This window comes from Hyperolius riggenbachi, chromosome 6 (assembly GCF_040937935.1).
Source record: "Hyperolius riggenbachi isolate aHypRig1 chromosome 6, aHypRig1.pri, whole genome shotgun sequence".
Classification (NCBI taxonomy): Eukaryota; Metazoa; Chordata; class Amphibia; order Anura; family Hyperoliidae; genus Hyperolius; species Hyperolius riggenbachi.
In genome coordinates, this window is record NC_090651.1 from 390635201 (window position 1) to 390698508 (window position 63308).

Here is a 63308-nt window from a genome sequence, read left to right on the forward strand (position 1 = left end):
TAACAGTAAGTACAACTAGAAATTACAATAATCAGTAGTAATCAGAAGGAAATAGAGTGTGTGTACTGTACAGACAGTGCACGCACACACACACGCAGGAGCTAGCCTATGAACAGTGACTGAGTGTCCCTAGTACAGTAAGTAGTAACAGTAAGTACAACTAGAAATTACAATAATCAGTAGTAATCAGAAGGAAATAGAGTGTGTGTACTGTACAGACAGTGCACGCACACACGCAGGAGCTATGAACAAACAGTGACAGTGAGTGTCCTAGTACAGTTACAGTATAACTACAAAATACAATCACTCAGTAGTAAAGGACAGCAGAAACACTGGTATAGATAAGATGAGAAATAAACTAACAGAGAGCAGGATTACAGCTGCCCACACAGGCAAGGCCCTGAGGCCTAAAGCTGTGTAAGCTTGCCTGCAGCAGCTGCCTGTCTCTATGTAACACACAAGCTACTAACTAAAATACAATGTCTATCTAACTAACAACAATATAGGTGTGTATAGGAGGTGTATGTGAGCAAAAACGCTAGGTAATTGACCACTATAGAGCTCTTGCTAAGCCAAAGCACAAAGGAGCAGATCTCTCTCTGTACAAAGTCAGGCAAGGACGGAAAAACGGAACATGGCGGCCGCTATTTATAGGGTAGGGGCTGGCCAGGGTCCCCCTCTGTGATTGGCTGCCGTCAGAGGGCCTGGGAGCCCTCTGATTGGCTCTAAGGACATCAATCTGGGCTATGACGCTATTCGAGCTCGGTATTCGAGCTTGAATAGCGCTGTGTGCTCGAATAGCTCGAATAGTGAGTGGGCTATTCGAGTTCACTCGAATAGCCCATTCGAATGGCTGCAGCTATTCGAGCTCGGTATTCGAGCTCGAATAGCTGAAAAAGAGCTTGAATGTTCGAGCTACTCGAATATTCGAGCTCTGCTGAGCACCACTAGTGATGTGTGGCAGCAGGCAATGTATTGTGTGGACCCTGGCGGTGGGACCACAGACAGCAGGAGGATAAATACAGCAGGAGGAGGAGTGACGTGTGACACTGGCAGCAGGCAATGTATTGTGTGGACCCTGGCGGTTGGACAACAGACAGCAGGAGGATAAATACAGAAGGAGGAGGAGGAGGAGGAGTGGCACTGGCAGCAGGCAATGTATTGTGTTTACCCTGGCGGTGGGACCACAGACAGCAGGATAATAAATACAGCAGCAGCTGGAGGAGGAGTGATGTATGGCAGCAGGCAATGTATTGTGTGTAAAAATCTATTAACCCTTCGCACTCTCACATGCAAATGTTCAAACAAATGCATTCACAGATTTACTCATCCAGGCACAACTGTTATCCCTACAGCTAAGTTAAAAGTCGGGGTCTTAGTTCACAGAAGAATGCATTCTTATGCTTAGTCACCTACACTGCACAGAGCTACCCGGGTAAACATAGGTGTCCTAACTCTGGCCCTGTAACATGCATAGTGCAGACATGCAAACACATTCATTGCATCAAACCTATCAATGGATTAGGAGCACACATCCTGACGTCCTCTCCTGGGACAGATAGTGCATCTTACCAATCGCACAAGGGAGCCAATGTCATGTGTCCATGTGCACCATGCGCATACACCAGCATAAGCTGTGTGCATGCTGACAAACACATACAGGGGAAGGAGGGAGTGCACTGGATTAGACCCTAGCCACAGGGGTCAGTTACAAGAACAATACATATATCCAGGCACATCGCCTCTAGTTAGGACATTAAATAAGTTAAGGAAAGGGAGGTGCTGAAGGGGGTGTGGCTAGAAAACAGCAAAAATCTATTAACCCTTCACACTCTCACATGCAAATGTTCAAACAAATGCATTCACAGATTTACTCATCCAGGCACAACTGTTATCCCTACAGCTAAGTTAAAAGCCTTAACTTATTTAATGTCCTAACTAGATGTGATGTGCCTGGATATTTGTATTTTGTTCTTGTTACTGACCCCTGTGGCTAGGGTCTAATCCAGTGCACTCCCTCCTTCCCTGTATGTGTTTGTCAGCATGCACACAGCTTATGCTGGTGTATGTGCAGGGTGCACATGGACACATAACGTTAGCTCCCTTGTGCGATTGGTAGGATGCACTGTCTTTCCCAGGAGAGGAAGTTAGGATGTGTGCTCCTAATCCATTGATAGGTTTGATGCAATGAATGTGTTTGCATGTCTGCATTATGCATGTTACAGGGCCAGAGTTAGGACACCTATGTTTACCTGGGTACTTCTGCGCAGTATAGGTGATTAAGCATAAGAATGCATTCTTCTGTGAACTAAGACCCCGGCTTTTAACTTAGCTGTAGGGATAACAGTTGTGCCTGGATGAGTAAATCTGTGAATGCATTTGTTTGAACATTTGCATGTGAGAGTGCGAAGGGTTAATAGATTTTTGCTGTTTTCTAGGCACACCCCCTTCAGCACCTCCCTTTCCTTAACTTATTTAATGTCCTAACTAGAGGCGATGTGCCTGGATATATGTGTAATGTATTGTGTGTACCCTGGCGGTAGGACCACAGAGAGCAGGAGGATAAATACAGCAGGAGGAATAGTGACATGTGGCACTGGCAGCAGGCAATGTATTGTGTGGACCCTGGCGGTTGGACCACAGATAGCAGGAGGATAAATACAGCAGCAGCAGGAGGAGGAGTCACGTTTGGCAGCAGGCAATGTATTGTGTGCACCCTGCCATTGGGGCCGCAGAAAGCAGGAGGATGAAAATCAGCGTGGCGTTATATGTTGGCGCTTTATAAATACAATAAATACATAAATAAATTCATAAATTAATAAATAAATAAATACAATAGCAGCAGCAGGAGGAGGAGGAGTCACTTATGGCAGCAGACAATGTATTGTAATTCCCAGGCACCTGTAACGATTGTGGAATATTTCCGTGGCCAGCGCACAGGATGCACGCTGACACTGCGGAAATCCTCCACAAGCATATAAAATAACAGAACCCAGCTATGGTGCTATGCACCCGTAGAGGGGAATTCCCACCGGCAGATGAAGCTGTAGAGTGCAGAGGAATAAACCCCCTGCACTGCCACAGATGCCAGATAGGAATTGTACGAGGGGAAGTAATACAAGGCAAAATAGCCCCTAGTGAGATAGAGTGAGCACAGAGACAGAATGTATGTATGTCCACCAATCTAGTCGCCACCTGGCGACGGTGAACACACACCAGCGAAGACCAAGTGGGAAGGCAATCGCAAGAATGGCGATTGCTATTAGCGATACAAGATTGAGCAAAGACAGAGCAGAGATGTAGTTAGAAAGACACAGCAAACAACAATGATCAGAACGCCAAAGAAAATAACAAACGCGGTCGCCGCACGAGAAGAGCAACAGCGACAAAAACACGTTAATGGCGCGGTCTCCGCACGAGAAGCGCAACAGAGACAAAACACGCCGACCCTAACTAACACATGAACCCAGAAACACAAACAAACAAATAACAGAAACGCTTGCTAATCGGTTGCCTTACCTCAGGCAACAGCAAGCGTTTGCTCCGGACAAACAGACAAACAAACAGACAACAGAAACAAGTCAGATAGGATCCACTGCTCTTCCGCAAGAGCGAGTGCGATCCGTACACAGGAACAGGACTGAAAGAATCCACTGCTCTTCCGCAAGAGTGCGATCCGCATAACAAAACAGACAAAAGGAGTAACCAGCAGCAACCGCAGCTGAGGTTAAACTCCAAGACAGAATACTGAGAGATCCACCGCCTCTAACGCTAGGACGAGTGCGATTCAAACAAACAGAGCGATTTTCTGTCAGCCGCCGCTGGCAACAGAACAATCACAACGGAAAGACAAAACGATTCACTACCGCCAACCGCTGGCGACAGTGCAATCGCAAGGACAGGACAAGACAGAATAGGCAGTACAAATATAACACAAACCTGACTGCACTAAATAGGAATGCAAGGAGCACTCCCAAAGGGAAACTACTCTAAGCTAGCAATAATAGCCTGCAATGAGCAGAAGGCTGAGACTCCAGGCAAGTTAGCAGGAACAAACCATCATGACCAGCAAGGAATTCTGGGAGGAAATGGTATTTATACTGAAAGCCATCAAAGGAAGCAGCTAAGCAATTTGCATGACAAGTGGATGCAAATTCCTCACCAGAACAGCAGCTCTGCAACTCACAGAGTGAAGACAGGTCTCTTTTCCAGAGACCTCAGACCTAAAAAATGGTCAAAAAGCTGTCTGCCTGTGCAGACAGCAGAGCAGATCATTACAGCACCTCATGTCCTCCTCTCGTCGACAACAGGTGCCAGGAACGTGCCTTCAATCCAGGCCTGGTTAATCTTCAAAAATGTCAGTCTGTCCATGCCCTCTGGGGACAGACGAGAGCGCTTCTCGATGACCACGCCACCGGCCGCACTGAAGCACCTCTCAGACAGCACGCTGGAAGGGGAGCAAGACAATACTTCCAGGGTGTACTACACCAGCTCCCTCCAGATGTGCAAGCGCTCCACCCAGTACTCCATGGAGTCCCCAGACTCCGCGCTGCCTGTGTCAAGCCCACTGAAGGACCCCATGTAGTCGGCCACCATCCGGGTCATTTACTGGCTGTGACTTTCAGAGAAGGTGGCTGCTGCACACACCTCCTCTCTTGGCTGCTCTACCATCATGTAGAATGCCTGCATCAATGACAGCAGGTCTCCTGGGTGCCTGGTGCTGCTGCTGGCCACAGGCACCGGCTGCTGTGCTGGCTGCTGGACAGGGACAGAGGGGGGGGGGGGGGGGAAGGCAGGGGGAAGGCTTCCTCCAGTCACCGAACAAGGATCTCCTGCAACTCCCTTGCTCGCTGCTCACGGTCTCTAGCAGGCAGAATCTGATCCCACCTCCTCCTCAGCCGTGGGTCCAGGATCATGCTGATGCAGGCGTCCTCCCTCACTTGCATCCGCTTGACCCTGGGCCTCTTCCTCCTCTCTCCACCCTCGCACCACTGCTGCTGCGCTCCGATGTCCCCCCCCCCAGCAGCAATGTCCAGCACCTCCAACTCCTCCTCCTCCTCCAGGGGCTCCAGCAGTGGACTGTGCAGGCGGCTGCTGTTCCAGCTGCATCAGGGCCTCCTCTCCCAAATCCACCAAATCGCCAAGTGCCCTGTCCAGCAGACGAACAAAGGGCACCCGCTGGCAGAGGGATGCCCGTTGTTCGCTCACCAGGTTGGTTCCCTACAGGAAGGGAGCCAACACCAAGCAGACCTGCTGCATCTGTCCCCACTGTGCGTTGGTGAGTAGCTGGAGTTTGGTGGTGCTGCCGGTGCCGGCGACAGTGGCATCATAGATGTAGCGTTGGACAGCCCTCCTCTGCTCAACCAGCCACTCCAACATCACCAGGGTGGAGTTCCTGTGAGTTGGCACATCTATGATGAGGTGGTGTCGTGGCAGGCCCTCCAGCTGCTGGATGTCTGCCAGTTTTGCTGCGGCAGCAGATGAGCGGCAGAAAGTGAGCACAATTTTCCGCGCCGCTTCTAACAGCTCCTCCATCCCCTGGTAGGTGTGCATGAACTTTTGCCCCACCAGGTTCAGGACGTGGGCCAATCAAGGGACGTGGACCAAGTCTCCCCTGCTGATGGCAGCCAGCAGGTTGGCGGCATTGTCGGACACCACCAATCCGACAGTGAGGCCTCTGGGGGTCAGCCACATCTTCTCCTGCTCCCTGAGGTACCGGAGCACAGTGGCGGGCCTTCACGCTGCTGTTCAGACTGGATCGCTTGGTGGAGCTGCTCATTCTCCCCTGACCCGGCACGGTGGCACCACATAGTGGGCGACTGGTGCCTCTGCTGCACCCAAGGGTGGACCTGCTGCTTCCTCGCTCGGGCTTTCCACCAGGCTGACCCAGTGGGCCATAAAGGACAGATAGCGGTCTGTCCCAAAACAGCTGCTACATGAATCCATGGTGACATGGATCCGTGCACTCACGGCGTGATCAAGCGTGTGGCCCACGTTCGCCATGGCAAAGAGGTGCAGTGCTGGGATCGCCCTTCGGGAGAAGTAGAGGCGGCTTCGGACTTGCCACTCTGGGATCCCAAACTGCAGCAGCGCTCTCATGTCACTCCCCTCCTGCACAAAGGAATATGGCAGGAGCTGGAAGCACATGGCCCGGGCAAGCAACCCGTTCAGCACCCGTATGCGCCTGTTGGCGGGAGGCAGCACCTTGGTCACACCGGGGAATGACTCGCTGAGCAGGGTCTGGCAGCGTTTGCCTGCACGGGAGAATGAGGAGGCAACTGTGGAGGGAGCAGATGAGGCCACTGTGGAGGGAGCTGATGAGGCCACTGAGGACTGGCTGCCCGGGGGGGAGGAACAGTGAGTTGTTGTTGCTGCTGCTGTGCTCCTGCTGCTGTGCTCCTGCTGCTGCTGGATGGGCAGGAGGGTCGGATGCTGCTGCTGCTGAAATCTGTGCAGTGGCTGTCTGGATTTGATCACTGCCTGCGCCACTCTCCGTTAGCTTCTGATACTCAGTAAACTCATCCAAATGTCTGCTCTGTAAGTGGGTCTGCAGGCACGAGGTACTCAACTTGAGCAGATCGTGACCTCTGCTGAGACTGACACCACAACTGTTGCAAATTGCACGGGTCGCGTCCACTGGGCACTTGGTGAAGTACCACCAAACTAGGGACTTCAACCTGCTCTTTGAGCTTGAGGGCTGGGTTTTTTTTGGTGGCCTTTGAGGCTTGTGCCTTTTTTGGTTTGGTTGGAGGTTTGCTGCGGGTGGTGGTAGCGGCTGAAGCAGCAGGCTGTGGCTCCTGCCTTCCACGCCCTGTGCTTGCCGCCTTGCTGCTGCCGCACCTCTGCGCCAGAGACGCCTCCTCCTCCGATGACGAGCTGCCTTCAACCAACTGTGCTGGTGGTACTGGTGGCACATAGGAAGGATCCAGGTCGTCATCATCATCATCCACAAACATCTCCTGTGAGCCCGCCTCAACCAACTCCTCTACCCCAACATCCCCTGCATCACGCCCCTCCTCCTCAGCGCCAACAACAAACTGCTCCACCTCAAACTCCTCCTCCTCCTTGCATGGCCCCGTCATCTCCACCTCAAACTGCTCCAAAACATCCCTGTACATGCTCACAGTGTCTGTGTCTGTGGATAAGAGCAAGCTCAGTGAGGGCAGGCTGGTCAATGGGGTCACTGTGACGTGGCCTCAAGCAGTGGTGGAGGCCTGCTGCGGACTGGAGTGCTGGTGGTGGTGGCACTGGTCTTGCTGGTGCTGGAGTCCTGGCTGGAAATGGTGGCTTCCTGCCCCGCCATCATTTCCACCACAGCCTGCGCCTGACTCTCCCCAATGGGCCGGGGGCGATGACCCATCTCAAAGATAGGCGCAACGCGCTGCTGTTGCGCCTCTGTTCCCTCCTCCACAACTCTGCGGTCAGTGGCTGGCGGCGGACCAGTCCCAGACCTTCTGTTGCTGCTGGCAGTGGCTACTGCAATGGCGCTGCCTCTCCTGGTGGTGCCTCACCCTCTACCTCTGCCAGTCATTGTGTAATATACAAATGCAGTACCAAGCAAAATGTAGAAGAGGGCGGGAAAGGGTGTAAACTTTACTGTGTTGGTGGTGACTTGGTGGTGACTGCTGGTGGTGATGACTGGTGTTGATTGACAACAAAAAATGAAAGTTTTTTTTATTTTTTATTTAACCACTTAAGGACTGCAGTCATAAAACCCCTTAAGGACCAGAGCCTTTTTTTCCATTCGGACCACTGCAGCTTTCACGGTTTATTGCTCAGTCATACAACCTACCACCTAAATGAATTTTACCTCCTTTTCTTGTCACTAATACAGCTTTCTTTCGGTGCTATTTGATTGCTGCTGCGAGTTTTACTTTTTATTATATTCATCAAAAAAGACATGAATTTTGTCAAAAAAATGACTTTTTTAACTTTCTGTGCTGACATTTTTCAAATAAAGTAAAATTTCCTATACATTTGAGCGCGAAAGTTATTCTGCTACATGTCTTTGATAAAAAAAAACCCATTCAGTGTATATTTATTGGATTGGGTAAAAGTTATAGCGTTTACAAACTATGGTGCCAAAAGTGAATTTTCCCATTTTCAAGCATCTCTGACTTTTCTGCGCACCTGTCAGGTTTCATGAGGGGCTAAAATTCCAGGATAGTACAAATCCCCCCCAAATGACCCCATTTTGGAAAGAAGACATCCCAAAGTATTCAGTGAGAGGCATGGTGAGTTCATAGAAGATTTTATTTTTTGTCACAAGTTAGCGGAAAATGACACTTTGTAACAAAAAAAAAAAAAAAAAAAGTTTCCATTTCTTCTAACTTGCGACAAAAAAAAATGAAATCTGCCACGGACTCACTATGCTACTCTCTGAATACCTTGAAGTGTCTACTTTCCAAAATGGGGTCATTTGTGGGGTGTGTTCACTGTCCTGGCATTTTGGGGGGTGCCTAATTGTAAGCACCCCTGTAAAGCCTAAAGATGCTCATTGGACTTTGGGCCCCTTAGCGCAGTTAGGCTGCAAAAAAGTGCCACACATGTGGTATTGCCGTACTCAGGAGAAGTAGTATAATGTGTTTTGGGGTGTATTTTTACACATACCCATGCTGGGTGGGAGAAATATCTCCGTAAATGACAATTGTTTTATTTTTTTTACACACAATTGTCAATTTATAGAGATATTTCTCCCACTCAGCATGGGTATGTGGAAAAATACACCCCAAAACACATTATACTACTTCTCCTGAGTACGGCGATACCACATGTGTGGCACTTTTTTGCACCCTAACTGCGCTAAGGGGCCCAAAGTCCAATGAGTACCTTTAGGATTTCACAGGTCATTTTGAGAAATTTCGTTTCAAGACTGCTCCTCACGGTTTAGGGCCCCTAAAATGCCGGGACAGTATAGGAATCCCACAAATTACCCCATTTTAGAAAGAAGACACCCCAAGGTATTCCATTAGGAGGATGGTGAGTTCATAGAAGATTTTTTTTTTTTGTCACAAGTTAGCGGAAATTGATTTGAATTGTTTTTTTTCACAAAGTGTCATTTTCTGCTAACTTGTGACAAAAATAAAATCTTCTATGAACTCACCATACTCCTAATGGAATACCTTGGGGTGTCTTCTTTCTAAAATGGGGTCATTTGTGGGGTTCCTATACTGCCCTGGCATTTTAGGGGCCCTAAACCGTGAGGAGTAGTCTTGAAACCAAATGTCGCAAAATGACCTGTGAAATCCTAAAGGTACTCATTGGACTTTGGGCCCCTTAGCGCACTTAGGGTGCAAAAAAGTGCCACACATGTGGTACCGCCGTACTCAGGAGAAGTAGTATAATGTGTTTTGGGGTGTATTTTTACACATACAGATGCTAGGTGGGAGAAATATCTCTGTAAATGACAATTATTTGATTTTTTTTACACACAATTGTCCATTTACAGAGAGATTTCTCCCACCCAGCATGGGTATGTATAAAAATACACCTCAAAACACATTATACTACTTCTTCTGAGTACGGCGATACCACATGTGTGACACTTTTTTGCAACCTAGGTGCGCTAAGGGGCCTAACGTCCTATTCACAGGTCATTTTGAGGCATTTGGATTCTAGACTACTCCTCACGGTTTAGGGCCCCTAAAATGCCAGGGCAGTATAGGAACCTCACAAGTGACCCCATTTTAGAAAGAAGACACCCCAAGGTATTCCGTTAGGGGTATGGTGAGTTCATAGAAGATTTTTTTTTTGTCACAAGTTAGCGGAAAATGACACTTTGTGAAAAAAAAAACAATACATATCAATTTCCGCTAACTTGTGACAAAAAATAAAATCTTCTATGAACTCGCCATACTCCTAACGGAATACCTTGGGGTGTCTTCTTTCTAGAATGGGGTCATTTGTGGGGTTCCAATACTGCCCTGGCATTTTAGGGGCCCTAAACCGTGAGGAGTAGTCTTGAACCCAAATGTCTCAAAATGACCTGTGAAATCCTAAAGGTACTCATTGGACTTTGGGCCCCTTAGCACAGTTAGGCTGCAAAAAAGTGTCACACATGTGGTATCGCCGTACTCAGAAGAAGTAGTATAATGTGTTTTGTGGTGTATTTTTACATATAACCATGGGAGAAATATCTCTGTAAATGACACATTTTTGATTTTTTTACACACAATTGTCCATTTACAGAGAGATTTCTCCCACCCAGCATGGGTATGTGTAAAAATACACCACAAAACACATTATACTACTTCTCCTGAGTATGGCGATACTACATGTGTGACACTTTTTTGCAGCCTAGGTGCACTAAGGGGCCCAACGTCCTATTCACAGGTCATTTTGAGGCATTTGTTTTCTAGACTACTCTCTACGGTTTAGGGCCCCTAAAATGCCAGGGCAGTATAGGAACCCCACAAGTGACCCCATTTTAGAAAGACGACACCCCAAGGTATTCCGTTAGGGGTATGGTGAGTTCATAGAAGATTTTATTTTTTGTCACAAGTTAGTGAAAAATGACACTTTGTGAAAAAAACAATAAAAATCCAATTTCCGCTAACTTTTGACAAAAAATAAAATCTTCTATGAACTCATCATACACCTAACAGAATACCTTGGGGTGTCTTCTTTCTAAAATGGGGTCACTTGTGGGGTTCCTATACTGCCCTGGCATTTTACGGGCCCAAAACTGTGAGTAGTCTGGAAACCAAATTTCTCAAAATGACTGTTCAGGGGTATAAGCATCTGCAAATTTTGATGACAGGTGGTCTATGAGGGGGCAAATTTTGTGGAAACGGTCATAAGCAGGGTGGCCTCTTAGATGACAGGATGAATTGGGCCTGATCTGATGGATAGGAGTGCTAGGGGGGTGACAGGAGGTGATTGATGGGTGTCTCAGGGGGCGGTTAGAGGGGAAAATAGATGCAATCAATGCACTGGGGAGGTGATCGGAAGGGGGTCTGAGGGGGATCTGAGGGTTTGGCCGAGTGATCAGGGCCCACACGGGGCAAATTAGGGCCTGATCTGATGGGTAGGTGTGCTAGGGGGTGACAGGAGGTGATTTATGGGTGTCTCAAGGTGTGATTAGAGAGGGGGAAATAGATGCAAGCAATGCACTAGCGAGGTGATCAGGGCTGGGGTCTGAGGGCGTTCTGAGGTGTGGGCGGGTGATTGGGTGCCCGCAAGGGGCAGATTAGGGTCTAATCTGATGGGTAACAGTGACAGGTGGTGATAGGGGGTGATTGATGGGTAATTAGTGGGTGTTTAGAGGAGAGAATAGATGTAAACACTGCGCTTGGGAGGTGATCTGATGTCGGATCTGCGGGCGATCTATTGGTGTGGGTGGGTGATCAGATTGCCCGCAAGGGGCAGGTTAGGGGCTGATTGATGGGTGGCAGTGACAGGGGGTGATTGATGGGTGGCAGTGACAGGGGGTGATTGACAGGTGATCAGTGGGTTATTACAGGGAAGAACGGATGTAAATAATGCACTGGCGAATCGATAAGGGGGGGTTTGAGGGCAATCTGAGCGTGTGGGCGGGCGATTGGGTGCCCGCAAGGGTCTAATCTGATGGGTAACAGTGACAGGTGGTGATAGGGGGTGATTGATGGGTGATTGATGGGTAATTAGTGGGTGTTTAGAGGAGAGAATAGATGTAAGCGATGGATTTGGGAGGTGATCTGATGTCGGATCTGCGGGCGATCTATTGGTGTGGGTGGGTGATCAGATTGCCCGCAAGGGGCAGGTTAGGGGCTGATTGATGGGTGGCAGTGACAGGGGGTGATTGATGGGTGGCAGTGACAGGGGGTGATTGACAGGTGATCAGTGGGTTATTACAGGGAAGAACGGATGTAAATAATGCACTGGCGAATCGATAAGGGGGGGGGTTGAGGGCAATCTGAGCGTGTGAGCGGGCGATTGGGTGCCCGCAAGGGTCTAATCTGATGGGTAACAGTGACAGGTGGTGATAGGGGGTGATTGATGGGTGATTGATGGGTAATTAGTGGGTGTTTAGAGGAGAGAATAGATGTAAACGATGGATTTGGGAGGTGATCTGATGTCGGATCTGCGGGCGATTTATTGGTGTGGGTGGGTGATCAGATTGCCCGCAAGGGGCAGGTTAGGGGCTGATTGATGGGTGGCAGTGACAGGGGGTGATTGATGGGTGGCAGTGACAGGGGGTGATTGACAGGTGATCAGTGGGTTATTACAGGGAAGAACGGATGTAAATAATGCACTGGCGAATCGATAAGGGGGGGGGGGGATGAGGGCAATCTGAGCGTGTGGGCGGGCGATTGGGTGCCCGCAAGGGTCTAATCTGATGGGTAACAGTGACAGGTGGTGATAGGGGGTGATTGATGGGTGATTGATGGGTAATTAGTGGGTGTTTAGAGGAGAGAATAGATGTAAACGATGGATTTGGTAGGTGATCTGATGTCGGATCTGCGGGCGATCTATTGGTGTGGGTGGGTGATCAGATTGCCCGCAAGGGGCAGGTTAGGGGCTGATTGATGGGTGGCAGTGACAGGGGGTGATTGACGGGTGATTGACGGGTGATTGATGGGTGATTGACGGGTGATTGACAGGTGATCAGGGGGGATAGATGCATACAGTACACAGGGGGGGGGGAGGGTCTGGGGGGGTCTGGGGAGAATCTGAGGGGTGGGGGGGTGATCAGGAGGGAGCAGGGGGCAGTTTAGGGACTAAAAAAAAATAGCGTTGACAGATAGTGACAGGGAGTGATTGATGGGTGATTAGGGGGGTGATTGTGTGCAAATGGTGGTCTGGGGGGTGGGCAGGGGGGGGTCTGAGGGGTACTGTGGGCGATCAGGGGGCAGGGGGGGGGCAGATCAGTGTGTTTGGGTGCAGACTAGGGTGGCTGCAGCCTGCCCTGGTGGTCCCTCGGACACTGGGACCACCAGGGCAGGAGGCAGCCTGTATAATACACTTTGTAAACATTACAAAGCGTATTATACGCTTCCTATCCGGGGATCGTTGGGTTAACAACCCGCCGGCGCTTCCGATTGGCCGGCGGGTTGACATCGCGGGTGGGCGGAGCCTATTGCCGGTGGATGCGCGCGCATCCCAGCGCGCGATCCCCGGCCAGAGAGTGCCCCAGGACCTGACGCCAATCTGCGTTACGTGGTCCTGGGGCTGCCACTTTGCCGCCGCCAATATGAAGTAGGCGGTCGGCAAGTGGTTAAATAGTAGTATTAAATAGTAGTAGTACTACTACTAACAGCAGTAGTGTAGTCTACTACAGTACTAACTAACTTGTGTGACGGACAGTGAAAATTAAAGTTGGACACACACGGTCAGACGCAATCAATAAGGTCGGGCAGATGACAGTCACAGGTCACTCACAACGGATGCTGGCCTGTGATGTAACTAACTATTATTTATTACACACAGTACAGAAGCTAATAAAATCACACACTAACAGCGGAAAAAATTAACTGAACGGGTAGTAGTAGTAGTAGTAGTAATAATAGTAGTAGTAGTAGTAGTAGTAGTAGTACGCAGGTTACTAATAAATCCCTAGTATACTACAATAACTAAGTCGTGCGGCAGACAGTTAGTGACAATTAAAGTCGGTCACACACGGTCAGACGCAATCAATCAATAGGGTCGGGCAGGTGACAGTCACAGGTCACTCACAACGGATGCTGGCCTGTGATGTAACTAACTATTATTTATTACACAGTACAGAAGCTAATAAAATCACACACTAACAGTGGAAAAAATTAACTGAATGGGTAGTAGTAGTAGTAGTAGTAGTAATAATAATAATAGTAGTAGTAGTAGTAGTAGTACGCAGGTAACTAATATATCCCTAGCGTACTACAATAACTAAGTCGTGTGCCAGACAGTGGGTGACAATTAAAGTCGGTCACACACGGTCAGACGCAATCAATCAATAGGGTCGGGCTGATGACTGTCACAGATCACAACAGATGTTTGCTGGCCTGTACACAGTCAGTAACTAACTAACACAGTACTGAAGCTAATAAACTAGCAGACTACAGCAGTACTAAATAATTAATAAAACTGGTACTAGTACACAAGTAACTAGAATCCCTAACCTACCTAAGCTAGTAGTAGGCTAAGGCTGCCCTAGGCTAGCAGGCCTAGCCTGCACACAGGCCAGGCTACCCTCCTCTGATTGGTTGCTCGGGTTGCCAGGTCCTCGGCTGGAGGACTTCTGATTGGCCCAATGATGTCATCCCAGAATCCCGAAGCCGAACCCCGAACCCACCGCGTCATCCGGACGAATTCGGATTCGGCATGATTTTAAACATTCGGGTTCGGCTTCGAACCTGAAAAAACACCCGACGTTTCGGGTAAAATTTGCATTTGGGGGACCCGGAGAGCACCCCTGTTAGGCACCACCAGGGGGTCTTAGGATTAGACACCACCAGGGGGGTCTTAGGGTTAGACACCACCAGGGGGGTCTTAGGGTTAGGCACCACCAGGGGGGTGGTTAGGGTTAGGCACCACCAGGGGGGTGGTTAGGGTTAGGCACCACCTGGGGGGGTTTAGGGGTTAGGGATAGGTACAGGGAGGGTTCTATGTGTTAACGCTAAATAATGATAAGGCTTTAACGCTAAATAACGATAAGGCTTTAATGTTAAATAGCGATAAGCGACAAACGGATTAGCGGCAACACTGTGCGCCATTATTCACAGGCGCCATTTTCAGATGGATCCCATGGAAGGACAATATACTTACACTGCTTGTATTCTGCAGTCTCCTCCAGCCAGCCCTCTGTGTATCTTGTAGAATGCTGCAGATTTTCCCCAGTGTGACCCCAGCCATATCATGGTAGGACACGTGACAGTTAATAATGGCGCACAGCGCCAGGGGAATAAAAAGGGCGCCCCATAGACTTACATTATATAACGCTATTTAGCGTTATAAGTGTTAAAAAATGGCGCAGGCAGTGTGCCTTACACTTATAACGCTAAATAGCGTTATAATTGTTCAAGAATGCAGCGGGGGTCGGGGGAGGAGAGAGTCAGCGGACACTGGAGGGCATAGGCAGCGGGGAGGATGTGTGCAGAAGCATACGTTACCTTGTCCCGGCCGCCGATCGCTCCTTCCCTCCGCTTCTGCACTTCTTCCATTCGTTTACTGTAGTCCTGCAGCCGGCCAATCACCATGTGGCTTCAGTCTCCGCATGCTGATTGGCCGGCTGCGGGACTACAGCAAACGAATGGAAGGAGCGGAGGGAAGGAGCGATCACTGGCCCAGGATAAGGTAACGTATGCTTCTGCATACATCCGCTGCCTATGCCCTCTAGTCTCCCGCTGCCTCTCTCCCCCAGCCCTGCATGTTTATCATGGCGCACCGCTCTGCAATCAATGTAGCATAAAACGAAATTTACCGTTTTATTGTATTTACATTAAAACGGTAAATAGCGTTTTATGATACATTTATCGGCAGAACGGTGCGCCATTTTTCTCCCTGCGCCATTTTCGGATGGACCCGGTAGGACAATATACTTACACTGCTTGTATTCTGCAGGCTCCTCCTCCAGGCCTCAGCCAGCCCTCTGTGTATCTTGTAGAATGCTGCAGAGTTTCCCCAGTGTGACCCCAGCCACATCATGGAAGGACAATATACTTACACTGCTTGTATTATGTGGTCTCCTCCAGCCAGCCCTCTGTGTATCTTGTAGAATGCTGCAGATATTCCCCAGTGTGACCCCAGCCACATCATGGAAGGACAATATACTTACACTGCTTGTATTCTGCAGGCTCCTCCTCCAGGCCTCAGCCAGCCCTCTGTGTATCTTGTAGAATGCTGCAGATTTTCCCCAGTGTGACCCCAGCCATATCATGGAAGCACAATATACTTACACTGCTTGTATTCTGCAGGCTCCTCCTCCAGGCCTCAGTCAGCCCTCTGTGTATCTTGTAGAATGCTGCAGTGTTTCCCCAGTGTGACCCCAGCCATATCATGGTAGGACAATATACTTACACTGCTTGTATTCTGCAGGCTCCTCCTCCAGGCCTCAGCCAGCCCTCTGTGTATCTTGTAGAATGCTGCAGAGTTTCCCCAGTGTGACCCCAGCCATATCATGGAAGGACAATATACTTACACTGCTTGTATTCTGCAGTCTCCTCCTCCAGGCCTCAGCCAGCCCTCTGTGTATCTTGTAGAATGCTGCGGAGAGATGATCTTCCTGGGGTCCCACTAAAGCATGGGGGAGATATGCTGATGCAGAGACAGCTGTGAGCTCTTCATGTAGTGACAGCTTTCTGTACTCTGAGGAAATAATATATCCTTTATGCATTGCCTAGACACGGTGACACAACGCAGAGAGAGTTATCAGGAATCTGTCCATACACAGGAAGAAGATGAGCAACTTCACAAGAACTAGATGCTGCTGATAAGAGTTTCCATATATACACACTTATTGCAATCACTACTGCTGTATAGTGCTAAGTACTTCCAAAGCCCTTCTCTGTGTGCATCAAACAGGTCACATGATTATATAGTAACTGGGCCTCAGCCAGACTCACCATCTCATGTGATATCACTGTAGCATTCTAGGGCAAATGTCAGGGCAAGCTAGTTACCCTACTGCTATGGCATTGGGGTATGTGAGGAAACTGAGGAACCAGGGGTAACCGATACAAATATGAGGGCATACAAAATCCATGTGTGCAGTGTTCTGGCTGCGACTTGTACCTGGGACTGCAGCGCTGCAAGTTAGGCTTGCTAACCACTTGGCAAGCTGTTTTTCTAACTCCAAGCATTATTTCTGTTTGCTAACTGAATATATTGCTTATTTTCCAGTGCTAAGCAGTAGACAGACAGGCCAGCACTGCCAGTAGTGCCATCACAGAGGCCTGGGGCACACCAAAACCTGCTAGCAGATCCGCAAAATGTTAGCAGATTTTGAAACGCTTTTTCTTATTTTTCTGTAGCTTACATAGTTACATAGTTATTTTGGTTGAAAAAAGACATACGTCCATCAAGTTCAACCAGTATAAAGTACAACACCAGCCTGCTCCCTCACATATCCCTGTTGATCCAGAGGAAGGCGAAAAAACCCTTACAAGGCATGGTCCAATTAGCCCCTAAAGGGAAAAATTCCTTCCCGACTCCAGATGGCAATCAGATAAAATCCCTGGATCAACATCACTAGGCATTACCTAGTAATTGTAGCCATGGATGTCTTTCAACGCAAGGAAAGCATCTAAGCCCCCTTTAAATGCAGGTATAGAGTTTGCCATAACGACTTCCTGTGGCAATGCATTCCACATCTTAATCACTCTTACTGTAAAGAACCCTTTCCTAAATAAATGGCTAAAACGTTTTTCCTCCATGCGCAGATCATGTCCTCTAGTCCTTTGAGAAGGCCTAGGGACAAAAAGCTCATCCGCCAAGCTATTATATTGCCCTCTGATGTATTTATACATGTTAATTAGATCTCCTCTAAGGCGTCTTTTCTCTAGACTAAATAAACCCAGTTTATCTAACCTTTCTTGGTAAGTGAGACCTTCCATCCCACGTATCAGTTTTGTAGCTCGTCTTTGCACCTGCTCTAAAACTGCAATATCTTTTTTGTAATGTGGTGCCCAGAACTGAATTCCATATTCCAGATGTGGCCTTACTAGAGAGTTAAACAGGGGCAATATTATGCTAGCATCTCGAGCTTTTATTTCCCTTTTAATGCATCCCAAAATGTTATTAGCTTTAGCTGCAGCAGCTTGGCATTGAGTACGATTATTTAACTTGTTGTCGATGAGTACTCCTAAGTCCTTCTCCAAGTTTGAAGTCCCCAACTGTATCCCATTTATTTTGTATGGTGCTAGACCATTAACACGTCCAAAATGCATGACTTTACATTTTTCAACATTGAATTTCATCTGCCAGTTATGTGCCCATATAGCCATCCTATCCAGATCTAGAGATGTCGCGAACCTCCGATTTTCGGTTCGCGAACCCTCCGCGAAAGGTTTGGTTCGCGAAAAAGTTCACGAACCGCAATAGACTTCAATGGGGAGGCGAACTTTGAAAAATAGAAAAAGTTCTAATGCCTAGAAAAATGATATAAAACATGTTTCAAAGGCTCAAATACCTGGAATCAGACATGATTGAGTGAAATACACTTCAATTGTCCCAGGCTAACATCTAGGTTTCACACAAACCCCTATTTTAAGCCTCCACCCTTCTACCTATTCCCTCCTCCCTCCTACCGGAGGGAGGAGGGTCTCATCTGCCAGAGAATTATATTATTTCAAAAGCCAGTTTACATACCATAGCTGAGAATTGAACCCAGGTCTCACTGTGTGGTGGGCAAGTACCTTAACCGCTGTACCACAACAGTACTAACTGAAGCTGGCCTAGCATTTACCATTTATGCTCAATACAACAGAAAAATTAGACAAGATAGCAGCATTAGGAAGACTTGCCTAAGGTCTCCTACTGAATAGGTGCTGGCTTACTGAACAGACAGAGACGAGATTTGAACTCTGGTCTCCTGTGTCAGAGGCAGAGCCCTTAACCATTACACCAGGCAGCCACTGCTTACAGATATGTAGCCAGGCATGGCCTTGTCTTTTGTGTTCAACAGTTGTCAAGAGAAAAATTAGACAAGATAGCAGTGTTAGGAAGACTTGCCTAAGGTCTCCTACTGAATAGGTGCTGGCTTACTGAACAGACAGAGACGAGATTTTAACTCTGGTCTCCTGTGTCAGAGGCAGAGCCCTTAACCAACACCATCCAGCCACTGCTTACAGATATGTAGCCAGACATGGCCTTGTCTTTTGCGTTCAACAGTTGTCGAGAGAAAAATTAGACAAGATAGCAGTGTTAGAAAGACTTGCCTAAGGTCTCCTACTGAATAGGTGCTGGCTTACTGAACAGACAGAGATGAGATTTGAACTCTGGTCTCCTGTGTCAGAGGCAGAGCCCTTAACCAACACCATCCAGCCACTGCTTACAGATATGTAGCCAGGCATGGCCTTGTCTTTTGTGTTCAACAGTTGTCCAAAGAGAACCCCAGGTAGATTCATCTCTCTCTCTCTCTCTCTCTCTTTCTCTCTCTCTCTCTCTCTCTCTCTCTCTCTCTCTCTCTCTCTCTCTCTCTCTAGTAGGGATGGTCACCGCTTTCCACGGAATTGTATTTTTGAGCATATATGGATTGAGCATAAATGGTACATGCTAGGCTGGCTTCAGCATGTAGTGTTGGTGAGAGAGAGAGAGAGAGAGAGAGAGAGAGGTGAATCTACCTGGCTATCTGGGGTTCTCTTTGGACAACTGTTGAACACAAAAGACAAGGCCATGTCTGGCTACATATCTGTAAGCAGTGGCTGCATGGTGTAATGGTTAAGGGCACTGCCTCTGACACAGGAGACCAGAGTTCAAATCTCGTCTCTGTCTGTTCAGTAAGCCAGCACCTATTCAGTAGGAGACCTTAGGCAAGTCTTCCTAATACTGCTATCTTGTCTAATTTTTCTCTTGACAACTGTTGAACACAAAAGACAAGGCCATGTCTGGCTACATAGCCATAGGCAGTGGCTGCATGGTGTAATGGTTAAGGGCACTGCCTCTGACACAGGAGACCAGGGTTTGAATCTCATCTCTGTCTGCTCAGTAAGCCAGCACCTATTCAGTAGGAGACCTTATGCAAGTCTTCCTAACACTTCTATCTTGTCTAATTTTTCTCTTGGATTGAGCATAAATGGTAAATGCTCGGCTAGATTCAGTTAGTACTGTTGTGGTACAGCGGTTAAGGTACTTGCCCACCACACAGTGAGACCTGGGTTCAATTCTCAGCTATGGTATGTAAACTGGCTTTTGAAATAATATAATTCTCTGGCAGATGAGACCCTCCTCCCTCCGGTAGGGGCTCCACCAGTGAGTGCAGTCTGATTGGCAATAATGTGTCTGCTGACTGTGATGTAGAGGGTCAAAGTTTTGCTCCATAGAGCGTTATGGGGCGAATTGAACTTCCAGGAAAGTTCGCGTTTGGTAGGCGAACGTGAACCACCGAAGTTCGCCTGGAACCGTTTGCCGGTGAACCGTTCGGGACATCTCTATCCAGATCCTGTTGCAATATGACACTATCTTCCTGAGAGTTGATGATTCTGCACAATTTTGTATCATCTGCAAAAATAGCAACATTGCTTTCTACTGCATCTACTAGGTCATTAAAAAATAAATTGAAGAGCACTGGACTGGCTTTTCACCTAGCATTTTGCGGTTTTGTTTAGCGTTTTTTGTGCAGCAGATTTCATATATTGTTACAGTAAAGCTGTTACTGAACAGCTTCTGTAACAAAAACGCCTGGAAAACCGCTCTGATCTAGCATTTTTCAGAGCGGTTTGCGTTTTTCCTATACTTTACATTGGAGGCAGAAACGCCTCAGAAATCTAAAAAATGCCTCACCCCGGGAGTATGAGTTTCTGCAAAACGCCTCCCACGCTGGTGTGACCCACCCCATTGAGATACATTAACCAAGCGTATCCGCAGCCGCAAGTGGCTGCAAAAACGCCTGAAAACCCGCTCGGTGTGCCCCAGCCCTTACTTGTATTCAACCACCTCAAGCTGCATACATGCCTCCAGTGTGAGCTGTGGTAAATCGATCTGGGCACATACAGTGTCATACCCCTGGCAAATTTTGACTTCAACTTACTTTTATTCCATCAGCAAGTAATTTTTTGGCAGGAAATGACATAGCCGTCTCCCAAAAGATAATAAGACGATGTACAAGAGGCATTAATGTGGGGAAAAAAAAAAAACATTTCCCAGCTTTTATTTACATTTGAGCAAAAAGTGTCCAGTCCAACATTATTCCTACCCTTCTCAATAATCAGTAGAAAAGCCTTTATTGGCTATTACAGAAATCAAACGTTTCCTATAATTGCAGACCAGCTTTTTGCATGTCTCCACAGGTATTTTTGCCCATTCATCTTCGTCTTCTTGCCATCACCCTGATCATTAGCAGGGGTGCTCGGATACCCCTTTTCAAAATCCGGGTTGACCCAGATCCGGATACCCAGATACCCAGGTCCAGACCGGATATCCGGATCCAAACTGTTGGATATCCGAATTGAATCTGGTATCCAAACCTATTATCCGGGGTATCCGGGCAAATTCGGATATGAGGGTAGAAAACCCAGTAGTGGCCCTTTAAATTGCTTTAAAAACTTTTTTGAGGGTAAATGAGGCCTGTATCATAATTATTTTTTAAAGGGAAACACTAATTGATGATGTGGGGACTTAAAATCCCCCCCCCCCCAAAAAAAAATGGCTGTCCATTAACATCAGGCCTAGGTTCCAGACAGCGGTCGTGCAGCCCACATTGTGTCCAAAAAGTGCCACGTGCAATGTGCAAAGTGCCAAGTGCAAACACGTGCAAAGTGCCATGTGTCAAGTGCCAAGTGCAAAGTGCCAAGTGCAAACAAGTGCAAAGTGCCATGTGCAAAGTGCCATGTGCAAAGTGCCAAGTGCCATGTGTAAATATGTGCAAAATGCAAAGTGACATGTGCAAAGTGCAAAGTGCCACGTGCAAACACGTGCAAAGTGCCATGTGCAAAGTGCCAAGTGCAAAGTGCCACGTGCAAACAGGTGCAACGTGATATGTGCAAAGTGCCACGTGCAAACACATGCAAAGTGCAAAGTGCCATGTGAAAAGTGTAAAGTGCAAAGTGTCACGTGCAAACACATGCAAAGTGCAAAGTGCCATGTGCAAAGTGCAAAGTGCCACGTGCAAACACGTGCAAAATGCAAAGTGCCATGTGAAAAGTGCAAAGTGCCACGTGCAAACACGTGCAAAGTGCCAAATACAAAGTGCAAAGTGCCACGTGCAAACACATGCAAAGTGCAAAGTGCCATGTGCAAAGTGCCATGTTCAAAGTGCAAAGTGCCATGTGCAAACACGTGCAAAGTGCAAACATGTGCAAAGTGCCATGTGCAAAGTGCCAAGTGCAAAGTGCACCGTGCAAAGTGGCACTTTGCACGTGGCACTTTGCTCATGGCACTTTGCACTTTGCACGTGTTTGCACATGGCACTTTGCAATTTGCACTTGGCACTTTGCACGTGGCACTTTGCACTTTGCACGTGTTTGCACTTTGCACGTGGCAATTTGCACTTTGCACATGTTTGCACGTGGCACTTTGTATGTGTTTGCACTTTGCATGTGGCACTTTGCACGTGTTTGCACGTGGCACTTGGCACTTTGCACGTGTTTGACCGTGGCACTTTGCACTTGACACTTTGCACGTGGCACTTTGCGCTTTGCACGTGTTTGCACATGGCACTTTGCACGTGTTTGCACTTTGCACGTGGCACTTTGCACTTTGCATGTGTTTGCACATGGCAGGCAGCAGCTGACCTGGTCTGTGCACAGCACACACACAGACACATAGCAGCTGCCTGCAGCACACACTCTGACTGTCACACAATGACATCAATCAAGGTAATTAACAATTTAACTATACTGTAGTGATAGTGAAGGGGTTAATCACTGAACAGCTTATCACTGTGTACAGCCCTTGGCCCAGCAGCACTGCAGCACACACTCTGACTGTCACACTATGAGACATCAATCAAGCTAATTAACAATGTAACTATAGAGTAGTGAAGGTGTTAGTTAATAAACAGCTTTAGGTTTATAACTGTGTACAGCCCTTTGTAGGCCAGCAGCACTGGAGCATGTCTCTCAGTGTGCATTCAGCAAGCCAGGATGATCTGTCTCATCATGGCAGCACTCATTATTCAAGGGGGCTGGCCAGTGTTCCTTTCTGTAATTGGGTGCCAGGGCTTAGGCTGTGATGCCTCTGATTGGCTCAATGAGGTCAGGTGGTGCCGGCCAGGGTTCCCCTCTGTGATTGGTTGCTAGGGCTTCTGCTGGGAGCCCTCTGATTGGCTCCAGGACGTCATCACCTTAGTTACAGTATTTCAGATCCGGATATCCCCTGGTATCTGTGGATATCCAGATTATGCGCCTAATTATCCGCAGATAGCTATCCGGATTTGGGCAACTATCTGGAATCTGAATCTGGTCCGGATAGGCCCAAACAGTTCAGATATCCAGGTTACCTGGATATCCAGAATCTGGATGAGCATCCCTGATCTTTAGCTCCCTCCACAGATTCTCAGTTGGATTCAAGTCACTCAGGACTCTGGCTGGGCCACTCCAAAACGATAATGTTGTTGTCTGCTAACCTTTTATTCACCACTTTTGCTGTGTGTTTTGGGTCACTGTCATGCTGAAATGTCTACTGGTGCCCAAAGCCAAGTTTCTCTGCAGACTGCCTGATGTTGGCGTTGAGAATCCTCATGTATTGCTCTTTCTTCATGGTGGTGTTTACGGTGATTAGATTCCCTGGTCCATTGGCTGAAAAACACCCCCAAAGCATTATGTTCCCACCACCATGTTTGAAAGTGGGGATGGTGTTCTTTGGGTTGAAGGCTTCTCCTTTTTTATGCCAAATGAAGGAAACATCATTGTGACCAAACAATAAAATTTTTGTTTAATCTGACCATAACACAGAAGACCAGAAGTCTTCTTCTTTGTCCAGATGAGCATTTGCAAAGGCCAAGCGAGCTTTTGTGGGCCTTATCTGGAGAAGTGGCGTCCTCCTTGGTCTGCATTCATGGAACCCAGCAGTGTGCAGTGTCTGTTGGATTGTCGGCCTTGAGACATTGCCACCAGCAGAGCCCAGATTCACCAGGATGGCTTTGGTGGTGATCCTTGGATTCTTTTTCACCTCTCTCACTATCCTCCTGGCAAGCACAGGTCTCACTTTTGGCTTCTGACCACGTCCTCTGAGATTTCCCACAGTGTGAAACATCCTGTATTGTTTAATAATACTTTGCACTATAGCCACTGGAACTTGAAAACATTTAGCAATGGCCTTGTAGCCCTTTCCTGACTTGTGAGCAGCCACAATGCACAGCCACGTGTCCTCACTGAGCTCCTTTGTCTTAGCCATGTCTGTCCACAAACCAACTGCAGAGAGCTGCTGTTTTTCACCTGTTGAGTTGATTAAAACTGCTGTTCCCAATTAATCAGGGTAATTAGGATGCTTTAGAACAGCTTGGACTATTTGGAATGGTATAGAACTTTGGATTTTCCCTCAGACTGTGACAGTTTGTGAAGGGTTTGAATAATTTTGGACTGGACACTTTTTGCTCAGATGTAAATAAAAGCTGAGAAATGTTTTTTTGTCCACAATAATGCCTCTTGTACATGGTCTTATTATGCTTTTGGAGACACCTATGTCATTTCCTGTCAAAAATGAAATACTGGTTGAAGAAAAGTAACTTTAAGTCAAAATTTGCCAGGGGTTTGAATAATTATGGGCAGCACTGACTGTATATGTCTCCGTTGTTGTTGCACTGGGTGCACCCATGCATGTGCTCCCGACACTTGTTCATGGTGGGATTTACATGTCAGCGATTGGTGATGGGGAACATGTGTTCCATGAACCAATCAAAGTGCCATAAATAAATAAATATTCTTTGAACCATGAGGCATGTTCATTCATAAAAGTGAAAGTAAAAATGTAGTTAAAATAGGGATCAAATTCATCCTGGTAACTTCCAGGATAGTGTATAGCACAATCTAATTGCCAAAAAGTAGAAGTAAAGTAAAAACAATAGCTTAATAGATAATGAAACCTTATTACCCCCCCCCCCCCTTTTAAGCTACCAAATGTAAACACTTCTAAAAAAAAAGTGAGAGTTTGAAAAGGGGGGGGGGGAAAAACCTAAATAGTTAACTTAGGGTCTGAGCTTTTATAATATGTATGTCGTGATGGTATATTACTACTATTTTTGCAAATGAGGGCGTGTAATTATAGATACGGTGCAGAAAAAAAATACACCTTTTTTCCCAAATTATATATTGCAGCCATACATAGAGATGTCGCGAACCTCGAATTTTCGGTTCATGGACCCTGTTCGCGAACCTTCGCGGAAAGTTCGGTTCACGAAAAAGTTTGCGAACCGCAATTCACTTCAATGGGGAGGCGAACTTTAAAATTTAGAAAAATTTCTACTGGCTGAATAATGATAGAAAACATGTTTCAAGAGTTTTGATACCCTCCATGGTCTCATCTGCCAGGGAATTCCAGTATTTCAAAAACCAGCTTACATACCATGGCTGGGATTTGAACCCAGGTCTCAGTGTATGGTAGGTAACTAACATATCCATTATACCACCAACACTACTAGCTGAAATTAGCTGAAATTAGCTGAAATTAGCTGAAATTAGCTGAAACTAGCTGAAACTAGCCTAGCATGTACCATTTATGCTCAATGCAAGAGAAAAATTAGACAAGACAAATAACATTTATATCACACTTTTCTCCTGGCAGACTCAAAGCACCAGAGCTGCAGCCACTAGGGCATGCTCTATAGGCAGTAGCAGTATTAGGAAGACTTGCCTAAGGTCTCCTACTGAATAGGTGCTGGCTTACTGAACAGACAGAGACGAGATTGGAACCCTGGTCTCCTCTGTCAGAGGCAGAGCCCTTAACCATTACACCATCCCGCCACTGCTTACGGATATGTAGCCAGGCATGGCCTTACCTCTTGTGTTCAACAGTTGTCAAGAGAAAAATTAGACAAGATAGCAGTGTTAGAAAGACTTGCCTAAGGTCTCCTACTCTCTCTCTCTCTCTCTCTCTCTCTCTCTCTCTCTCTCTCTCTCTCTCTCTCTCTCTCTCTCTCTCTCTCATTTTTCTCTTGCATTGAGCATAAATGGTACATGCTAGGCTAGTTTCAGCTAGTTTCAGCTAGTTTTAGCTAGTTTTAGCTAGTTTTAGCTAGTAGTGTTGGTGGTATAATGGATATGTTAGTTACCTACCATACACTGAGACCTGGGTTCAAATCCCAGCCATGGTATGTAAGCTGGTTTTTGAAATACTGGAATTCCCTGGCAGATAAGACTCTCCTCCCTCTGGTAGGAGGGAGGAGAAGCCCACAAGGGGCTAATTAAAATCTCCCTAGCAGAGTGTGTAGCAGCTGTCCCTTAATTAATTAGTATAGGCAGACAAGTGAGTCATAATGGATATGTTAGTTACCTACCATACACTGAGACCTGGGTTCAAATCCCAGCCATGGTATGTAAGCTGGTTTTTGAAATACTGGAATTCCCTGGCAGATGAGACTCTCCTCCCTCTGGTAGGAGGGAGGAGAAGCCCACAAGAGGCTAATTAAAATCTCCCTAGCAGAATGTGTAGCAGCTGTCCCTTAATTAATTAGTTTAGGCAGACAAGTGAGTCAAATGGTTCAAGGACCTTGCCTTGTATAAGGGGGGTGGGGCTCCACCAGTGAGTGCAGTCTGATTGGTAACAATGTGCCTGCTGACTGTGATGTAGAGGGTCAAAGTTTTGCTCAATAGAGCATTCTAAATGCTGCGGCCCGCCTCATTCACCTTTCCACACGCTCTTCTGATGCAGCCCCACTGTGCCATTCTCTCCACTGGTTACCCATTACCCAGAGGATCCAGTTCAAACTCCTGACTCTAACATACAAAGCCCTTCACGAGTTTTCTCCTCCATACATCTCCTCACTAATCTCAAGATATTGTCCCTCCCGCAACCTTTGCTCCTCCCAAGAAATTCTCCTGGCCTCTAAACTGATCACCTCCTCTCATGCTCGCATCCAGGACTTTACACGAGCATCAGCCCTTATCTGGAACTCTCTTCCACAGCCTGTACGTCATGCTCCAAACCTGGACATCTTCAAACGCACTCTTAAAACACACCTTTTCAGACAAGCTTATAACATTCTATAGCCCTTTATTTACTTCTCTGTCACAATGTAATCAGAGGCAGAGAATCACTGCCTCATCCATCCTCCACCCCCTTACCTAGTGTGTCCCCCACTACCCATTAGATTGTAAGCTGGCAAGGGCAGGGTCATCCTCCTAATGTTTACTGTTCTTGTAACAATATTTGTGCTGCTTGGAACTCTGCTGTATATTTGTTAGTTGTATCTATGTTCCCCTTGTCGTCTTATTGTGCTTTGTAAAGCGCTGCGGAATATGTTGGCGCTATATAAATAAAAAATAATAATAATAATAATAATTATGGGGCGAATCGAACTTCCGGGAAAGTTCGCCTTTGGTAGGCGAACGTGAACCACCGAAGTTCACCTGGAACCGTTCGGGACATCTCTAGCCATACATTGTACTAGGGAATGTGTAGGTTTTCTTTGCAGTAGCATTGTTTAGTTTAAAACCCCCAGAGACCCAGTGTTGTAATATCACAACATCACATTTAAGCTACAAAAGGCTACAAAAATAAACCCTCCCCCATTTTCTTCTTTTTAAAACCTCATGTATATTACTAATAGGTTCTCTTATTCAGTTCGTCAACACTATTGGATGATTGAATGTGTAAATAGGCCTGTTTATCTGGCCATAAAGTCATACAACCTGGGTGCCTATTTGGGTTTCTGGGGGTTAGAACTGTAGAGGATGGAATTGGACAATTAATGTTGTTCTTAATTTTTTCTCCTTGTTTTTCCCTATAAAATGCATAGAAAATAATTACTAAAAACAAGTATAGCTCCCCAAAAGCCTAATTTGTGGCACCCCCCCCCCTCCCCCCAAGATATAGAACATTCAGGTGTGATAAGCAGTGATTAATCTACAGCCAAAATCAATAATAGAAGCGCTGATAGGGGAAAATGGCTGCTGGCAGTGAGGGTAACATAGCCTGTGGGGTGAAGCCGTTAAAGTATATCTGAAGCAAACAACAAATAAATAAATCTAATACTTGCCTATGGAGAGGGAAGGCTCTGGGTGCTATTGAGGCCTTATTGTTTACGGCGGTTTTTGTGCTAGCCTTCTTCGGAGCATTCCGAATAAGTAAGTTAGTGAGTCCCAATAAGTAGTGTTGGGCGAACAGTGTTCGCCACTGTTCGGGTTCTGCAGAACATCACCCTGTTCGGGTGATGTTCGAGTTCGGCCGAACACCTGACGGTGCTCGGCCAAACCGTTCGGCCATATGGCCGAACGTTCCCCGAACGTTCGGCTAGCGCTGTGATTGGCCGAACGGGTCACGTGGTTCGGGTAAATAAATACCCGAACCACGTCATATCTCCGCCATTTTTCTGTGGGTTTAGCTTTGGGTAGGCAGGCAGGGTAGTTCGCTCTCCAGCCACGCTAGCCAGGGTCCCCCCCAGTCATTGTGTGTCGCTGCTGGGAACAGTAGTACACCGCTCGCTCAGCCACACTATATATAGCATTGTTTACTGCCACTGTGTACCTCGCTCAGCCACGCTATATATAGCATTGTGTTTACTGACACTCTGTGTACACGGCTCAGCCTGACTATATAGCATTGTGTGTACTGCCACTATGCTCCTCGCTCAGCCACGCTATATATAGCATTGTGTTTACTGCCACTCTGTGTACACGGCTCAGCCAGACTATATAGCATTGTGTGTACTGCCACTGTGTACCTCGCTCAGCCACACTATATATAGCATTGTGTTTACTGCCACTCTGTGTACACGGCTCAGCCAGACTATATAGCATTGTGTGTACTGCCACTGTGCACCTCGCTCAGCCACGCTATATATAGCATTGTGTTTACTGCCACTCTGTGTACACGGCTCAGCCAGACTATATAGCATTGTGTGTACTGCCACTCTGTGTACACGGCTCAGCCAGACTATATAGCATTGTGTGTACTGCCACTCTGTGTACACCGCTCAGCCAGACTATATAGCATTGTGTGTACTGCCACTCTGTGTACACGGCTCAGCCTGACTATATAGCATTGTGTGTACTGCCACTGTGCACCTCGCTCAGCCATGCTATATATAGCATTGTGTTTACTGCCACTCTGTGTACACCGCTCAGCCAGACTATATAGCATTGTGTGTACTGCCACTCTGTGTACACGGCTCAGCCAGACTATATAGCATTGTGTGTACTGCCACTCTGTGTACACCGCTCAGCCAGACTATATAGCATTGTGTGTACTGCCACTCTGTGTACACGGCTCAGCCAGACTATATAGCATTGTGTGTACTGCCACTCTGTGTACACCGCTCAGCCAGACTATATAGCATTGCGTACTCTGCCAGTCAGTGTGTATATTGCTGGGATCAGTAATACTCCACTCACCGCCAACCACTATATGAGCTCACCATGAGTTCCTCAGAGACCTCCGCTGTGAGCAGCACTCCCAACAACAGCAACAGCCAACGCCCCACGCAAGCTATAACATCCACCCCAGCAGCCAGTGGTCAGCAGCAGCCCTCTCCGGAGGAGAATGTTGTGTCCATCGGTCCGTCGCCAGAACGATTAATGAGGGCTGCCATTGAGGAGATGATGGGGCCTGATGTGGAGGAGGAGGTCTGGCTCAGGCCAGCATCCCAAGTTAATGTTGAGGACGATGAGGGGTCTGTGTCTGGGGATGTTGGGGTGGCAGAGGTGGTGGGTGGGTCAGACTCAGGAGAAGAGTTGTATGATGAGGATGATGATCGGGACCATCTGTATGTGCCTCAGAGTCCGACCCCGGAAAACATGTTGTATCGTGTGTTTAGGTACTAAAATCTGCGTTCCCACTTCCCAGTACTGCCCGCAGTGCCCGGGTCCACGGATCCATATAATTTTTTGGGCAGCACTATCAAACTGTGGTACTATGAGTGAGTTGCCATGGTCCTTCTGTGCCGCCTGTCACACTCACCGTCTGTCTGCAGATGGATTGTTCAACACAGCTACGCCATCTGACATGTAGTCCTGGACCTTGACCATCTTCTCCAGGCGATTGGTGTTGGAGGACGTGGAACTGCCCGATTGCTGTTCTGTGGGCTGCTGCATGGGTGTCCGAAAATGTTCCCACTCCAAGGACACTGCCAATACCATTCCCTTTTCGGCACTAGCAGCAGCTTGTGTTCTTTGCTGCCCTCCTGGTCCTCCTGGGTTTGCTGAAGTCAGTCTGTCGGCGTACAACTGGCTAGAGAAGGAGGAGGATGTCAATCTCCTCTCTAAAGTCTCCATCCTCAAGGGCCTGCTGGAATTGTTCCATTTTTGACCTGTCTGACACTTTCTTCAATCAGTTTTTTAACATTGTGTTTGTATAAACTAGGTATAAACCCAGTAATTGGTGTTGTCCAGATTCCAGAATAATGAATAATAATAAATAGTGACTAATGCGCGGGCCGCGTTCAATGCAGTCTAGCATGAATTGAGCCATGTGTGCCAGAGAGTCCTGCCAGACTCCTCTGTCTTCATGTTCTTGTAAGCGTTGTGATTGTTGTGATGCACCATATTCGTCACCAGCATCACTTTCTTCCTCTTCTGCTGTCCTTTCCCGCTAAATTGTGGAAGTCCAACGTGCACCGCTCTGACCCTCGGCAGTGGGGGCATCTAATTCCTGCTCCAACTCCAGCTGTTCCTCGTCCTGTTCTTTGTCATAGCTGGGACCAGCGTTTCCTGAGGCAGGTTGCCTGATGTTGGTATCATCACGCTGATCGTTTTCATCTTCAGAATCCCCCACTTGCATCATGCCAGCGGTTTCCATCTTCAACATTGATTTCTTCAGTAAACACAGCAGTGGTATTGTAATGCTGACTGTAGAGTTGTCACTGCTCAGTCACGCAACGTGGATTGCTCAAAATTTTGGAGGACTTGGCAGAGATCCAACATGGTGGCCCAATCAGATCCACAGAAGCTTGGTAGCTACTAGCTGCTGGAATGCGCCTCGGCACTGCGCAAAAGCGTGCTAGCATGTGCAGCGTAGAATTCCAGCACGTAGGCAGGGACATCACCCAGCGAGCGATGGTGCGCTAGATTGAAGCGCTCCTGCATCTCTTGGTGAGTGCTTCAGAAGCGGTACTGGACTTTTAACAATGTTTTTTTTTTTCCTTCAACAGAAGATCTGCCACGTTGGAGTGAGGAGGACGCCGCCGACCCCGACACCAAGCTGAACCCCGGCGAACTCCAAGCAGAGGATCTTCAGGAACCCTCAAGGCTTTGAGCAAGCTGAGGAGGATCAGCAGTCCCGACGAGACCTCTCCTCATATGCGACTGAGTGCAGTGGAGCTCCCCAGAACAACCTCTCAGTTGTCACTTTGTCACTGGTCACTTTGTCACTTTGTCACTTTGTCATTTTGTCACTTTGTCAGTTGTCACTTTGTCACTGGTCACTTTGTCACTTGTCACTTTGTCATTTTGTCACTTGTCACTTTGTCACTTGTCACTTCTCACTTTGTCACTTGTCACTTTGTCATTTTGTCACTTGTCACTTTGTCACTTGTCACTTTGTCATTTTGTCACTTTGTCATTTTGTCACTTTGTCACTTTGTCACTGGTCACTTTGTCACTTGTCACTTGGTCACTTGTCCAGATGATCTCGGTACACCTCCTGAGATTCAAATTCCTGCACACATTGCTCTGGGATTTGGGTGTGATGAATGATGCATCTAACTGGCCACCGGAGGCAATTAAGGCCTTCAAAACATTGAAAGCAGCTTTCTGTTCCGCCCCCATTTTGCGTCATGTTGAGTTGTTGACGTCCTGTTCATCCTCGGCCTCGCCTTGCATTTCAGTGCGAGGTGCATTTTCCACAGAAAAAGGTTGTGAATCCGGGCACAACATTTGTGGCTGTTCCATTGACCTTTCACAGGTAGAAGATTGTGGGGGTGGGAATAGCTCCTCCGAATAGCCCATTGTGTCCTGAAAACTACTCATTGCATTGCTTTGCGCACACATTTTTTTGTCCTCATGCAAGGCCTGAGTTGCACCTGAAAGCGTGGCCTTCTCCTCCTGCGCCTCCTCCTGTTCCATCACGTCTGCTGCTGCTGGGTTAGCGTTGACGCCCGGTCCCTGTTTATTGAACCTCTTATCTTTATTACATTTATGACTGCATGGCAGTAAAAAGCATGCTATCCGCACGCTTCTTGTCCTCATGCAAGGCCTGGGTTGTTGTGTCTCAAAAAGCATGGCCTTCTCCTCCTGCGCCTGCTCCTGTTCCATCACGTGTGCTGCTGCTGCTGGGTTACCGTTACCGGTCCCTTTTCCTGGAACCTCTTCTCTGTATTACATTTATGACTGCATGGCGACAAAAAGCATGTTACCTGTGCAAAGAAACATGACATTTTCCACATTTAAAAGACAGTTTTTCCTTTGAAACTTTACAATCAATTTTCTCAAAAACTATAAGCTCTTTTTCAAATATTTTTTTTCCTCTTGTACCCACTCCCAAGGTGCACATACCCTGCTAATTTGGGGTATGTAGCATGTAAGGAAGCTTTACAAAGCACGAACGTTCGGGTCCCTATTGACTTCCATTATGTTCGGAGTTCGGCGCGAACACCCGAACATCGCGGCGATGTTCGGCGAACGTTCGCGAACCCGAACATCTAGGTGTTCGCCCAACACTACTCCTGATGCACAGAGGTGGGCTGTGAAGGTTGCTGCTGCTGCTCCTGCTGGATCAAGGCTGCCTCTCCCACTTCCGGTAGAGCATCGAGGGCCTTGTCCAGCATGTAAACCATGGTCACCAACTCACACAGAGACACACGGTCCCGGCTGACCATGTTGGTGGCCTCCAGGAAAGGTGCCAGCACCAAGCACACCAGCTGCATTTTTTCCCACTCTGCATTGAGGATGATATCCGGGAGGTGGGTGGTGCCGGTCCCGAACACAGTGGCATTGGCGGTGGCTCTGGCCAGGTATCGGTTGACAGCCTGCTTCTGTTCAACCAGATGCTCTAACATGGCCAGGGTGGAGTTCCATCATGTTGCAACATCAATAATGAACCAGTGCCGTGGGAGGTTCAACTCCAGCTGCACGGCTTCCAGGGCCGCTGAGGCACTGCCCGAGCGGCGGAAATAACCCAACGTTTTCCGAGCTGCTTTCAAAAGTGGGTCCATCCCCTGGTGGGTGCTCAGAAATTTCTGCACCACCAGATTCAGGACGTGGGCCAGACAGGGGATGTGGGTGAGGTCTCCCCGGTGGATGGCAGCAACCAGGTTGGCCCCATTGTCGGACACCACCTCTCCGACTCTCAGGCCTCAGCCAACTCCTCTCCTGCTCTTGGAGTTTGTCCAGGACGGGGTCTGCCGTCAGTCTGTGCTTCCCCAGACTGACCATCTCCAGCAGCGCTTGGCAGTGGCGGGCCTTCACACTGCTGCTGAGGCGGGGGAATTTGCCAGAGGGTGGAACCGGACCACAGGAACCTGCTGCACTTTCCCTGACACTGCTGCAGGGTGGCACCACCCACTGGATTGCTGCTGTGCCCGATGCTGCTGTCCTCTCCTCACCCCCTTCCACCAAACTGATCCAGTGCGCCGTGAAGGGCAGATAGCAGCCTGTCCCAAACCTGCTGCTCCAGGAGTCCATCCCGCTCACCCACCGCATGATCCAGCCCACGCTCCATGTTGGCCATCGCAAAGCGGTGCAGTGCTGGGATAGCCATGCATGAGGAGTAGTGCCGGCTGGGTATTGGCCAATCCGGCGCTGCGCTCTGCAGGAGCGCACGGATGTCGCTCCCCTCCTGCACAAAGGAGTACGGGAGGACATGGCGCATGCACGCAGGCCGTTCAGCGGGCGGATGCATCGGCTGCTGGGAGGCTGAGCCCTGACCACAAAGAACTTGCTCATAAGGGTCTGTTGGTGTTTTTTAGTTGCACAGGAAGAGGAGGAGGGAAAAGAGGAGACCGCTGAGGACTGGCTGCCTGAACAGGCCTCAGTGTCAGCAGGAGTGGCAAAGGGGGTTCTGGTGGTGCTTTTGGTTGGAACACTGCCAGCTCCAGCTTCCTTCAGCCTCTTGAACTCCACATGCTCAACATAATGCTTTTTGGCCAGATGGTTGATGAAGCTGGAGGTGCCGTAGTTGAAGGGGTTACAACCTCTGCTCAGCTTCATCTGGCACACATTGCAAGTAACAAACTGGCTGTCCACTGAAGGCAGGTAAAAAAACTGCCAGAGTGGGAATTGTAATTTTCCCTTACGCCCTGATTGGGCTGCTGCTGCTTTTTTTTTCTCCCTGCGGTGGTTGGCCCTGCGGTGGTTGGGGGCCTGGGGTTGAGTGGTGCGGCTGGTGGTAGTGGCAGAAGATGAAGCAGCAGGCTGTGGGTCCCGCATTCCACGCCCACTGCTGCTCCTGCCAATGTCAGCGATGCTGATCCTCCGTGCCAGACCCACGGATGTATCCTCCTCCTCAGACTCAGAGCCAACATCCCCCTCCTGTGGTTGGTAGTCACGGTCCTTCATCTCGTCATCATCACCAGCATCATACTCTCCCTCCTCAAACAATTGCTGGGATGTTGCTGACCCCCCAAACTTCTCTTCTGCTGACACCTCAGGCAAGGAATTCCCCCAACAATCACCGTCACCATCTTTGACTCCTCTGCAAACTCCAGAGTGGCCAGAATATCAGTGGTGGTAACAGCCTTCATTGCGCTCGCGGTGTCTGGACTACAGAGCGCACTGACTGAGGGTAGGCTGCCCGCTGGGGTCGACATGATGACCGACGAGTCTCCATGCACTGCTGGGCGGCTGCTGCTGCTCCTGTGAACAGGAGTGGTGGTGGGGGTGGAGGTGTCTGTTGTAGAGCTGGTGGTGGCCTGCTCATCCACCATCAGCTGCATCACATGCTCGGCGTCTTTCTCCTCCAATTTGCGGCACCGACCCTGCTGAAAAATGTCTGCTACACGCTGCTGTGCCTCTGCAGCGTGACTCTCCCTAACAGCTGGGCGCCCACGGCCAGTGGCTAGCGGTGGAATGGACACTGGTGCGGCAGAACTGCTGGCGGTGACGGTGCCAGCAATGTTCCCTCTCTTTTTTGGCATTGATGGCCTTCCCCCGGCTGCCAGTGCCAGCAGACATAGTGCAAGTTTGTGTATGATGATGATGTCACCAGATGGATGTGGGGTATTTGCACTTTATTGAAATCGGGGTAATTGGTGTTGGACTTGAATGAATCAGCACAGAGTGACAGACAGCAGAGTAGAACACAGTGTGCACACTAACCGTCTGTCACACACACTGACACTCAGAGTCAGCAGCACAGCAGAAATGCAGTAATCTGTACTAGTGAGCTAACACAGACACTGTACTACACTAACAATTAGCACTGCAGTACTAAATAACTACACAATAACACAGTAATCCTATTCCCTATTTCCTAACCTAACCTATACTGTAGCTAAGGCTAATAGCGCAGGCCTGGCCTATGTGAACAAACAGCACAGACACAGACACAGACACCGAACTAGCAGAGCTGCTGCAGCAGAGACTGTCACAGACACACACACTAACTAAAAATCACAATACAACAAACTAGCTAAACAACAATAAAAGAGTGGTATAGTACAGGTGTTAATGTGCAAAAACGCTGGGTTTAACACAGTGTAATGCACTTGCTTTAACCAAACAGCACTGGAGTGTCTCTCTCAGTGAGCAGTCACAAGGACGCGTTCCCTCAACATGGCCACCGCTTTATAAACGTGAGGGGCTGGCCAGAGTTCCCCTCTGTGATTGGTTGCTAGGGCTTCTGCTGGGAGCCCTATGATTGGCTCAATGACATAATCTCCTTAGTTACAGTATTCGGATTCAGATATCCAACGGATATCCGGGTATGCGACCAAATATGCGCATAGAGCTATCCGGATTTGGACCCAGGTATCCGGGATCCGAATCTGGCCGGATAGCTGAAAAAAGTTCGGATATCCAGGTTACCCGGACATCCGGAATCCGGATGAGCATGCCTGATTCCTTAGTGACCCCATCCAACAGCTCCAACTATCCTAACACTAATATCTGAAGTAGGTGCATTATCAGGTTTCTGCATTAACCTTACTAAAAGTGAGTTGATGTTTCTGTCCAAAAAAAGCCACCATCCCTGCAAACTATAATGGGGGGTGAAGGTTACCCCAGGCCCAATTACGTACTTAAGCATTAAAATTAAACCGGATCCCCACTCTTTGTATAATCTTAATATTACCCCGCTTATTAAAAATGTTATACATCAACTTAAACATTGAGCTAATTTGCCCTTAAATCTTATGGGAAGGGCTGCACTGGTGAAGATGGTAACATTTGGGAGGCTGTTGTATCCCATGCAGTTTCTTCCCCTCTTATTTAAACATGCAGAGATTCAACAGCTACATAAGGCAATTTCCGTATTCCTATGGCGAGGCAAAAGGGCCAGAATATCTCTGAAAAAATGATGTCTACCTAAAGAAAATGGAGTGATGGGAATCCCTGACATCAGAAGATACAATATAGCATGTCTCACCAGACATGTACGTGATTGGATCTTTCAAACTTCTACATTTTCTGATTATAATCTGGAAGCAGCTATTGCCGAGCCATGGTCTTTGGTGGGCATATTACATGGGACTTGGTCCTCACTTCCGCTCAGGCTGAAGCATAGTGTCCTATTTAGAGACACGGTGGTAGCCTGGAGGGAACTGAGGAAGTTGTTTGGGCTTCCATGGAGGGTTTCAAAATATATGTCAATGTGGGGTAATCCTAATTTTCCTCAGGGCATGCACCATGAGGGCTTTCTTAAGTGGGAGGAAAAAGGTATGAATAGATTGGGCCAACTTTTAGATCTAGACACACATAAATGGAGAACCTTCCCTAATGTATGTGGAACCTTTCAAATATCAGAATCAAACTTTCTCAACTTTGCACAAATTAAATATCATGGTGACTCGCAGATATCCACAATTGCTACTTTGGATTCCATCACTTCCTTTGATAGATTCATCAAACCTACTGCAGACAATCTATCCTTATCCTCTATCAGAATCAGAATCAAGTTTATTTCGCCAAGCATGACTGGGTTATGCCCGGAATTGGGTTTGGCTCAGACAGAGAACTCAGCAGCAAAAACACAAAAACAAAACAACAACAACGAGAAGGCAACAGTTACATATCTAACCATGACAACTGACCGCGACATTCTAACAGCAGCAGCAACAGCCAGTTACAGTGAGAAGCAATAGTACAGTGGTAGGTGTAGCTTAAGCAAGGGAGGCACTGAATTGGGGGATAGGTGGCCAGAAAGCAGGACATGTCGGACACATATGGACTGACTACCGGCCTGCGGGGGGGGGGGGGGGAGCCAGTGAATGGAATTCAAGAGTTTAACGGCAGCAGGGAAGAAGGAGTTCATGTGCCTAGCTGTCTTGGAGGAAATGGACCGTAGCCTTCTGCTGGATGGAAGCACGTTAAAGTAGCGGTGGCCTGGGTGTGAGCGGTCATTTGCGATCCTTTGTGCTCTGGAACGCAGTCTGGAGTTGTAGAGGAGGTCAAGCGAGGGAAGTGGTTTTCCAATGATTCTCTCCGCCGACCTGATGACCCTCTGAAGCTTGTATTTGTCTCTGTTTGAGGAACCAGCATACCACACCAGAATAGAGGTGCAGATGACAGATTCTATAGTGGCAGAGTAGAAGTTTGTCATAAGCTCCTGTTCCATCCCGAACTTCCTCAGTTGACGAAGGAAGAAGAGTCTTTGTTGGGCCTTCCTCTGTGTGGTGCTCGTGTGAGTCTTCCAGCCCAGGTCACTGGAGATCTGAGTTCCCAGGAGGCAGACACTAGATACCTTTCCAACCTCCATGCCGTCAATGAAGATTGGGGGTGGGGTGGGGGCCTGCTTCCTGAAGTCAATAACCATCTCAACGGTTTTGGTTGTGCTGAGGACTAGCTTGTTTTCCTTGCACCATCGACAAATGCTATCGACTTGTTGTCGATAGTCATACTCATCATTTTTATTCACAAAGCCAATGATGGTGGTGTCGTCAGCGAATTTGACGACCTTGACTGAGTCTGCTGTGGATCTGCAGTTGTTGGTGTAGAGGGAAAACAGAATTGGGGACAGGACGCAGCCCTGTGGGGCACCTGTGTTGGTCACCCTTGCTTGGGAGGAGATCTTGCCCAGCTTGACGATTTGTGACCTGTTGGTCAAGAAGTCTGTGATCCAGTGGCGTAGGGTCGAGTGGACGTCGAGTGCCTCCAGGTTGTTCTGGAGGATGCGAGGGCAGATTGTATTAAACGCTGAGCTGAAGTCGAGAAGGAGGATTCTGGCGTAAGAGTCGGGTTTATCCAGGTGATCACTGATGAGCTCAAGGCAGATGTTGATGGCATCGTCAGTGGACCTGTTTGCTCTGTACGCGAACTGAAACGGGTCTAGTCGAGGTAGCGTGGAGTTCTTGAGTTCGGATAGGACTGCTTTTTCTAAGGTCTTCATGATGACCGAGGTGAGGGCCACAGGCCTGTAGTTATTTAGGTCGGGTATGCCCTGCTTTTTGGGGACAGGGATGACCGTTGACCTCTTGAAGCATTTGGGGACTCTGCCCTCCTGTAGGGACTTGGCATAGATGGAGGAGAGGACAGGAGCCAACTGCTGCGAGCAAGATTTAAGGCATGCTGGTGTCACACCATCCGGGCCCGGGGCTTTCCTAGGGTTGAGAGAGGCCAGAAGACGCCTGACCTCAGCCTCGATTGCCCTCAGCCTCGATTGCCCTCGGCGGAGGTGGGCTCGATCCTGTCTCAGCGTCTGCAGGGGATGGCTGGGCACGAGGTATTGGGGGCCCTGCTGTTTCTGGCTGGTTTTCAAACCTGCAGTAGAAGTCACTGAGCTCCTCGGCTAGCTTGATGCTGGTGCTGGGTGTAGCATGCTGGGGGGGGGGGGGGGGGGCTTGTAATTGGTGGCTGACTTGAGTCCCTTCCAAACGGCTCATGGATCATTTGAGCTGAGATTGTGTCTGTCTGAGCTTCTCAGAGTATTCCTTCTTCACTGCCATGAGTTCTCTATTAAGGATGTTCCTCGCTGCTCTATACTCGTCCAGGTTGCCCGACTTGTGCGCTGTTTCTTTTCGCCTCCGCAGTTGCCGTAGTTTGTTGGAGAACCATGGTTTATCGTTCGGGTAGACCTTGAATCCATCATGCTTTACTGCAAATTACAAGCAAAAAAATACACCTCAAATTGCTTCAAGGGATGGTCTAAATATTTCCAGGATCCACAACTTGTAAACGACATGTGAGGCCTGTCTAAGAATCCGCAAACTTATCGTCAGTGAGACTCGGAGAGAGTCACATTTACTATTCATGCATTATGCTAAATATGCATTCAACTTTAACCTTACTACTCCACCACCGGACTATGAACCTAGTTGTCCCCAATGCCATCATCCACGAGCAGATCTGTACTATTGCATCTGGACTTGCCCAAAAATAAAGACATTTTGGTCTAAAGTTATTAGTCAAATATGCAAAAAGTTTCTTGTCAAAGATCCTCTACTTTTTATATTTAACATCGTACCTACAACTGACCCCACTGATAAATGGACAGTACCATCCGATCTGACCCATATTATACTCTGTACTGCTCGCAAATCTATATACAACAGATGGATTTATCCAACCAGCCCTTCCACCTGGGACATACAAGCTGAACTGATGGAATTATTTGCAATAGACAAAATAGAAACCTTGCTTCACAAAGAAAAACGCTCAACATTTGTTTTTAAGAGATGGAAGCCTTTAATTATATCTACCTTTACCAGATCTGATAGTAATGCTCTGATGGAGCCCTTTAAATATACCAGTTGGTATGCCATGGAAGATCTACAAGGCACATTAGGTCGCTTAGCAATTTCATAAAATGAATCTATGTCTACTACATGAGTTTATGTCTCTGATATTCAATACACTATATTGTCATACTCAAATACTGGCTCACACTGGGGACGTGGGTCTGTTAATTCATTTACAATTTCATGGAAAATGATGTGACTGGGAAGGTTCAGGGGAGGGGAAAGTTATTTAGCTGTTAGTGAAGAAGAGACAGGAAGAGCTAATAACGCTCAAACTTGGACCTCAATAATCCTGGATACTTAGCAGAATTTAGTGATAATATTATGGGTCAAAAATCTTTAGGCACAAGCACTATACTATGGAATTTATTCATAATGTTATGCAGTCATATTGTTACTAGGCTGTGTGGTTTTACTATAAAACACATTCCTGTCATTATGTACACATATCATAAAAGAAATTGTTTGTGATGGTCCTAACCTGTTCAAAATGTTCAAAATGTTAAAATGTTAAAAAATTTTGAAAATATCAATAAATACATTTTCAAAAAAAAAAAATAGTTTGTAAGTAATCATTTTCCAGCTTCTCTTCCTTGCAGGGCTGGGGGTGCAGGGATCCCTTTGTGATCATTTCTGGAGGTGCATTTTAAATCTAAATAATCCTTGTGCATGTCTCTTCTACAGCAATGTGTGACTTTGCTTCAAAGCATACAAGATTCAGAAGCTGACGTGCTCTTCCTCTAGGAATCCAGTTGGACATATTCTTCTTTGAAGGCTTTCTCAAATATTGTTTGAAAAGAGGTCCACATGTTTTCTTTAAAATCTCCACCCATAAAAACATACAGTATGGGGTTAACACAGCTGTTAACAAAAGCCAGTGTGGATGAAAGCACTCCTGCAATTTGTAGTGCATAAGAGAAATGACAATTAGAATTGTAACATTTAGCCAGCACCACAAATGAGAAGACATGGTAGGGGAACCAGCAGACAAAGAATGAATTGATGACAGCTATAACAACTTTAAATGGCTTGCTGGATGTGGTCATGTGATTTCTGTGGATGCGCAGCAGAATTATTGAATAACAGGAAATGATCAGAATAAAAGGAACGGCAAATCCGATGATGAATCTTGTTATGACAGTAGCCAAATGTCTTGAGAAGGCACGATTTACATTCATGTCATAGTTATAATTCATAAAGCATTCAACTTTTCCATTAATTTTCTTTGTATCTCTGAATATAAAATACGGTAAACTGAAAACAATTGCTAACATCCAAACTCCGAGGACCACAAAGGATGCCAGTTTGGGAGTCCGGTGATTCCGGCACCAAACAGGAAACAGTACGGAGATGCAACGGTCCAGGCTGATGACGGTGAGCAGGAAGATGCTGGCGAAGAGATTGATGAAGTCAAAGGTGCTGTTCAGCTTACACATGAATGTACCAAAGGGCCAGTGAGCCCCAAGGGCATCATAAACAATGTCCATCAGCAGAGAAAAGGTGAAGGCAAAGTCCGCTATGGCTAAATTAAGAAACCACACAATAGTCACAGTCCTCTTCATCCTGAAGGCAGCAAAATAGATGACCAGTCCATTCCCCACTGTGCCCAGCAGGCAGATTGTAGTGTTCACTACCATAGAGAAAACATAAAGAATATAGTTTATTCTTTCCATAAAAGCACAATCCTCATCTGTTTTATTACCACAGTCTTGTAGATGAGTGACATTAGGAAACGCCTCTGTGAAAGGAGCCATTGTTTAAGGATTGATTAGAGATTTGGATAATCTGTAAACAGAAATATAAGACAATAACATTATAACCGTCCATCTAATGGTCAGTCTAGCAATATTCTCATTATACTATAGCCAAAAGCAAATCTTCTTAAAGCACACCTGAACCTGTTTTGCGAAGGCACCTGATCGCAAAACACAAACACCAATGGTATGCACATGAATAAAAGCAGCACACAAATATAATAACATTAGAAATCATTTTTGATAAATTTGACAAACATGCTTTAAGAAAAACAAAAGAAAATGATAGGTTGTACATTGAGCCGGTCTGTTTGCTACCATCATAAAGTTCTATAATTAACTTCCTGTCCCAGCTAGGCCTCTGGTACACGTGACCTCATGATGCTACGCTGGTCCATTTACTTGAGCATAACACACTAACTTAATTCATTATTTTTTGTCAATGGCATTGGCATTTTTTTTTTCAAAAAAACAAATACTTTTTTTTTAATAAATAGCAATGCCCAAGCTGGTCCATTCAGTTGAGGGTGCATGCAGCACCGGCAGAGCTAAGGGCCTTACAGACCTGTTACCGCCCAATCTCGTGTGGCTGCATGGTTGCATAACTAGTTACCATGGTGGATCTCCAGGGCTTCTGTTATCACTGTGCTGTGTTTGCACTATTGCATAGCTCTGTGTGTGTGTGTGTGATACTCCACAGACAGAACACTGTCACTGACTGACGCACAGGTGTAGCCCCTTCTAGTGTGATAGAATTGTGTGCCAAAGCCCACATTACACAAGCAGGAGACTACTAGCACTGCAGCAGGGCCTCTGTTATCACTGTGCTGTGTTACTCCACAGACAGAACACTGTCACTGAGGGGATGGGGGAGGAGGAGACCTTTTGTGACCTCAGTGAGGAAGAGGAGCTGGCCATCTCTGCTTCCATCCTTGTTCAAATGGGGTCTTTCATGCTGTCCTGCCTGTTGAGGGAGGGACCCCCATATAAAAAATGGTTAAAGGAGAATGACCTGTACTGGACCCTCGCTGTAAGCACAAAGTGGCAGAACTATAAGCAGAGTTCTCACACTTTTAAACCCTTAGTTCCTCTTGATGTTTCTGTGCCCCTCTTAGTAAGCATACTGTGATGTCCAAGCCCGGTTGTGTGGGACATTCCTACTCAACACATTAACTGTTGTTTGGTTAATTTTGTATTATCATACCCCCCCCCCCAAAAAAAAAAATAATAATAATAAAAAATAATAATAATATTAATAATAATAATGATAATAATAATAATACATTCTAAACTAAAAGACTATTTTAAGCTAAATCAGTTTTGGAAGAGATCTGGAGCATGATCCCATCCCTGGGCAAGACAATAAAAACAAAAGGGAAGGCTATTCAGAGCAAGGTCATTGTGTGGGCGATGCTGGTTGTTCCCAACACTTAAAGAAAGATGAGCTTATTATACAGGTTAATGGAAGGCTCATGGTGGAGGAACAAGAAAGCCAGCCTGTGGGCATATTTGTGGGGTGCTGCCACTCGGATGGTCCTCCCAGGCCACTTCCAGTACATGTGACACAATTTGATAGTCAACCTCTTTGTAGCTGGTCAGGGCTGGGGTTTGCAGTGTTCATCATTATATATATAGTGAGTGGGAACGCCACACCCTTGCCTGACAGGGGGGAGAGCAGGAAGAATTCCACACAGTCACATTTTTTTTTCTTTTTAAAATAGATTAAAATGGATTATGTCAAAAACACAAGTATGTTATCTATTTTTTTTATATGTTTTTTTCAATAGATCATTTTTCTAGTGTTCCTATTGGTTGCCTGGAGGGGAGGGTTTTGTTTCTCAATATCTGTGTCCGGTCTAGCGTGCATCAGCAGCCCCTGATGAGTCATTGATGTGACGAAATGCATAGGGCGGAGCGCTGATGCACGTGATTGGACAAGGAAGTAGTGCCGGCCGGTGAGGGAGCGCGAGTCGAGCTGACGCTGGAACAGCTGAGCGGTTTCCGGGACCGCAACTGTTTACATGCGCTCTTACCCTGCGTGGCTTGTGAGTGTAATCTTTGCTTTTAATTGCATTAAATTTTATGGTTTTACGCTATGTGTGGCTCTTTAGTCCACAGTTTTAATGGGAGTTATTAGCCTAAGGAATTGAGGAATACGCCATCCCCTGATATACTATCAATCCCACCTCCGGAGATCTGGGAGGACAGCCCGGTGAGTGCGGGCACAGAGGGGGGTGTCCTAACACTGGTGCTGGAAAGAGGTGTCTTCTTAGTCTACACAGTTGGATTAGAGTGGTGATGGTTTCTGCTGTCTAAACCAGGCCTTGATTTGCAGTATTACGCTATATGCCCTTATTTTTTTCCCTTGCATGTTGACGTGATTGTCCGGCTAAACGAAATTACAGGACAGTCCCTTGCCTCAGGTGGTTGGATCCGTGGAGTGTACCTGCTGGTGACTCTGTGAGACTGTTCTGTTTTTATTTCTGCTTGAGACAAGTGTGCGCGTTGCTATTGTATTCTAATTTGTATGTCCACACATTGACATTTGTTACGCGAACCACAGAGTGCAATTTTTCCAAAAGCGCATATCTATATTTTATTCATGTTATCTATGTAATATGAATGGTAGACAGACCTACAGCCTGCCTGCCAGCCACTGAACACCAATGGCAACTGGCGGGAAGCCTCCACTGCGTGCCTCTGCATTGGAGTTGGGTGACACCACCACCACCATGAATGGCAGACAGACCTACAGCCTGCCTGCCAGCCACTGAACACCAATGGCAGCTGGCGGGAAGCCTCCACTGCGTGCCTCTGCATTGGAGTTGGGTGACACCACCACCACCATGAATGGCAGACAGACCTACAGCCTGCCTGCCAGCCACTGAACACCAATGGCAGCTGGCGGGAAGCCTCCACTGCGTGCCTCTGCATTGGAGTTGGGTGACACCACCACCACCACGAATGGCAGACAGACCTACAGCCTGCCTGCCAGCCACTGAACACCAATGGCAGCTGGTGGGAAGCCTCCACTGCGTGCCTCTGCATTGGAGTTGGGTGACACCACCACCACCACGAATGGCAGACAGACCTACAGCCTGCCTGCCAGCCACTGAACACCAATGGCAGCTGGCGGGAAGCCTCCACTGCGTGCCTCTGCATTGGAGATGGGTGAACCACCCCCACCATGAATGGCAGGCCTGCTGCCTGCCTGCCAGCCACTGAACACCAATAGCAACTGGCGGCAAGCCTCCACTGTGTGACTCTGCATTGGAGTTGGGTGACACCACAACATCAGCCTACTGCCAGCCTGACACCTGCTGACTTTACATTTTTTTTAAAATTATCATTCAAATTATAGAAATATTACCTTGAAATGTTGTATTTTTTATAAATAAATTAGTATTTTTTAATTTGTTATAAATAACACATCTATTCATAAATAACTTTAAAAATAATATTTTATCTATAACTTTTACAAAGAGGCCCAAGAAAAAAAATCAGCTGTACACTGAGCCAGTCTGCCTCAGTTGAGCGCGAGCGCGCACACCTAAGGGCCTTACAGACCTGTTAGCACTCAATGCCAGTAAATGTGGCATTTTGTCTGTCAGTGTGAAGTGGACATAACCCTCACATTACCACTCTGGACATTTTAAAGCAGCATTTCCCAAATGTGGGAATCCAATGTCATTTCTGCCCTTTAGGGATTATAACCCTGCTTTGCGTCTAATACGTAATTTTCCCCGGGACTTTTGGCGTGTATCCCACTCCGCCATGCCCCCCTCCAGGTGTTAGACCCCTTGAAACAACTTTTCCATCACTTTTGTGGCCAGAAAAAGTCTTTGTAGGTTTTAAAATTTGCCTGCCCACTGAAGTCTATGGCGGTTCGCCCGGTTCACGCGAACTCGAACTTTTGGGTTTCACAAACCCAAAATCGGAGGTTTGAGCCATCTCTAGTCCTAGTACAATGTATGACAAAAATATATCATTTGAAAATAAAGTTGTTTATTTTCTGTTCTATATTTTTAGTAACCTATCAATAATTAAAAGCCTATATTTCCTAAAATAACAGTAATGCACCTTCTTGACACACATACTAAAAAAATGTAGTCCATAAAACAACTATTTATGTATTTAAAAAAGAACTGTAAATTTGATTTTGCAAGTGTGATGGGGGTGATGACTTTAGAAGGGTTAATAACTAGAGATGGCCCGAATGGTTCAAACGCAAACAACACGGATTCGCGTTCGCGTTGAATCGCAAACTTTATGCGCGTTTGACCCACCCCCTATACTACATCATTGGGCTAAACTTTGACCCTCTACATCACAGTCAGCAGACACATGGCAGCCAATCAGGCTGCACTCCCTCCTGGAGCACCCCCCCCCCTCCTTATAAAAGGCAGCAGCTTCGGCCATTTTCTCACTCTGTCTGCTGCTGCAATTAGTGAGAGAAGGGAGAGACATTGGAGAGATAGGGAAAGCGATAGTTAGGAGGTCTGTTAGCTTGCTCTTTGCTGATATTTGTTGCTGAAAAGCACCCCAAAAAGGCTCTTTAGAGAGCTAATGTTCTTGTGATGTGTTTTTTTTTGTGTGTGTGGCCCACTGACACTGCATATACAGCCCTGTCTGTCGCAGCTGGTCCTTGCTAATTGCTACACTGTGCCAGGCTCAGCACATTCAGTGCATGCCTTTTCACTGCACCTGACCTGTGTGACAGCTGCACATTGTATTCTAATACCAGTCACTGCATGACTTTCACTGCACCTGTGTGACAGCTGCACATTGTATTCTTCTAATTCCAGTCACTGCATACAGAGGCGGGACAAGGTCCTCCAGTACCCAAGGCTGAGACACCAAAGTGCGCCCCTCCATCCCTGCCACCCCAGCCGTCACACACTGATTGCAATTAGACTAAGAGGTGCCACAGGGCCCACAACCTCCCCAACACCTTAATATCTAGTTATCTGGCTTGCAGTCACTGCTATGTATCCCCGTTTCTTATTTCTTTCTGCTTCAAACACAATTAGGAATGACAGCTAAATGAATTCTGCGCCCCCTCCTACACTGCGCCCTGAGGTTGGAGCCTCTCCAGCCTATGCCTCGGCCCGGCCCTGACTGCATATCTTTCACTGCAAGAGTTGGCTAGAACCTCCGATTTTAGGTTTGCAAACCTCGAACGCGGACTTCCGCAAAAGTTTACGAACCTGAGAACTTTGCAAACAGCAATAGACTTCAATGGGCAGGTGAACTTTCAAAACTTCAAACACTAATTCTGGCCACAAAAGTGATGGAAAAGATGTTTCAAGGGGTCTAACACCTGGTGGGGGGCATGGCGGAGTGGGATACATGCCAAAAGTGCCAGGGAAAATTACGGATTGGCACAGAGCAGGGCTTTAAGGGCAGAAATCACATTGCATGCTAAATTGGAGGCATGAAGTGCTTTAAAACAAGTTGCGTGTGTATACATCAATCAGGGAGTGTAATTAGTGTACTGCTTCACACTGACACACCAAACTCACTGTGTAACGCACCGCAAAAAGCTTTTGGTGTAGTGATGGCCGTGCTGGACTGGTGCGCACCATGGCGAGAGTGCATCAGTGCAGGCGATGGCGTTTTCAAGCCCATATGGTCACCAGGCTGAGGTAGCTAAATGCCAGAACAATAGTGACTGTCCAGCTGATCGAATTTGGTCTGTCCACAATGAAGCAATGACCTTATTATCTTGGGTCAGGTGTGCCCCCCCCCAACACACTCATATAGACGGTCTTTGCTTCATTGTAATATGCAAGCCCCTTCACTGCGGCAAGGTAACGATCACAAAGCCAGAAAAATTAGGCAGGCATGTACATGCACCAGAAAAAAATGTTATTGTTTTTGTTATTGGCTGCTGCTAGCAGCGGCCTTAAAAATTCAGGAATCCACCTGGAGTCCTGGACCCTGTTGGTGGTAGCGGAGAAGGCAGTCAAGCGGCCTGCAGGCAGAGATGCTGTGTGGGGACCGACTTAGTCTTGGGGCAGGCAGTCACACAGCGTGCAGGCAGAGATGCTGTGTGTGGGGACTGACTTAGTCTTCGGGCAGGCCTGACCGTGCTTTGCAGACCAGGCATCCATGGTCAGATGGACCCTTGACCCAACACTGTGCGCCAGAGATGACACCACTTGCCTTTCAACATCAAGGTACAGTTTGGGTATCACCTTTTTTGAGAAATAATTGCAGCCTGGTATCTTCCACTGCGGTGGGTGGCTTTGCTTTTGTGTGCTGCTTTTCCTCAGGTGGTCATCCCATTGCAGTTTGTCCTTTGTCATCATGTGCCTTCATAAGGAAGTTGTCCCTATGCGGGTCTTGGTCTTTCCACGGCTCAATTTTCGGTGGCAGAGACTGTACAGATGGCATTGCTCTCATCTGAGGCAGACACACAAAAACATTTCCACACCACTGAGCCCTGGGATAATGGCACTTTGGTGGCTGCCGACTGAGTGTTAAGTGGGGTGCCAGAATCAGAGCAGGAGGAGGTAGATATGGCACGCTTCCGTTCGGAAGCTGAAGAAGATGAGGTGTTCTGTGTTAAATAGTAAACTACGTACTGAAAATATTGGGGCTTGATGGCACATGCCTTCTGAAAACTGTTCTTTGGTCGCGGGCCATACGAAATCATTACAGCATGACCTCGAACAGACCTGCCGGGTGGCCTGCTTCTGCCTCTGCCTGTTTTGTCCATACTGGGGGGATGAAGTGAAAGGTATGCACTGTGTAATGATCGCTGCTGCAGCAGGTGTTGCTGGAAGTAGTAGTGCTGCAGCTCAGGCAGTTCTGATGTCTTTCCATGCAAGTTGCATAGCTTTGTCTGTCTTTCCCTGCTGTCAGCTTGTGACTGATTATCATTCACCTGTGTGGGAATCTGCATGTCTGCTCCCATTGGATGACCTCAGTATAAAGATCTGCTTCCTGCAGGGTTTCCTTGGGTTTTCATAGCTTCAGTGTGAGCCAGTCTTGCTGTCGCTTTAGCCCTCGATCGTGTTTCTTGTTCTAAAGATACTTTGCTGGTCTTTGCATCATATATTGGTTCATTGCCAATATATATGCATACCAGCACGTTTATTATTTTCCTTGTATTTGTGTTACGTTGATACATCAGTGTCGCTGATGTATACGTACACGAACTGTTTATATCCTGTGTGCAGTTAGTCAGCTTCCAGCACGTTTTGGTAGGTTGCGCGTACCGTGACCACCCGTGCTGAGGTAGTTACCCTGCTCCTGGTTCTGTTTGTGGATTGCGTTCATCTCTGCGAAGAGATAACGAATCCTTCTGAATCCTGTTCTATTACCGTTTGTGGATTGCGTTCATCTCTGCGAGGAGATAACGAATCCTTCTGAATCCTGTCCTGTTACTGGTTGTGGATTGCGTTCATCTCTGCGAAGAGATAACGAATCCTTCTGAATCCTGTTCTGTTACCGTTTGTGGATTGCGTTCATCTCTGCGAAGAGATAGCGAATCCTTCTGAGTCCTGTTCCCTGTATTACTCCAGTCCTAGTCAGCGTTCCTACATATGTCATATATCGGTTCATTGCCGATATATACATATGTTAGTCAGACGTTACAAATAGTTTCATTGATAGCTGTAATTGTAATACGCTAGGAAAACATACTTATTATATATTTGTCTGTGTTACGTTCATCTATCTTGATCCTGCTATTTCCTGACTATCCTGTCCTGTCTTTGTGAGGCACGCCATCGCTGCAACGCATTGGCTGCCTCATTCCAGTCTGTCTTGTTGTGGACGCTTGCTGTCACTAAGTAGCGGCTAGCTAGCAAGCGTTCATTCTGTCTACCTGTCCTGATCTCCTCAGTTCTGGTTTATGCGCTCAACGCTACTTTGCGCTGAGACGTTATAACGAAAGCAATGTTTGTGGCTGTCAGATCTGCACCGGCTCTGTGCGCCACAATCTCCTATTGGAGTCAGTCCTCCCCTCCACTATACTAGGGATAGCCTGTTTCCTTGTGCTAGTGTGTGTACCTCCTCCACGTCAGCTCATGCGTTGCATGCTGACTGTGGAGAATACACCACCAAGCCTTACATTATGAAAACCCCATTACCAATCCCCATTGTGGGGGGGATTCCCAGAAAGTATGACACTGTTAATTATGGTTCCTGTTCCTTTAAGAAATTTGAAGAACTTAGCTCTGAAACAGAAAATGAGTTTTTCTCTGAATGTGCCAGGTTCCTGGCCAATCCTGATCTCCAAGCGACTCCTGTTTCAACCTGGGCACTCCAACTAAGTTATATTTTGTTTAAAGGGGAATTATTCCAGTGGGCATTTGATGTTCTCAATCATTCCGATTTGAAAGAGAGACCGCTGGAATTTCTAGCGTTTGTGATCCATAACTGGTTGCGCATAGATCCATTGCCTTTTCCTCTTAATGAACTCCTGGCAGCAGGCCAATCAGCTACTCCTTCAATTGCTTGCAAAAATGTTCAGCAAGCAGAAAGTGTTACTGATAATTTTCCTGCAGCCTTGAATAAATCACCAAAAACAGCAGGGTCTAAGGCAAAACGCAAACGTTCTAAGAAACGTGTCCAATCTGCAGAATCGTTATCCTTAGCGACTGAGACCTATAATGAGATTCTGCCATTAACAGATAATGAAATGCAATTGTCTTTCAGGGGAGTTAAATGGACTTATGAAACTACTAATGAACTTTCCTCCCTGGCTAGGGAAAATAAAGATTTTTGTTTAAAAGAATTATCTGAGTATGATTATGAGGAGATATTACAGAGTATTGAACAAATCAACTTATTTGTGAAGCAAGGAAAGTTTGCATACACTACAGTTCAGCACTTGCTACAGGTATTGGAGATTCTTAGGAATAAGGAATCTGCCAATCACCTGCTAATTAACCCAATATATGTCCCTGCTACAATCATATCTGCAAACCATGATCTGCCTGTTAAGTATGCTTGGAATCCTCCATTTGAGAAAGGAGAGATGGAAGCTCTGGTCAATGAATGGAAGAATGATTCAAGTTCATTTTGTCAATTTTACAGTGCAAAAAGTGAATTAGTATTGAATGCATGCATTAAGTCTGCCTATAACCTAATAAAAACTGGTGTGTGTGGGTATGACTTTGTGGCTCCATTGATTGATGTGTGTGAACTGATTTTGGATGTTTTTTATGTGACTCCGAATTCGCAAATTTGGCGTTCTGACCCGCCTGCTTCAGCACCTTTGGCTGATTCAGCAGGTGATTCGGAGCTCTTTTTGTGTGAAATTGAAGTTCCTGCAATTCCACCCTGTACCATGGATAACTCAGTGTTACTTACCAGTAAAACAGAAGCCACTGATACATTCTTAACCTTGCCCTGCGCAAATTTCTCAGCAGAGAATCCAGAGGTCCTGCTGACTTCCGAGTCCAGCCTAGCCAGTACTCATGACTCTTTGTTCAGTGAAACAGACACCAGAAAAATCTTGCCTGCCTCTGCAAACACTTCTGCAGAAATTGCCTGTGTTAATAAAGTTCAACTCCTGTCTGATCCAGCAGATGCCAATAGATGCACTACATCAGTTTCCGAGTCCCAGCAATCCTGTCTAGAAACCTCAGAACCCCAGCATCTGAATTTTCCAATTTTACAAATGAATGGTGATTCAGATGCGCAAACATTGTGTCTTGATCTTCCTGTTTCTACACCTCGCTCTAGTTTCGTGAATAGCTCAGAGCATCTGCTATGTGAACCAGAAATCGCAGAATTATTACCTTGTTCAGAAAATGTTCCAGTAAATTTGCCCTGTACCATGAATTGTGCAGTAGATCTCTCAAATGAAACTCAGGTCACAGAATCATTATGCTGTCCAGCAGGTGCTTCCATGGTTTTGCCCTGCAATATGGACTGTTCAGTGATCCTGTCCAGTGAAGCTGTGGTCGCAGAGTCTTATGCTTCACCCAGTACTTTGGATACTTCAAACCCTCTAGCAGAGGAGTCTGAGGCACTGCTTACCTCAGTTGGTGTTGCAGTAATATTCACTTGTCTAGCAGCTGTTTTGGAATTACAGTCTGCTCTAATAAAACTTGATGAATTTCTGCCCAGCAAAGCAGAAGCCATTGAAATATTGTCCTCGTCAGCAAGTGTGTTAGATACCTTGCCCTGTATACAGTCTGATTTAACCAATGTTGTTGAGTCCCTCTCCAGTGTTGTAACAGCTGAGGAACTCCAGCCCTGTCCTCTGAATGTTTCAGAAGTCTTGCCCTGTAACATGGATAATTCTGATTCTCTGGTCAAAATAATAGAAATCTCAGAATTTCAGTCCGGTCTGATGAGTGTTCCTGAAACCCAGCCCTGTATCCTGAAAGATTCTGGTTCTCTGGCCGCTGTGGCAGAGGTTCCAGAGTCCCCTTCCTGTCCAGGGAATTCCTCAGTTTTGCCTAGTCCAGTGGGGGCTGCTGCAATACTGACTTGTTCTGCAGCGCCTCATGAGCTCCAATCCAGTGTATTAGATGAGTCTCTGTCCAGTCCAGAGGTAGTTGTGGAGTCCCTATCTGGTTCAGTGCATACATCAGAAGATTTGTCCTGTCTTGTTAGTGCCCCTGAATCTGATTTGTTACTGACTTTGCTGGAATCAGCGACATCTAAGTCTGATCCTGCATTCTCGTGTAAAAGTCCAGTAGTTGCGAAGTCTAGTCATGATGATTTTTTTTTGGCCAGTCCTGGTTTTGGTCCTGTCTTGGCTGACCCTGAGGCTCACAGTTCCTTGACATGCCCAGAGGTTTCTCTTGTGCCAGTGTGCCCAGATGTTCTTTGTGTGCCAGAATGCCCAAGTGTGTCTAAGGTGTTAGCGTGCTCTGATGCTTCCTTAGTGGGAACATGTTCTGATGTTGCCAGTCTGCCTGCATGCCCAGAGATGGTTCTGGTCCCTGAAAGCCCTGATCTTGATGTTTGTCCTTGTGGCCCTGACTCGGGAATTGCCCTAGGTTCCATAGGGGTTCTTGATAGTTCTCCATGTGAGCCTAAGGGGCGTTCTGACCTATGGGGATCTCTTTGGAGCTTCAAGGTGTTCTGGGAGGTCTCTGAGAAAACTTGTCCTGGTGCCTTGGACTGGTTCAACAGTGGATTTTGTGTTGGTAAAGACAGTCCCGGTGGGCATTGCAAAGGCTTTGGCGTTTCTGAACGGTTCCTGGAAGGCGGTGGGTATCGCTCAGGGAGTTTCGGAGGGCTTTCTTCTGGAAATCATGGTTCTGATGGGTGTCACACCGGGGCTTGTAGTACTGATAGGCATGGTTCTGTAGGTTCTGGTTCTGATGGGTCCAGTCTTGTGGGGACTGATTCTGGAATTCGGTCTTGCCGGGCTGTCCCGGTCATCATGAATTATCAGTCAGACTGTTTTGTTGGGAATTTCAGTTTTGAAAAGCGTCTGGAATCCGCTTTTAAGGGCCTGGGTACTGTAATGATCGCTGCTGCAGCAGGTGTTGCTGGAAGTAGTAGTGCTGCAGCTCAGGCAGTTCTGATGTCTTTCCATGCAAGCTGCATAGCTTTGTCTGTCTTTCCCTGCTGTCAGCTTGTGACTGATTATCATTCACCTGTGTGGGAATCTGCATGTCTGCTCCCATTGGATGACCTCAGTATAAAGATCTGCTTCCTGCAGGGTTTCCTTGGGTTTTCATAGCTTCAGTTTAAGCCTGTCTTGATGTCGCTTTAGCCCTCGATCGTGTTTCTTGTTCTAAAGATACTTTGCTGGTCTTTGCATCATATATTGGTTCATTGCCAATATATATGCATACCAGCACGTTTATTATTTTCCTTGTATTTGTGTTACGTTGATACATCAGTGTCGCTGATGTATACGTACACGAACTGTTTATATCCTGTGTGCAGTTAGTCAGCTTCCAGCACGTTTTGGTAGGTTGCGCGTACCGTGATCACCAGTGCTGAGGTAGTTACCCTGCTCCTGGTTCTGTTTGTGGATTGCGTTCATCTCTGCGAAGAGATAACGAATCCTTCTGAATCCTGTTCTATTACAGTTTGTGGATTGCGTTCATCTCTGCGAGGAGATAACGAATCCTTCTGAATCCTGTCCTGTTACTGGTTGTGGATTGCGTTCATCTCTGCGAAGAGATAACGAATCCTTCTGAATCCTGTTCTGTTACCGTTTGTGGATTGCGTTCATCTCTGCGAAGAGATAGCGAATCCTTCTGAGTCCTGTTCCCTGTATTACTCCAGTCCTAGTCAGCGTTCCTGCTTATGTCATATATCGGTTCGTTGCCGATATATACATATGTTAGTCAGACGTTACAAATAGTTTCATTGATAGCTGTAATTGTAATACGCTAGGAAAACATACTTATTGTATATTTGTCTGTGTTACGTTCATCTATCTTGATCCTGCTATTTCCTGACTATCCTGTCCTGTCTTTGTGAGGCACGCCATCGCTGCGATCGCATTGGCTGCCTCATTCCAGTCTGTCTTGTTTTGGACGCTTGCTGTCGCTAAGTAGCCGCTAGCTAGCAAGCGTTCATTCTGTCTACCTGTCCTGATCTCCTCAGTTCTGGTTTATGCGCTCAGCGCTACTTTGCGCTGAGACGTTATAACGAAAGCATTGTTTGTGGCTGTCAGATCTGCACCGGCTCTGTGCGCCACAATCTCCTATTGGAGTCAGTCCTCCCCTCCACTATACTAGGGATAGCCTGTTTCCTTGTGCTAGTGTGTGTACCTCCTCCACGTCAGCTCATGCGTTGCATGCTGACTGTGGAGAATACACCACCAAGCCTTACACACTGACTTGACTTATACAATGTGCAGTCACACAGGTGCAGTGAAAGGGATACACTGACTGCTGGTATAACAATGTGCAGTCACACAGGCGCAGTGAAAAGGTATGCAGTGACTGCTGGTATGGTATAACAATCAGCAGTCACACAGATGCAGTGAAAAGGTGTGTAGTGACTACTGGTATGGTATAACAATATGCAGTCACACAGGTGCAGTGAAAAGGTATGCAGTGACTGGTGTTACAATACAATGTGCAGCTTTCATACACACAGGTGCAGTTAACAGGTATGCACAGACTGGCATTACAATACAATGTGCAGCTGTTACACACACAGGTGCAGTGAACAGGTATGCATGGACTGGTATATACAACTGCATGCTGTCACACAGGTGCAGTGAAAGGTATGCACAGACTAGAATCAATACAATGTTTAGCTGTCACACACACAAGTGCAGTGAACAGGTATGCAGTGACTGGTATATAAAACTGCGTGCTGTCACACAGGTGCATTGAAAGGTATGCATGGACTGGTATCAATACAATGTGCAGTCACAGAGGTGCAGTGAAAGGTATGCATGGACTGGTATCAATACAATGTGCAGCTGTCACACACACAGGTGCAGTGAACAGGTAGGCACTGAATGTGCTGGGCCTGGCACAGTATAGCAATTAGCAAGGGCCAGCTATGACAGACAGGGCTGTATATGCAAGTGTCAGTGGGCCACACACATCATCACCACCTTACGCCTATAGTTACGCCTAACTCAGACATATGAGGTGGTGTAACTTGCTTAGCGCCTTCATGTTGTAGTAACAATAATGGCTGTGAATCCGTTAATTCCCCACCAAATAACTCCTGCGAAGTGTGAAATGGAGCAGATGTGGTGCTTGTAGTAGCGCTGGTGGCTGCGGAAGATGAGGTGTTCTGTGTTAAATAGTCAACTACGTCCTGATAATCTTGGGAGTTGATGGCACGTGCCTTCTTCTGAGCACTGTACTTTGGTCCAGGGCCGCACAAGATCACGTCAGCATGACCTCGCACAGACCTGCCGGTAGGCCTGCCCTGGCTCTTCCCCTGCCTGTTGTTTTGTTCATATTGGGGAGATGAAGTGAAAGGTATGCACTGACATGACTAATACAATGTGCAGTCACACAGGTGCAGTGAAAAGGTATGCAGTGACTGCTGTCTTGTCCCAATCTGTCCCTTAAATGAGCTCACAATCGAATCTCTACCATCGTCATAAGTCTATGGGCTTGATTCACAAAGCGGGGCTAACCTACTTAGCACGTCTAAAGTCTTTAGACGTGCTAATCAGGGTGCTAAGTAGGTTAGCACCGGATTTCTCAATCAGATTGCGCGCAAAGTTTTGCGCGTAAAGTTTTACGCGCGCAAAGTCCTATGCGCACGCTAAGTCCCATAGGCTTTAATGAGCACTTTGCGCGGAGCGCCCTGCGCTCTGTGCAGTGCGCGCGTACAGTTTTACGCACATAAAGTTTTGTGAGTGAAAAGCTCGTTTAGATGTGCTAAGGGGGTTTTCACAGGCATGCTAACAGTTAGCACCGCTTTGTGAATCAAGCCCTATGTCTTTATTGTGTAGTGAATGTATTGTAGTCTAGGGCCAATTAACTTATTTGTATGTTTTTGGGGTGTGGGAGAAAACAGGAGTGCCCGGGGGAAACCCACGCAGACACAGGAAGATCATACAAACTCCTTGCAGATAGTGCCGTGGCTGGGATTCAAACCGAGGACCCAGTGCTGCAAGGCGAGAGCGCTAACCACTACACCACCATGCAATGTGCAGCTGTCACAATGGTGCAGTTGACAGGTATGTACAAACTGGTATATAAAACTGTGTGCTGTCACACAGGTGCAGTGAAAGGTATGCAGTGACTGGTATTACAATACAATATGCAGCTGTCACACATAAAGGTGCAGTGAAAAGGTAGGCAGTGACTGGTATATAAAACTATGTGCTATCACACAGGTGCAGTGAAAGGTATGCACGGACTGGTATTACAATACAATGTGCAGCAGTCACACACACAGGTGCAGTGAAAAGGTAGGCACTGAATGTGCTGGGCCTGGCACCGTATAGCAATTAGCAAGGGCCAGCTGAGACAGACGGGGCTGTGTTTGCAGTGTCAGAGGGCCACACACACACAAAAAACACATCAGAAGAACATTAGCTCTCAAAAGAGCTGTTTTGGGGTGCATTTTAGCAATAAATATCAGCAAGGAGCAAGCTAACAAGTCTAACAAGAGCCTAACTAAGCTTTCCCTATCTCTGCAGCAACCTCTCTCCCTTCTCTCACTAACACAGCAGCACACAGAGTGAGAACATGTCCGACGCTGCTGCCTTATATAAGGGGGGGCTCCAGGAGGGAGTGCAGCCTGATTGGCTGCCATGTGTCTGCTGACTGTGATGTAGAGGGTCAAAGTTTAGCCTAATGATGTATTATAGGGGGCTGGTCAAACTCCCATAAATTTCACATTTGATCACGAACCCGATGTTTGTGCGAATAAGTTTGCATGCGGACCAGTATAATTTTGTCAAACATTTTCTTTGTGTTGTGTCCTCATATATTGCCGCATATTTGTATTTTGACAATGATTTGCTATACCATGATAATGTAGTAAGCATAGATACCTTTGATCATGTTTGTGGTTGTCCAGAAGTGTGATTGTTATATTCCTGGAACTTTTACCATCCGGGTTGGTTTATACTTCTTATATTTATTGGATTTTGTTTATGTCATTATGCTTATGCCATGTCATGAATAGGACACAGAATAATGTACCGTATATACTCGGATACAAGTCGACCTCGTGTACAAGTCGACCCCATTATTTGAGCCTCCTAAACTGAATTTTTTTAGAGGCTGAAGTATAAGTCTACCCCTCAAAGTTAATGGCTGCACTTGGGGACTAGGAGGGGTTAATGGCTGCACTGCGTAAAGTATTGTGAACATGAATCCCTCCTGGCCCCCAAGTGCAGCCATGATTGTCTCTCCCCCACCCTGCAGACTGCATGGCACTTGTGACAGGGGACATTGATCCTCCTTCCCACCCACCAACATCCAAAGGGCAGCCACCTCTCTCTATCCCCCTCCCATGTAATTTAATGCAGAGTAATACTGCAGCAGAAGTGAAGTGGTTGCCGGGGACTTTAATGAGAGGGCACCTTTCTCTCTCTCTCCTTGCCTCCCTGCAGTGCGTGCACTAGTGGCCGGCGGGTATTGAGATCCTCCGTAATCCCCGCAGCAGAAGGGAAGTGGTTGCCGGGGACTTTAATCCTCCCTCCCTCCATCACCCAAAGGGCAGCCGCCTCTCACTAACCTTCCTCCCCGTGTGTAATTTGAATGCAGCCAAGCATCGCAGCAGAAGTAAAGTAATTTCTCTTCCAGCGCCGGTTGCCATGCCCGCTCATCTTCCTCACTCGCACCGCGTCATGTGACTTCAGGAGCCGGCGGTACGTGCATTAGCGTACCGCCGGCTCCTGAAGTCACATGACGCGGTGCGAGTGAGGAAGATGAGCGGGCATGGCAACCGGCGCTGGAAGAGAAATTACTTTACTTCTGCTGCGATGCTTGGCTGCATTCAAATTACACACGGGGAGGAAGGTTAGTGAGAGGCGGCTGCACTTTGGGTGATGGAGGGAGGGAGGATTAAAGTCCCCGGCAACCACTTCCCTTCTGCTGCGGGGATTACGGAGGATCTCAATACCCGCCGGCCACTAGTGCACGCACTGCAGGGAGGCAAGGAGAGAGAGAGAAAGGTGCCCTCATTTTGGTTATAAGTTGTTAAATTTAGGGCTACTCATGTATAAGTCCACCCCCCCCACTTTTATACTATGAGTTAGTCCTAAATTTCTCGACTTGTATCCGAGTATATACGGTATGTTTATGCTGAGTTTTTGCTATTTATATTTAAAGCAGTTATCAGACTTTTTTAATGAAAACAAGCGCTACGTACCCAGGGCTTCATCCAGCCTCAAGCTCCCAGCATGTCCCTCGCCGTAGCTCCGCCGTCAGCCGTTCGCCCCCGCTGCCTCCCGGTCCCCGGCGATGACGTCAGGTGGACCTGGAGGTCGGCCTGTACTGTGCCTGCGCGAGCGGTGCTGTCAAGCTTGTTACTCTGCGAAACAGGCTGTCAGGCTTTACATCTCACAATTTTAATCTCTGATGTGAGGATGAAATAAAGGTGTTTCTTTGCTGCTATTACCGGTGCCCAGAATTTCTTTCGTTCTACAAACATTGATGCAATTGAATTACCTCTGGAGGCACGGTACCAGTACACACCATACCCTCAGTATAACCAGCCAGTGATCTAGTGCCAGTCCCACCAATCTCCTTCAATTTATGGGAAATAATTCCATATTGGGGACTTAAACATCCCCCTATGGTGCGAAGAGGGTGCAGTGGCTCTCCCTCTGGTTGGGGGTTGCGTGGTAGTGGTGGTGTTGCTGCTGATGGCGGTGCCGGCTGAAGCAGTGGCCTGTGTTCTATGCTCACTGCTGGACCTGCCCCTTCCTGACATGTGATGATGTGGTGTGTAGTGCCTGCCTGAACTACACACAGCAAAGTAACTGCACACTGGCACAGCACAATGTCACTGTATTCACTGAATGACTACAAATAACTTAGGTTGATCACTCATTGTCTGGCTAGCTAAATATACAAGTATCAGATACACTAATAGAGCACTAAAATCAGTGAAAACCTGCCTGCCTGCCTGCCTGCACTAAGCTGCACTAAGCTGCACTAAGCTGCACAGCACTCAGTAGTCAGTACACTGTCTGTCATGACTACACTGACTAAATCACTGGCTAGCTAGCTAAATACAAGTATCAAATACAGTAAGAGAGCAATCACCAGGGGCGTAGCAATAGGGGTTGCAGTGGTAGCGACCGCATCAGGGCCCTTGGGCCAGAGGGGCCCCAAGGGGCCCTCCCTCAAATGCAGTATTAGCTCTCTATTGGTCCTGTGCTGGTAATAATCACTTCTATAGACACTTTGAATAGTGGTAATCATTAACAAGCTGTCCCCCATCCCCTTCTTGCACCTCTGACACTGTAGTTACCATTGGCAGGTTTTGGTGCGCCGTATAAATTGTCATGTATAGAGTGCTTGGGGGGCCCATGTAAAACGTGCATCGGGGCCCACAGCTCCAAAGCTACGCCACTGGCAATCACATGAGTTAAAACCCTGGGTTTTTAAACAAAAACACACTTGCTGTGAACAATATGGCCTAAAGGTTCTCTCAGAGTCTAGCAAGGACAGAGCTCCGTAATGGCCGCCACTTTATATACAGGAGGGGAGGGCAGAAACTTCCCTCCTATGATTGGTTGCTAGGGCCTACACTGGGGGCATCTGATTGACCAGTGACATCATTTCCCTTAGTCATGGATTTGTCGCCGTGATCACGGGTAGAATCCACTTAACACTGGCCGAATCAGTGATTGAAACCCATGATCGTGGTATGATCATGGATTTCAATGACGATGTTGGATTTGGGAAAAAGAACTCATGATCACAGCTATTCCGTGAGAACAAAGTCGTGTTGAGCACAGCTAACTACTACTACTACTACTACTACTACTACTACTACTACTACTACTACTACTACTACTACTACTACTACTACTACTACTACTACTACTACTACTACTACTACTACTACTACTACTACTACTACTACTACTACTACTACTACTACCACCACTACTACTATTACTACTACTACTACTACTACTACTACTACCACTACTACTACCACCACCACCACCACTACTACTATTACTACTACTACTACTACTACTACTACTACTACTACTACTACTACTACTACTACCACTACTACTATTACTACTACTACTGCTACTACTACCACTACTACTACCACCACCACCACCACTACTACTATTACTACTACTACTACTACTACTACTACTACTACTACTACTACTACTACCACTACTACTACTACTACTACTACTACTACTACTGCTACTACTACTGTTACTACTACCACCACCACCACCACTACTACTACTACTACTACTACTACTACTACTACTACTACTACTACTACTACTGCTACTACTACTACTACTACTACTACTACTACTACTACTACCAGTGCTGGGCCAAAATTACGCATTAGCGTAATTACGCATCGTAATTCACTACAAATACACCGTAAGCGTTACGTGGAAGGTTACGGTATTACGCGTAATTAATTACGCGTAGACCGTAGGTTACGTTATTACGCGTAACAAATTACACGTAAGACAGTAAACTCCTATTGAAATTACACAGTCTGCCGTAATCGCGTAATATTACGCTCCCGTTTGGACCTGCTAAGGACCAATGGGGCTCCTTGGAGCCCAAATACAAAGATGCTTTAGAGAGCTCTGAGCTATATAGCTCAGAGCTCTGTCGGGTGCAGGACGCTAAGTCCCGCCGGCTCTCGCTGCCCTCCCCGCCTCTCCCACATGTCACCTATACACATGCTGGCACCCATGGGTGCCAGCATGTATATGGGTGACAGGTGTGGGCGGAGTGGACGGCGGGAGCCGGCGGGGACTTAGCGTAAGTGTATGCGGCGGCCGGCGGGTGAGCGGCGAGTAACGTCGGGTGCGGTGGAGTTACAAAGTAACAAAGTTGTTACATTGTAACAACTTTGTTACATTGTAACTGATTAGTATATTTCCGAGGATATTGCGTGGGAACTGGCTTTTAAAGGGACAGGTAAGTATTAATGGTTAATTAAGAACATTAAAGGACTTTTTTCGTGGTTATGTTTTTTGTTCAATTAAAATACTTTTTCTAAGTGTTTGTGTGTTTATTTTTTAACTCTTAAAGGAAATGGGTAAGGGGTACAAGTACCCCTATACTCATTTCTCCTGGGAGGGGGGGGTGGGCATCTGGGGGACCCCTTTTTAAAGGGGACTCCCAGATGGCACCATGAACCCCCCCCCAGGAAATCGCGGCCTCCACCTCCACCGCCCATCGGAGGTGGAGAAGAGCCCCTTGTCCTTGGATTGGACAAAAGCTCGGAGGGGGAGGGGAAAGCTTGGCTGCCCCTCCCGTTCCGAGACCCCCCAATCCATGGACCATGTGGGCTGGTATAGTCAGGGTGCGGAGCCCCACACGGCCGGTGCTCCGCATTCTGGCTATCCCAGCCTGCATGGGGGACAAGGGGTTAACCTTCCTGGCGGTAAGCCCGAGCTGAGCTCGGGCTATGCCGCCGGAAGGCACCGCTCAGGCCCCGCTGGGCCGATTTGCATAATTTTTTTTTTGCTGCACGCAGCTAGCACTTTGCTAGCTGCGTGCAGTGCCTGATCGCTGCCGCTACCCGCCGATCCGCCGCTATCCGACGCGCCGCAGCCGCCCCCCCCCAGACCCCGTGCGCTGCCTGGCCAATCAGTGCCAGGCAGCTCTATGGGGTGGATAGGAATCCCCTTTGACGTCACGACGTCAATGACGTCGGTGACGTCATCCCGCCCCGTCGCCATGGCGATGGGGGAAGCCCTCCAGGAGATCCCGTTCTTTGAACGGGATCTCCTGATCGCCGATCGCTGGAGGCGATCGGAGGGGCTGGGGGGATGCCGCTGAGCAGCGGCTATCATGTAGCGAAACTTTGTCTCGCAACATGAAAAAAAAAAAAATTAAAAAAAAAGATTTGCTGCCCCCTGGCGATTTTTTAGCAAACCGCCAGGAGGGTTAAAGAGGTCTGGGAGGGGGGACCCCACGTCGTTTTTTTTTTAATATTTCCCACACTCAGAACGAAGTAAGTAAAACTCTTCCCACTTGGGGGAATCTATGAAAATAAAACACTATTGTTACCTGTGCAAAAAAAACTGACATTTTCCGCATTTAAAAGACATTTTTGCCCTTGAAACTTAAAAATCGATTTTCTCAAAAACTATAAGGGCTTTTTGAATTTTTTTTTCCTCTTATTCCCACTGATCCCCTTAATATACCCTGGGAATTTGGTGTTCCTAAATTTTAAGCAGGCTTTGCTATTAACCGTTAAAGTCGGCGGGTTTTTAAATGTATATATTTTTCCTTTGAAACATTAACATCGATTTTCTCAAAAACTATAAGGTCTTTTTGAAAAAAAAATTTTCCTCTTATTCCTTCTGATCTCCTTAATATATTCTCCAAATTTGAGGCTCTTAGCACTTAAGGGGGCTTTGCTATTAACCCTTAAAGTCGGCGGCTACCTAACATTGATCCATGCGTCAACTTTTCCGCTTGGGAGCATGGCCATACGCATTAATTGCTAGTAGGAAACTACGCGTAAGGCAATAACGTAACAACCTGCATTACGGTATTCTTACGCGTAATTGCGTAAGGGCTATGCGTAATTACAGACATGAACGTAAATACATGTCTACGCCGTAAGCGTAATTCCGTAATGCGTAATAGCGTAAAATTACGCGTAATGATCCGTAAGCGTAGTTTTTTGCATTACACCCAGCACTGACTACTACTACTACTACTACTACCACTACTACCACCACCACCACTATTACTACTACTACTACTACTACTACTACCACAAATACACCACTCCACTGCACTCAATCAGTCACGGTGTCCACACGTTAAATCACCATTAAGTGCTGCTCCACTATTACTCAGGGATCAGAGTAAAAAAATTGGTAAAACACAGAAAAAAGGAAAAGAGAGGAGCGCTCTCTGGTGTATTAACCTTTTAATTGTGCTGCTAAGCGCAAGGCACTAAAATAACACTTACAATGTGTATATAAAATCAAAGCTCATCACATAAGTGTAGTACGTCACCGCGTCCTGGTGTAAACTCTACCGCTTGGCTCGGCTCCGCACTATGGCCAGTACTGCGGGGAATCCTGGGATTAAGAAGCGCCGGCGGGATCTGGAACACGGAGACTCGGCAGCTGCCCTGCGTCTATTGCGTCATGACGCGTTTCGGCGCTCCACGCCTTTGTCAGATGACGCAATGACGCATAGGGCATAGTAAAATAGGCGGCAAATTGCCATGGTGCTCTGGTGGCTCCGCGAGCCAAGCGGTAGAGTTTACACAATTAAAAGGTTAATACACCAGAGAGCGCTCCTCTCTTTTCCTTTTTTCTGTGTACTACTACTACTACTACTACTACTACTACTACTACTACTACTACTACTACTACCACCACCACTACTACTACAACTACTACTACTACTACTACTACTACCACCACTACTACTACTACTACTACTACTACTACTACT

The 63308-nt window shown here is 47.1% G+C and overlaps 1 protein-coding gene across 1 annotated transcript; it reads right to left on the reverse strand.

Moving 5' to 3' along the window:
- Positions 1–40272: 40272 nt before the first annotated feature.
- Positions 40273–41169, reverse strand: LOC137523137 (chemerin-like receptor 1). The gene has a single exon (XM_068243374.1). It carries the CDS (start codon positions 41167–41169, stop codon positions 40273–40275), a length of 897 nt encoding a protein of 298 aa, XP_068099475.1.
- Between the last annotated feature and the right edge of the window lie 22139 nt (positions 41170–63308).

What these genes read in the sequence shown, in the direction of transcription:
- LOC137523137 (XM_068243374.1), bottom strand. Translation starts at nt 41,169, where the DNA reads ATGGTAGTGAACACTACAATCTGCCTGCTGGGCACAGTGGGGAATGGA.